This window comes from Hetaerina americana, unplaced genomic scaffold (genome assembly GCF_022747635.1).
Source record: "Hetaerina americana unplaced genomic scaffold, ioHetAmer1.1.p SCAF_144, whole genome shotgun sequence".
Classification (NCBI taxonomy): Eukaryota; Metazoa; Arthropoda; class Insecta; order Odonata; family Calopterygidae; genus Hetaerina; species Hetaerina americana.
This window is the reverse complement of record NW_027286559.1, coordinates 30408-102496: the sequence shown is the minus strand read 5'-3', so window position 1 is coordinate 102496 and position 72089 is coordinate 30408. Positions and strand designations below refer to the sequence as shown.

At 41.3% G+C, this 72089-nt stretch overlaps 2 protein-coding genes across 2 annotated transcripts; one reads left to right on the top strand and one right to left on the bottom strand.

Annotated features, from left to right (window-relative positions):
• The first annotated feature begins 16173 nt into the window (after positions 1 to 16173).
• On the top strand, positions 16174 to 24084 carry LOC139686641 (rho guanine nucleotide exchange factor 16-like). Its single transcript, XM_071583684.1, has 7 exons — positions 16174 to 16246; positions 16332 to 16514; positions 17982 to 18153; positions 20054 to 20255; positions 20954 to 21252; positions 23540 to 23708; positions 24019 to 24084. The coding sequence occupies exons 1-7, from the start codon at positions 16174 to 16176 to the stop codon at positions 24082 to 24084; spliced, it is 1164 nt and encodes a 387-aa protein (XP_071439785.1).
• A 14300-nt stretch (positions 24085 to 38384) lies between these two features.
• LOC139686642 (G-protein coupled receptor Mth2-like) lies at positions 38385 to 53780 on the bottom strand. Its single transcript, XM_071583685.1, has 6 exons — positions 53705 to 53780; positions 49526 to 50369; positions 44681 to 44759; positions 42624 to 42805; positions 40277 to 40439; positions 38385 to 39553 (listed from the first exon to the last, which is right to left on the bottom strand). The coding sequence occupies exons 2-6, from the start codon at positions 50358 to 50360 to the stop codon at positions 39199 to 39201; spliced, it is 1614 nt and encodes a 537-aa protein (XP_071439786.1). The 5' UTR covers positions 50361 to 50369; positions 53705 to 53780; the 3' UTR covers positions 38385 to 39198.
• Between the last annotated feature and the right edge of the window lie 18309 nt (positions 53781 to 72089).

The following is a 72089-nucleotide window of genomic DNA, read 5'->3' as shown; positions in this document are numbered from 1 at the left end:
GACTCGTAAAAACTTTGATATGGAGCGTAGCTATGTACGGCGCGGAAACGTGGTCATTGAAACAGGAGGATAGACGTAGACTGGAGGCTTTTGAAATGTGGGTGTGGAGAAGAATGGAGAAGGTGAAATGTACAGAGAAGAAAACAAACGAGGAAGTACTTGGTATGGTGGGCTAAGAGAGGGGTTTGTTGGGAGAAATCCTATGGAGGCAGGAAAAGTGGATGAAGGGGGTATTGACTGGCAGTGGGATGTTGAAGACTGTGATAGAGGGGAGAATGTTAGGCAAACGAGGAAAGGGCAGGAACAGGATAGGGATGTTGGACGGGATGAGGGGAGGAAGGAAGTACTCAGAGATGAAGAGGGACCTGATGTAAAGTAGGTTGCTGGATGGTGTTTTGTTAGGAGTCACAAAATATTTATTTGGTAGTTGTGTCCATCCAAAAACCTAACTTAACCGGTAGATTACAAAAAAATAAGAAAAATGGCCACGTTTCCTGTGTACTAATTTTAGGCATTTGTATTGGACTCTCTCCATAGATCTGCAGTTGTTTTTAACAGGAAGGACAGCAGAACTCGTGGGGTTAGTATAATATTCCAAAATAGACCGATCCAGAGTGATCATTGAAGGAAATGACCGCGCATATCCTAACATTTTGTTTCCTTTTGTTTGCAATGCCCTAACTATATGTATATTGTGCCTCAGTAGTCATTTAGAATCATGCAATGATTATGTACACTGTTGGAATTCGGCTAGTTATGAAAAAGCATACAGAAGATATAGTCCTTGTCAGTTTACATAATCAATGAACGCATTGGCAATGATGTGAACTTCCTTCACAAATCATTAGATATTGGTTGTAGCCATTGGTATGATATGTTTAGCTCCTGATTGCATTGATTCCTTGTGGAACCATTTCAAGTTTCCTAATCCTAATCCGATCGACTGGTTTTCGTCCCACCAAATGAATTCCAAGTGCTAGCTCTCCTTTGAGGACGTTTTTCCGTACGACTTCGTTGGTCGGTTCTCGCAAGTGGGGCCCCACGGAGATCAGACCGGATAGTCCAATCTCGCGTTTCGTGACGAGCACGCCTCGCGATCATTGAGTGTCTCATGCGGGTAATCTGACGGCGAGGAGATGAGAACTGTTCGGCCAAAAACCTTAGGTGTCCCCGGTTGAACGATCTCGGGACGAAGAATGAATGCATTGATGCGAAAACACTGGCCGGAGGGAATTATTGTGAAAATAAAAAAAATCCCTTGAACTCGGCGAGTAATTGTGTTCTTCGTACGCAACTTCCCAGGCCGACGCGATTGGTTTTTAAAATTGAAGTAGTTAAAGTGCAGGGCTGTATTCCCACGTCACGGGGAAACGTAATTGCGTCAATACCGTCTCGGTTCTCTCTTGTGTGGTGTGTGTCATGATGGAATGAATGGATTTTTTTGTCTTCCCGAGATTTACTCCAATCTTTGCTCTCGAGAGGTAGGGAGGCTTGGCCGAAAGAGGCATTTGTCGCGAGGAAGGAATTAATGGCAGATACGCCGAGGGAAGACGAAAAAATCAGATCTTTAAAGACATTCTTTACCTGGAGATGCAAGGATCCGAAACCTTTGGCAGCGTTATATGTCTCTTAATTTATTTAGGTGTTGAATCACGAAGATTCCGTTATCACCGTTCTTCAAATTTAGGTATTCGTAATCTGAAATAGCGTGACTCCTGGCGCTCCGGATACGAATGATCGGAGCTGGGTCACAAGATCCATGATCGACATTTTACCCCAGGAGAATATCACGTTTTGGATTAAGATAACTCGCTAACAAAGAAAGATCCATGATCGAACCTCTGGTTTGAGAGGGGAGAGGATGAGCGGAGATTAAGACAGGTTGATAAGATGAGGTTTTGGGAATGCATGGAGTTGAAAATAAGTCGGACGGAGAGGAATGCCATCGACGAAGTTTCTAATAAGGCGAGTACAGAGAGAAAGTTTGTGGGGGAAGTCCGAATGAGGCAGAAAACGTGGGTGGAGGAAATATTGAGAGGGGACCGATTGCCAAAGGCTGTAATAGAAGGGGAGAGGTCATTAGGCACAAGGCAGGGGGTGCCCTGGGAAGGAATTGGCTCGCGTCCGCTGGAACATAGCTCTCTCCCGAAATAAGAATATCATGAACAAAAAGCGCAAGTTGTGTCTCGCAGGATAAACCCTATCGGGAACCGGGCTAATATATTGACTCCTGACTATTGAGGTTGTCTCACGATCGAACTAGCGAGACTATATGTTCCATAACCTTGTATGAAATGGAAGTGAGGGAAATAGGTCTGTATTTACTCGGTTCCTCCCCGTCTCCATTTTTTAATATTGGTGTTTCGTTAGCCGTTTTCAATCTCAGGGAGCCATGAGATCTACTTGCGACTTTTTCGCATTAGTTAAGTTAGCGTTTTCCAAACTGCTGGTTACTCTTTCGCCTTTATCATTTTTGTGTGAATTAACTGTAGACCTATTTCTCTGAACCTATCTGACTTATGGGCAAAATGTTATCGAATTCTTTCAAATTTTCCGCAAATATTTTCTTTTTGAATTCGCCTAACGGTTTCCGTAATTCCCTCTGGGCATTTGCCCTAGACATGATGCAGTCATAAGAGATCTCATTATTTTTGTACAAATAAAAATAAATAGTTTGAAGAGAAATTCGGTCGAAGGGCGTTGGGGGAGATAGAGTCGGAGGAAGAGAGAGCCTTCTGTCTGCATGGGGAATAGAGGAATGTGCACTAGAGGGAAGCAGCGTCGATGGTGGCCATAAAGAGGTCGGAGGAGGAGGAGAGAGAATTCAAACGGTGGAGGAAATTAGTTATATCTTTTGAGAAGGAGAGTGCAAGAAATGATGTTGAAAATGTATTATTACTCCCATCGTGCCACGGCAGGAGAGATAATGTCAATGAAATTATAGAGATTAAGTATAGAGCAGATAGATTTAAGATGTCATTTTTTCCACGAACGATAAGGGATCAGAGTAACATCGTCCGACCGCGGTAGGGTCATGTTCGAGTAAAAGTTATTCTGGTGTGTATTCACCCCCTGCCACGCATCCTAGCGTTCCAATTAGATTCAAAACAGCGTGCCTCCGCAAGCACGTTTTCGTGGCAGAGACCCTTGAATCTATTTTGAAGGCTTTCCAAGCACCTATTTTCTTGGTGCAAGGTTCATTATTCTTTCGCGAACTCCTCAGGTTGCCTTCGTAGACGAGAATTCATCACCCCCCTCTTTGAGAGGAGCACCCAGTCTCTTGATCTTCCACGACTGAATGCAAGGTGATTGCCGAGGGTATTGGACGGAATATATGCGAATTATATGTAAAATAGTCCGTGGGCATGCGCGAAGTGGGGATGTAATGGGGATGGAGTTCCGTCGACCGCAGCTGAGGAGGCATAGATGGGCGAGGCTCGATTGCCGAGTGGGCGCACACGAGTCCCACCACGATGGGAGTCGTTTCAGTAATCTTGTTTCTGATATCGATCGCCGAGCTCCCGGGAGAGAGGGAGGGGGCTTCCTCCCCCATCCCCCGCGAAACGGCAACGACCACGCGGCACGCCAAAACATCACCACCGCAACACTCACTCACTCACCTTTGTCTGCGAGGAATAGCAACTTTTCCAGCTTCCTCTAAATTATGTTAACTGCTGCTGGGTTGGGACTCCTTTGACCGTGAACATGTCTTCACGCCAATCTTGCATCGGATTGATGGAAAGTGGGGTGACTCCGTTGAATTCAGGCATCGATGAAGAATTAAACAAATGATATTCCACGCTTTCAACAAATATCGACCCGTTCACCTTGTTTTGCCCCTCGACTTTGATTTGAAGCGTAGCGCTGCGTGTATCTGATACCTGGTCTTTGAGGCAGGAAGATGGAAATGGAGATTAGAAGCTCGTGATGTAGATGCGCGAAGAATGGAGAAAATATGTTAGCGAGAGAGAGAAAGAGACTAGCGCCGAGGAATGGAGCGAGGTGGAGAGGGGAAGTCACCGGAGAAAATCCGGGTAGGTGCAGGGGGTGGGGGAAGGTTGTGAGATGTCGAAGGTGGAGCTGCAAGGGAGAACGTTGGACAAGCGGGATGGAGGAAACAAGAGACAGATGTTTCAGACAAAATTAAGTCAGGCAGAAGTTACGAAATAATGAAGAAGGGCATTAATGCACTGCAAAGAAAACCAAGCCCACCTGATGCGTATAAGATAATTACCGATAGAATAGAAGAATTGCTTGAATCGGTCAGAGTGTCCTATGTTAGCACGAAAGCCGGTCAATATTAAATGTAACATTGCTAAATATTAACTCATTTGTGGTATAATGATGAAGTTGACCTATCTTAATCAGTAATTTAATCCGAAATTTGATGGACCGCAACTCTTCCATTTCTTATGCTAATTGCATGATGCGTCCTAAAGTCAGTTTCTCAAAGCTTACCTTCAGTTCATAATTCCTTGTAATTATCATCTACTAAGTTTGCTGATTACGTATTGCATGCGCTTAAGCACTTGTCACCTGTCTACATTGAAAGGTATGCAAATTAAACAGAGTTAAAATAGACTTTTGTATCAGACATATACGCATTTTTGGGTAACCTGATAATCGACTAGTAACTTAAAGAAACGGGCGACTGAGAGCACTCCGTCTCCAACTTCCGCGTTTGGCCATCCTCGCGGCGCCCGCACTTCCAGTTTCTCTCCTGCACATTACATTCTCAACGAATCCATGTTGTCTCAAGATGTTCCCGATCCTCCTCTTCCTTCTCTTCATTAGTGCTTTCCATTCTATTTTCCTAGCCCACTATTCCGCCAGCTTTTTTATATCGTTATGCATCTGCTCATTTCTTATCATTCGGCATCCGCCCCAGCACCAAGTTTCATCCCTCGCCTTCTTTTCCGATCGCCCACGTCTTAGGTCCAGAGAATACCATTCGACTGAGTCAGTGGGCACGAATAAATTTATTATAGTTGACGATAAGGTTTTTGCGTTTAGTGCAACCTGGTTTTACTGCCCTAGCAGCCTACGGGAAATGGAGGATAGGGAAGAGAGGCAGAGGAAGGGACACCCTCCCCGACATACCGACCCCTCCTTCATCCCTAACTCTCCCCTGTTCGCCTACTTACATATGTTCCTCCTTTCCTCCGACTCTATTTCGCCCACATGGAGTACTAGGACGCGACAAACCACGACAGAGTCTTATCACAAACCCAGTGGCATGTACTCACTGTACTATTCAATACCTGTATATGATTCAGCGACTGTTGTTAATCTCTCAGTGAAAGTGATTTTGGGGATCCGCATCGATTGATCTACATATTTTAACTTTATTAGATAACTTACGATTAGTGTATTTCTGCTCTCGCAGGATCTAATGCTGTAGGAGATTTTGTTTTGCTTAGAAAATCATTGTGCCAGTTATGAGAACGTGCGAGTAATCAACTGAAACTTTTATATTGTAATATTCCATGATGGTGGTATCCTGATTTTGAAATGTTGAGTCTCAAATATACATGGCAGCCTTGATATGTGCACAGTTCATTTTTTTCGTCAATTTTTGACACTTTAAATATTACGCTCGAGCTCAATTCCTACTTCATCCGATTCTTTTGCTTCCGTAACTTGTCCCTCGTTCCAATAGCATTATGTTCTAAGAATGTGGTTTTCTGTGCATTTTACATTAAATAGAGCAGTTTAATTTCCTGACATCATATTTATTTTACATATGTTATCGAACTGAATTTCACTATACTTGAATGTGACATTTCATTTCCGATTATTTTCAGATTCGTGAACGGTTAGGCCAAGGAAGATGGGTTTCGGGGCGGCTATGTCGGATATTGGGGACCGCGGTCTCACGGCGAGGAGAGCGAATGCGTTGAAGACCGCCTCAAAGTTTGGCCCCGTGGTCAGAATGGATCCAACGGTCACGGGAGTCGGCAAAGGTTCCAAATCTTCGCGCCCTGTTCACACTGTCCAAGAGCCCCGACGGAACGAGGTGAGGAGAGAGGCCATTCGCCGGCCGACGCCCACGGTCGCCTCCGACGGGACGATGAGCAGGCAGGATTCGCGACATTACTTGAGCGCTCGCAATCCGCTTTCTCCTCACGTTCCCTCCAATCACAAAAGCATTTCGAAGTTTGTCTCGAGCTACAGAGATGCATCCCCAACTGCCGCAGTGTCCTGGAAGCCCGTACCCATGGGGGTCAGGCCAGAGTATCATTCTGCCGACTCCTCGGCGAAGTCAACGCGGGCTTTGCAACGAAACGTGGCGAAGAGCACGAAGGTGTCCATCCCGTTGGCGTTTCTGCAGCAGATGCCACATTCATCCGCAAACATCTCCGCCAGTTCAAACTCCGGAGGGAATAACCTGGATGGCACCGGAAATGGCATTTGCCACACGAACCTGGGTCTCTTGAGAGAAAAGCCAATGAGTTATGGACAACACACGACCGGAGGCTCTCATTCACACCCTGTGACGCTCAAAAGGATGCCTGTGGTGTATCCATTACGGAGTATTAACGAGAACCGTCAAGGCCCTCCCACTCTAATTTTGAAGAAGAATGAACAATACAACAGGGGAAATTTTTGTGACATACGAATCTTCGAGAAAGAAACTGAATTAACAGGACCATCCAGCAAAACCAAGCAACAGGAGTTACAGAGATCGTCCAGTGTTCGCGAACAGGGCATGTTCACAGATGCAAGGGTTGAATCCGATATTTCTAATAAATACAAATCATGTAGATCTGTGTTTGCCAGGGAGATCGGGAAGACGAGATCATCCAACGAATTAAAGAACCATTTGGAAAGGTGTGGTTATTCCAGAGTATTACTTCAGAGCGAAAACAAGAAATCGAAAATTCCAACCGGTAGAGGAAATGTGGCTTCCTTGCGGAGGAGGCCAAGCACCAGAGCAAATTACAAAGAAACTCCTGAATGGGCTCATCGCCCTTCCTCGCCGAAAGTTGACGCACAAATCTGGTTTAATCAAACTAGATTTTCTGAAGGATCCAGAAAAGTAGCAGCAGCCAACAAATTAATAAAATCTACAGTCGATGCGAAACCGAAATCCGAGTGGTCTTCTCCGCCCAACACGCCAACGGCAGGATCAAATGATCGATGTGATAAACCGTTATCATTCAAACCTTCCAGAGAAAAAATTCTCCCACACAGGACAATGAACCCCGCAGCTGCATATAATCAGGATTCTGGATCGACAAATACGGATAACAGAAGATGTATTTTAGCACAAAAGGATTCAACCACCAGAACGAAACAGGAAAATTACAGCTTAAACCTCAAACAATCAAGAAGGCCATCAGTTCATAGCCTTCGAACGGTTGCAAACTACCGGGAGAGCACAAATAATAACGGCTGTGCTATTACTTCATCCCCTCGCAGGCCCCCGCCTCAGGGGGTTGTTCCTGCTGAAAGCAAAACCGGCTCTCCTTGCGTGGCCGACATTTCCAGGAGATACAGGGAGGCCTGCGGTCTAGACCCGAGCTCCGAGTCGAAGCCTAGATCTGGTTACAGAAGGCAGAAGGAACAAAAGGCGAACTCGATCGTTGCGGAAGAACGCGGGACCTCGTCGCGCCGGGAGGGCGAAGTTAGTCTCGACAGCATACACGGCTACGAACAAATTCAACCTAGCGAGGAGACTGCTCTGGGGGAAGGGATCCAGGAGAAAGATACAAATACTGGGAGTAAGGAGACAGCAGAAGGAGACAGCCAAGAGTATAGGGGGGGAGCGGGGGGCGGAGAAAACGCTGCGCAGTCACAAAACGTCCCCTGTCACAATGACGTGGCGAACGCCGACTCTGCTGCGAAGAACCGACCGTCAAACCTCGTGGGTTGGGTCTCCCGCGTGGTCGGGTATTTTGAGAAGATGGCCTTCGAGCAATCCCCTGCTCATCCCGTGTCCCATGGCGAAGGGAAGAAGAAGGTCCACTCCGGAAACGCTGAAGGAGGAGGCTCTGAGATGGCCGCGGGAATTGGAATCCTGTCGCCTGACCAATTGTCAAAAAGGACAATATCAGCCACCCTTCCCGGAGTTGGAGCAAAAAGACTCGAACGTGAGCCAAGGAAATACTCCTCCTTGCCTCGGAATTCGAGGAAAGAAAGTTTCAGGTCGACCAACACGGAAGAGAGTTTGTGGAAGAAAAACTCACTCAGAATGTTCACACGTTCCGCTTCAGTTCCGAGCAAATCCAGCCGTTGTCAGGACGACGAAACTAGGAGTAGAGTTCGGGGGAAGGAAACTTTGACACGGTCCATCTCGTCAGTTTCAGGGCCTAGGAGTTTAAAGTTAGAAAGGGACTTGGTACACAAGCAAGTCGACCAACTAGACGACTGGGCGGATTCTGACAGCACGGTAGAAAAGGAAAATGTAACGGAAGACCGTATCTTGCCGGACGGCTGGGAGGAAGACTGCATCAGGAAGAAGAGCCAGAGTTGCTCGAGCGACGAATCCCAGGACAGGAGCGAACCCAGTTCATCAGATAATGACTACAGTTTCTTCCGTCGCGCGGTGTACGGTTCTATATTCGCCGAAGAAGAAGCCTACCTCTTCCAAGATTCGCCTATTCAAACAGAAGGTAATTTTTCTCTGACAATAACTCAGCTTAGTTTGCCAATGTTGAGCATCATTTAAAGTGTCGTCTGGTAGTCTTCTTCAAATATTTACTCTTTTCCACCGATTTTTCCAATATAACGGACTCGTATCAAAATAGCAGTTCTTGAAAGGTTTCCTCTGAGGATACTGGTCACTACTTTCTATCTTTCTAAGGACTGGGTGTATGCAATGGCTTGGATATCAGAAATATACTCCGTGCGTGATTTTATAATCGGAATCTCACCCTAGAGGTGAGGGTTATTAGAGTACAATACGGTAATCTTGAAAGATATGAGATGGAGCATTTAATAGATTATTTTAGGCAATAGCTGTATAGGAATGTTTTCACGAGAAGTCTTCAACATTTATTGATCGCCTGCCATGGCAGTGTTTTAATGAGTCCATCTTTCAATAATTTCAGCTAAAGTTGATTTATTTCAGGTTTCTGCACGAGTTTTCCTTCGATCATCATCATCAGTACCTTTGGTTGTTCTCTTCTGTGGCTGGTTCTCTCTGCCACGGTTTATCTCCATGTCTTCCTGTCCTGAGCCTTTCTCTTGATTCCTTCATACTTCCCCCAATCTTAACCATGTCCGATAATACCAAATACTTCGTGCCTCCCTTGTCCCCTCATCCCCCATCATTCCCTCTTAACTACACTCCCTCCCCATGCAATGCCCATTATTAACCTTCCTTTCCTTCATTTCCTATACTCATTCTCTCTCTCTCTCTCTTCTCCAATCCAACCTAACACCTCCTCATTCCGCACTCCATCCTCCCACTCTATACTTCCTTCAATCCTCCTCCAGACCCAGATTTCAAAGACGTCCATCCCTGTTACTTCATCTCTCCGCCAAGTCCATGTCTCTGCTCCATATGTAACCTACACCATCGCACTCACAGATTTAACATTTTGCCAATCTCTTTCTCGGTTCATTTTCCAAAGGTCCGCGTATTAGTTTCTTTTTATTATGAAATCCCCCTGATGTCATTGCTGTTATTGAATTGATTTCCTTGGAACAGGACATGTCTCTCGTGATGACACTCCCCAAATACACCTAAAGCCCTCCACTTCTTAGATCTCTTCACCTTCCAACGTGATTCAGATCCTTTCCCTTATATTATATTCATAATTACAGTATAGTTGACGCAATATTTTTCGCATACATTTCGAAACATTCTTAAAACTTACTCTTATATTACTCCAATTAACAGATTTCATCAATATAATTAATTCCTTCGACTATTATCCATATAGAATCCTTTGCATATCGTATTTCATGCTTACTTATTCAGCCATGCCTCTTAGCAATACAATCCTAAATTATAAAAATAATTAGTGAACATTTTTGTAATAATCATTTAAGTTCCTAAGCGTCAAAAAACCCTTCAACTTTTCAAATTACCACATTCAGTCCTTCGGTGTGACCTGCGCACAGAATGACTGGCAATTTAGAAGTCCTGCTAGACCTGTATTGATTTTTAGCTTATTATGTATTCATTATTTTTTAACGTACAACTTTCTGCAATTAGCATATTCACAATAGTAATTCGGTATCTTGTCCCACTTATCATAGCCTCTTGCTCTACATCTCTGCCACGTACTGAGTGTTGGATACTAAAAGGTATCGTACATTGCAGAATGATCATATTACACGCGGTCGACCTTGCAAGCAAAGCACTTCTTCATTATGGGACGCATCGAAGTGTAATCGACGCTTGCAAATAAGCGCAATCACCTGAAATACGAAACAAAGGATTTGCAGTCCATTTGAAAGTGCCACGGAGAACGAATCATTTTTGAAACTGTACCCAGTAGTTAAAAAAGAAATGGTACCCACAGAAGTGTTATCTATTCAAGTTAGACCCTCGTTTAAGTGAAAACATGTTGACATTCAACCTAAATGGGTGCATTTTTTTAGTGTTTTCCTGCAGTGGGGTTTTTTTATTTCGTATTTTCATGTAATCACTTCAGAAAAAAATTTCTGCACTCTTTGTTTTAATGATTGCTGACTTATTTATGCTTGTAAACGACGAGAGATCAGTTCAGGAAGAATGGACTATCTAGTCTCAATTTCGCCCCCATAGAGACGTTTTATTATTCCAAGAAACGGAGGGAGTTTCTTGAGTCCCACAGTTTCTTGGAATTTGTCAAAGGTAAAAATAGCCTAAGTGTTTAAAATATGGCTTTAACCTCGTGGACCGTGGCGCGTCGCGCACGACTACGAATGCCTGTGACATTGGATGTACGGCATTTCGTCACAACATCTTGTTCCTTTAAAAGCCCCCAAAATTTCGAAGTGTAAGATGAAGGGATCCGGGTTCGAATCACGGTCCAGGCGAATGATTTTTACACTCTGAAATTGTTGCATGGGAACGTTTTGTTATTATTGAATTACCTGCGCGAGTGCTGTTGAATTCGTTTTACACTCCTGAATTGATGAATTCCTGTGCATGCTTCAAGTTCCCTTCCGAAGGGCGATATTTTCCCCAAGTGAATTTTCAATTAGTGCTTTCCTTTTCTGGAAAGTCTCAATCTGCCGCAGTGATTCGAATCCATTTCGCTAAACAAACTGAATATCGATGCATTTGATCAGAAATAATAGCATATATTCCAAACTATTTCACGAAAGAAAGGTTTCTATATATGACAGAGAAGAACGATTCATTCTTTGAGAACCCGCGGAGCACGTCTCTGAAATGATTTTCCTAAAATACCTCGAGTGCTTGAGGGAATTGTGTGCACAGCCGCCATTGCAGTAGGATCACAGACTGTGGGGAAGGGTAGAATGCTGAGTAGGGGGAGGATGCGGAAGAGTGGACCCCTGGAGGGAAGGGAGGGATATAGGAGGCTGTCTTTGGTGAAGATTCTTCAGTGTAAATTGTTTAGGGTCCGTTTAGGCGACGCAGCAGTGGTCAGTCTACATTGAAGTACCTTAAAAAACGTGAGTACATTAAAAACCCACCTGGACCAAAAGAAACCGTTCACGTCAAACAGCAGAGGAGAAAGAAACATTCTTCTTCTTCTTCTTCATTCTTCTCTTCTAAGCCGAACATGGAGGATGCGGGGTGTATTCATATGAGACGGAGACGAAGAGATTAGCGGAAGATATATGACCGTACCTTAAGTCGCGGTAACGAAGGTTGACGATAGAAAAATACAATAGACGCAAACCAATCCAGAGACTGATAATCAAAGAAGAGGAAACCTTTCAAATGTTAAAGGTTAACCATCACATTCCCTGATTTGGACGGAGGGGATGGCCGTTGATTAGCCGAGGGGAAGGAGGATGGGAGATTTTCTCATATGCTCCTTGTCTAAGTCTTCGCTTATACTTTCTTGAGATAGGTGACGAGTCGATCCCGGCGAACAGTGCCCTCCTATTTGTTGACGCTTCATTCCTTTGTCTAGTGCCTTCATTGATCTGCAGTGCGGCATTGAGACATTAAAAAAACCTTAATGCACCTATAATGTATTCGTATGCCATGGTCGAGGAAGTCAAAGAGACCGCTGCTGAGAAACGGAAGCTGTAAATAGTTCTTGATTTTATCATTAATAGTAAATGAATAGTTGATAAATTCTGGATTGAAATACTCACTAAAATATAAAGTGACAAATTCCAATTAAAAGAAAGAAGTGATGAATTAAAACGAGGACGCACCTTCGCGAAGTGAGGCTCATGATGGAGTGATCAGAAACACGTTTCGCATTTCGAGGAATCTGTTTCCGTGGTTAAGGAAAAATACTCTCACCCAACTCATTCCCGGTTCACCGGGAAAAAATATATATATTTTAAATTTAATGGAGACGCTACAATTGATGTCCCATTGACAGTCCAATTGTGATGAAATCTAAAGCAGATATCACGTCGTATCGGCAGTCGGAGACGGCTCAGACGTTTTGTAATCACGATCGAAGTCTATCCTTCCATTTAGCCCACAGCATACTCGCTTTTGCGTGGGAAATAGCCAATTCATCCAAGATTCACCAAAAACCTAAGATAACATTTTATTTGAAATCAAAATATTCAAAGATCCTCTGTGTATTTGGAAATCTTTTGGAAACTAAATTATTTGTGTGTTTCTTTAGAGGAAACGTAAAGTTCATCCGATGATTCCCTCTATGAATAAGGACATTTCCGAATACTTGCATATTCCTAACAAAGTTCATGAAAAGTATTAGTCATAAGCCCTAAAGGGGCCCAGAAGTTGGTTGGTTATGGGATGCTGTGACGTCATAACTTCGACAGTGTTGATATAGTATCGTCTACTGCTGGTCGTCCCTGAGCAAGGTCCATACGTTTCGAGGCAGCAATAACAATGGTTGCCGCTGCCAACGCGGCTGCAGACGACAGCGCTGTATTTTCAAGTGCCCATGGGCCCGAGGGTTACGCTCCACGCAAGGAGGCGTCATTGAGGTCAACTACTGCAATTGGCCTCGGCAGAAGGGTCGGAGGGTAGGATCTAAACCTGTGATTTTTGGCGAGTGGTCCTTTAGGAGCGCGCATTAATCCTAATCAAATAATGGTGATTTTTTAATCGTAATATATAATTAAAATTGGCAGTTTATAGGCATATCATGGCAAATTTCTTTATGCCAATAGTAACAAATAAAATATTCTTTCATATCGTTCGATATGCAAGACTTTCACATACAAAGTTTTCATCCATAATCATAGTTATCAATCCAAATATGGTGTAAAATAGGTGAGGGAAGTAATGCCAAGGAGCAACGACATTCGTGCATAAGGGGGGGAAAAACAGTTCATGCCCCTGGGTCGCCTGCGCATTCATATTATGCTCTGGTCACAGAAACTTCACACGGCATGGCGTGAAAATGGTGTCGCCAAAAACTCATGCATGCTTTTCTATTTCCTTTGACACGCGACACAGATTCCGAGGACAGCAGCCCACCCTTGCATTCTTCGTGGTTCGATCGCGACGTCGACACCGAGGCAGCAAATGAATATGGATGCCATAAGGTAAGCTTTCGAAGTCCATTATGCGCTAGATGTACCGAATGCATCCTTCATGGATGACTTTAACGGGGTGTCATCGAATACGGCGAAGTTAAAATGCAAACTTAGATCAGGGACGATAAATTAAAAATTGTGATGCTCAGCCGGATGCCAAGAGGAAATAATCAATTACGCAAAATGAACTGAAATATATAATGAGATGCAAAACGTTGGAAGGAAATAAAATTAAGGAGTAGCAAGTTCAATTGCTACATATCAATTCTGATCCAACAAATTAAGATATCAACTTATACACATTGAGGAGATGTGATTAAGTCTCGAAAAATATGTAAAAAAACTTTTTTTCAACGCGGGTGAAAAAAAATAAATTATTGTTAATGCGTAATGTATTTTCTTTACTCATCGTTAATATATAGAATATTTCGTCTTCATGAAAAACTAAATAAGCAGTCTCCAAATATTGAATGAGAGTCAGACGGACTTTTGTGTAGACTACCCTTATAGGAAGGACTCGTTAGTGTCAAACGTTGGAAAATCGATTGCGACCATTTGTTTTATATATTGTTTTACCCAGCTGGTTTCCAAATCAACAAATAACAACAAATTTTCACTTTTCGCACGCAAGCTTGAAGCTGAGTTGCTCCGGCAGTACTTAAGAGTTACTCCCGTGATGGCTGCCAAATTGAAGCTCCAATCAATACATAGATGGGCATTAACCACTTTAGTGTCGGTAGTTCACTTACTGCTCGATGTACGCATCGAGATTTTGAGTCGCATTCGATCATTCTGAGTAATTTCGTCGTTTTTTGATGTGTGAATGTATTGCGACGTAATGATAAAAGTTCTTTAAGAGAATCTCAGTCCTTCAAAAATCATCCTGGTATGGGGGGGGGGTCAAAATTTTGATATTTTTGTATTTTTTTATGATGCATTCGAGATGGGGAGAACTCCTGAGACTTAAACGTACGATATCGCAAAATAAGAAATATTTTGAAGAATCTTTCTAAAGAGATCTTCACGACTGATGGGGAAAGAGAATATAAAATTTCGAATGAAATTATTTACTGAAGCCAATTGGAACGAATGTTACGAACTTAGACCGAGGGAAACTCAAGTTGCTACCGGACCGTGTTGTGAAGATCGGTGTCGTTTGCCCCGTGAGTTTTAAGTTACGTGAAAGACGTGACCATAGCTTGAAAAACGGCAGCGCCGAATTAAAGCTCCCTCTCCATTGCAGCAGCAGGTACACCCAAAAGACACATTTACGTAACACTTGTTCCAGTACCAAACTCAGTACTGGATTCAGTAGCAGTGGTTATTATGGGAGGGGACCCACAGCTGAGTTCATTTGCATAATTAGGTATAGGTTGGCATTTCGACAGGGGTAGTATATTCAAGAAATCAAGGAAGGGTGGAGAGATGCCCCGCGTCGGCATTTAAGCATTTAGTATTTTTTATTACCTTGCAAGCTACCGCTAGGGTGGGTGGCAGGGGGTGAATACACACCAGGCTAATTTTGACACGAATATTTTTATCCATACCGCGGTCGGACAACGTTATTCTGATCCCTTATCGTTCGTGGAAAAAATGACTTCTTAAATCTATCTGTTCTACACTTAATATCTCTAATTGTATTGACATAATCCCTCCCACCGTAGTATGATGGGTGTAATAATACATTTTCAACGTCACTCCTCAAGAAACATCCTTCCAATTTATGCCAGAGATTTCATCTGTAGTTTAACCTTTGCCCCATGAGTGATTCCTAGCCTAGCTCCTCTAATATTTTGGATACACCACTAAGTTTATCATAACAACGTTTTACAAATCTAACTCCTCTCCGCTGCTGGCGATCCAATTCGGTAATCCATCCAACTTCGTGAGGATCCCATAGTAAACTTGCAGTATATTCTAAAAGAGGCCTAACCAACGACAGATAACATTTCTCTTTGACCTTTTCATCACATTCACCCTTGTAACCATCTCATAAATCCTAGTTTTCTGTTGGCTTGTCCGACTACTAAATGATTGTTGAAAGTGAAGCGTAAACGCCTGACGTCGATCGAAGCAAAACCGTGTGCTTATGCGCTAAAATTAAAAGTCACGAGGATAGAGATTGCATTCTAAAAGAGACTGAGACTTAGTTCGCATACAATATTGATCATCAGGATTTCAGGGGTGATGTGAGTAACTGAAGTGATAATTGTACAAAACGACCTGAAGAGACTCGGCAGCTCTCGAATCATCAGATGCAGCGATATTTCAAATGAATTACAAATGGTTCGAGAATTCAGGTAAAGCACATCCAGCGTTTCCATCGCATTCCGCTGAGATTTGACGGAAAACTATTCACATTCGCACTGGCAAACCGGAAAGATTGAGCATTTTAAATTAAGTGAGAAATGTCTAAATCGTTTAAAACGTTAGCCTTGTATGCATGACATTGCACTTTTCCCTTATCAGTGTACCTCTGATGAGAACTCGGACTACGACACCGAGAACGCCGACGAAATCAATCCATCAAGAACAGGGTCAGAACACCCGCAATCATGCCTCCGAATCATGAATATTGTGGACAATGACAATATGACACTCTGGAGCCACATACCTGAAATTGCCAACAGTGAATTCTTGCGTGAGTACCGTCGTAGAGCCTTTGATTTTTCATTTGCTTGGATGAGTCAACTGATCATGTTTTGCATTGCCATCTCCATCCACAGGCACGCTGTCATCAAATCAACTGAAACTCCAAGAAACCAAGTTTGAAGTTATAACAACCGAAACGTCCTACATTAAGTATTTGTGCATCCTAATTTCTCACTTTTATGGATCAGATCTGTTGAATAACAAGGAAATACTATGCAAGGAAGACAGGGAAGTTTTATTTTCGAACATTGTCGAAGGTAAGTAAAACTCGAATTACTCCCAGAGTGATTGATGACCATTCGTACACAGGCTACAGGAAAAACATAGAAACTGCCGTCCCCGAAATAAGCCATCTTGCTCATTTCAAATGTCTGGAATGCTATAACAATGGCTATTGTTGTTGCGGATACAACTGGGATGAACTGTAAACAAATCAATAAAAGATTACATTAATAAACAAAGCCATTCCTAAAACCCCTTATCTAGTTTTGTGACTAATTTTTATGATGTTCATGTTTATTTTTACGTGAAAAAGTTCCTTTGACAGAACTTACTTACCTCAATTTTCAAATAGAATTTTCTGTTTTGTTAAAATATCCGGCTGAGCTTGGTTTTCCCGAAGGTCAATCAGTTGAAAAGGCCGTGTCCAATCCCATTTTCTTCGGAAGTTGAATAAAATATGGATAAATCAACAGTATTATGGCCTGACTTGTTCTAAGAGAAATATAATCCAAATGCAAGGTCTGTCCCAAAAGTAGTAGGACTGAGTCGATTTAAAAAACATTTATTGCCAGAATCGATCCATTCACTCAGAGGTCTTCAAAGTTGTTCCCTTATGAGTCCACGCACCGCTGTGCCAGTGGGTGTTTCCCACGCCTCGTACGCATTCTGGAAGATGGCGCCCGAAATGCTGCTAAGCTCCCTCGTCACGGCCTGTTGTAACGCTTCCACCGAGCCGTGGTGACGTCCTTTCAGGACGGATTTGAGGCGGAGGAAAAGGAATGTCTGGTGGGGCAACGCAAGGGGCTGTAGGGTGGCTGAGACATGGTCGAGAAGCTCTTGGTAGATCCTCATGCGAGTTTCCTTTTGTTCGTCCGAGAGCATCCGCGGCACCAACTCAACACACACCTTTCTCATGCCCAAGTAATCGGTCACAAGTCGATGCACATCGCTTTTAAGCATTCCAAGTTCATCAGAAGCCATGCGAACTCTTTATCTGCGATTCCTGTCCAACAAAGCCATCATTATTGCAAGATTTTTCGTCACTTTTTGAGGTCGACCCGAACGTTCGGCCTCTTCAGCATCTTTTCTATCCTCTCGAAAAAGCTTGAGCTTCACAAAAACACCCGATCTCCCCTTAAGCTGCCTTTAGCATGCCATGAGTCTCACACGGTTTTCCCCAATTTCACGCAACATTTTAATGGCGTAGCGCAGTTCCAATAACTGGTTCATGACGGAGCGTAACGTGGTCACGTTATAGAGGTTTTACAAACGAACGATCCGCACTCCGCAAAGGCTGGGAGCCAACTAACACCTGCATCCGGCCTTTCCCGAGTCCCCCCTCCCTCAAACCCAGTCAAAGAAACCTGTCCTGTCCGTCTGCCTGTCTGTCCGTGTATTCGGGAAAAATTAAGTCCTGCTACTTTTGGGAAAGACCTTGCGTGATGGGTTTGCCTTTTCCCATGTTTTAAGATATCATTAACCCAAGTTATTTCTTTCCACAGTAAGGAATTGTTCACAAAGGTTTTTGTCGGATCTCAAGGGTTGCTGGTATGATGACATTTCCCTTCAAGATCTTGATGAAGTTATTTATAAGCATGCAGAGGAGACTTTTGGAGCTTACATCTCATACTGCTACAATCAAGTTCATCAGCTTAACATTCTCAACAAATTAATGTAAGTTAAACTTTGAAGTTGAAATTTGAATGCTCTGAGCGGTGAATTATGAGCTGGAATATTTTCGTATTTCATTTGTGCAGCACAGCCTAAAAATTGAACAAAAACGTATGAAAATGCTGAAATCACAGCATTATCTAATTATCTATCCTTGCAACGTGTTCGAAGAGCGATGAAGGCGATTCGGAGCAAAGACACAATCTGCTTAGGCCGGAGTCCCTGCAATGACACATACTATTCGATTGTCAACTGCGAATCTCATGCTTTCTAAACTATAGCACATAGCCCTGCCGAGTATTCTAGGTACAGATGGATAACAAGGTATTCTAAGAAGTGAGTGATTCTCGTATATTTTATTTTTGAAAGGGAACTACAGAATTTATTAAATCTGGTCATCAACTTATTTCGATGTGAGTAAGAGAAATTTAACCAGACCTCAACTTTGGAAAAAATAATGAAAGGGGCACAACATAATTTACCGCATAAAAAGTTGCATTTCTTAAAATAAATATTCAATTGTGGCATATAATTGCTTGTGCATGCCCCACATAGAAGACAAACAGGACTGGTAAGGTAGGTGGAAGGATGCAGATCACCAGCGTAAAGAGGATCTTTGTACGAGGTATGTTCGGAAATGATCCAGCCATGTAATAATATTTAAAAAAAAAGCCTTCCATGGAACAACTAATCCTCAGTCGTGTCCCCCCTCAAAGCACTACTCCCATTTGGAAACCTCACTCACACTTATCCCAACGTCCCTCTTCCACTCTTCAACAAAACAATTGGCAAAGCCCTTAATTGGAATGGTCACCAGCTACCTCGTCACATTTTTCTTCATCTCGTCAACCGACTGTTGAGGTGACTGGGCTTTCGTTTCAGGGTCATGGCCATAGGCCCATGATTCATATCAAGCAAACAAAAAATATCGAAATAACTGGTTTATTAGTTCAATAGTTTCAGCCTCAACTTTGTGGAAGTTCATTTATTAACTGGTTTATTATTTATGATACATATCTAATTCTTTTTTAACTAGAAAGCTGTCTAGAGACAATTGTTTCATAGATGCTTCAAAATTTTGTGAAAATTCATCACAGCATTTTGATTGAATTCATTAGTAGTGGGCATAACCACCTTATTAGGGTGATGCTTCTTCTTCAGTCCTGGCATCGTCTTGATGCGATCAGCGAAATTCACTTTGCCCTTCTCAAAAATGATATTCTCATTTATAGTGTCTCATTGCTCTTCCTTTTTGTTTATCCATATGAAGAGGAACCTTTCAACACCTTTAAGAATGCGTATCCATTGCGTAGATATTGTTGTTGCTCCCTTTGAAGCTCCTTAATTTTGTCCTTGTTCTTGTTGACAATGCAAATTGTTCATGTCAACCGATTGTGCTTCTGTACGTGCTAGATTGATTAGTCACGCTCACACCTTGTCCTCGCTTTTCAATGATTTCACTTTTCATTTCAGCAGTCATTCTTATGGCTGTCTTCTGATAGATTTTTCTCTGGTGACATTTTTAAAAATATTTACAAAATATTATTGAACTTTGCCAAAAAAATCGCAAATAATATGCCTGAACAAAAGTTTTGAAAAATGTGCAAGGGACACTGAGATGCAAGCGAAATGAGTGCTGTACGCAAACTGAAGCAGCTGTTATGCCATCACTCTGGGAATTCCCTTCTTCTCATTACTTTTTATGCGAAATGCTGCTCATTGAGCAAGTCATTATAGAAAAGATTTTGCTTGTTACCTGAATAAGACGCTGTGCGAAATACTTGTTAAGCAAGGTGTATAATGGGCGAAGGTGTAGTTCCAAAAATACACTAGTCTGTCAAGTGCAATAAAAACAATTTAGAAAATATTATTTAAAAAAGTGTGCTCTTCTTTGCCACTACAGGGAGTCTGATGCGTTCGCCAATGCAATCAATGAACTTGAGAGTTACCCAGTGTGTGGGAGAAAAACCTTGCAATGCTTCTTGATCATGCCCATGCAGAGGGTGACCAGAATAAGACTGCTGGTTGATGCAATACTTGCCAGGCTTTCCCGTGACAACCAGAAGTACCAAGGATGGAAATTGGCTTCTGATGCTCTGAATAGAGTAAGGATACCTCATCACCAATTATGTTTCATAAGCTTAATGAATTCTGACTAATGTTTCGAATAGCTATGTAATAATTAATATTTACTGGGTTAATTCGATAGTACATACCTATCCTATCCTCTAAAAAAGATAAACCAAGGCCTGTCATGTGGGGTTAAAAAAAGTAGTTACTTTATTAGAAAGTTAAATTATATATTTAGAAATTACATCATATTAGACATTAAACCATATTTCAAAAATTCATAATATATATCAGTAAATTGTCATATATATCATTCAGTAAAGTGTTGAGTGTCTCTCTTAGTTCCTTCCTTGTTTCTTCAGTCAGCCTCTTTGCATGAAAGTAAAATGGTTAGAATTCACAGGACATACAAGGTAGTTATGATCACCTAATAAAGTAAGGAATGAATTGAAAAAAAAACAGTTAACACCCCATTATATAAAATGAATATTTTATGTGCTGTGTCACTTGAAAGAGATGCTGTAATGGTTTCTGAATTTCCTCTGAATTACACTCAAGTTTTATCTTACAAATTTGATGCAAAAGATCAACAAGGATGGAAAATGCCAAATTCTTACTGGAGACATTGCTTGAATCTGCTTTCTTTGCAATCTAATGTTGGACTAATGATTCCACATTCGTTTCACATGTAAATCTGTCAGAATGCCAAAATGTGCCAAAATGTATTTCACAGGTGGTGCAACAGTGCAATGAAGCAGCAGAGCATGCTGCCCAGCAACTTAAGATGAGATCTTTGTGCAAAAAATTGGATTTCCGGTATTTCAAACACATGGACACAGACTGCAGTGAACATTCCCTAATACACCATGGGGAGGTTTACTTCATACACAGTTCAAATCACCTCGGAGATCTTTCTTCCTCATACTATCGGAAAATGATTAAGCAGCCCTCAACCTTTGGACGCAAATTAGTCAAGCAGTCACTCCATCTATTCCTATTTACGGAAATGCTACTAATCACAAAAAAGAAAGGGTAAGTGATGGCATATTTTGATGCTTTTGTTGAAAATGCAATGTTGAATACGAAAATGAAAGCAGATCATGCTTGATCCTTTGATTCAATGAAATGTCTGAAAATTTCCAAAATTTTGAAATGAAAACATCAGTTCTTGAAAACCAATTTCAGCCTGATATCGCAATTGTGAACACATACCATAAACCAGCAGTTGAATGATTACGACTGATGCTGAAGACACCTGCAAGTGCAGTCATGCCGGTGTTCAGGATTTAGTGCTTGTGTCATACGTAACTAGCCCTGAAGTTTCCATCTGTATGTCCCTCGTACACACATGCTTAAGTCATGTGACATCATTCAATGAATAATGTTCATATTCACAAGTCGTTGCACTTTTCTGTGATGGTGAAGAATCAATGAAACAATTAAAGGATTTTTTAGTATTTACTCGTAAAGTTTGAAACTTGCTATTGGGTTTTGCTGTTCCAACATAGAACAAGGGTAATTTAAAAAAAAACTCAAGGATAATGAGATCTACCCTGTGATCATGAAATCTTTTTTTTTTCAAGTAAATGTTAAGCATGGACGCATGTACCATGGTACAAAGCACTGTGCACAGATGCCATTTGGGCCTAATGGAAATAAAAAAAACTTAGGAATAAAGTTAATGCAATTAACATATTATATGGGAAAAATTACTTGAAATACACCATAGTGCAGCTCAAGGTGCCATCCTTAGATGCCAAAGGCATGGTAACTAATAGTGCAGCCTAGACTTAAAAAATCATCCTGTAAATAAAATGGGACACATCGTTTAAATTTCAAGAAGTTCCTCCTACCACAATATATGCAATGCAGGTTTTAACATTAAAACATGTGGAAAGTAGAAAAAAATACTAAACCAAAAATTGGATAAAAAGCATGAAAAAAGTGACTTACATGCATTGCTGCAACTCCCAGAAAGAAGATGCAGGTGGATTAGTATAATTTTAAAAATTTTGATTGACCTCGTAATAACATTAAAAAGCAATGTAGTGGCACACAGATGAACCTTTGCTTATATGCTGGAGGCATTTGACTCAGGAGCCCTGAGTTAGTCAAACACTAAACATACAAAAATGCTTTAGAAACACTTGCATAATAATGAGGGGGTAGGGAACAGTAAACTCTATTTTTATTTTGGTGGACCCTTTCAAGTCATTTAATCTTTGCTTTCCCACTTAGCAACCTATGCTTTTCGAACAGATTCGAAACCCTATGGCATGCTTGTCTTCATTCTGGATACTTCATTAATCCAGGCTCATGTTTATGCATTCTTTGAAAAATGAAGTTTTGACAAAAAATGGATCTTCAAATATCTTTGGGAGAAGTGGACAGCAGAGGATCCTAGATGTTAAGAAAAATCTTGAATAAATAAACATAAAAGAAAATGAAGTGACGGAAAGACTTTTAGGGAATAAAGGGTTGAAATTGGAGGGATTACAATGAACATCGAAGAGGAAAAAAGGAGTGAGCCCAAAAAGGTACAAAAATAGAAAAAATCTGAAAGAATTTAGGAGTAAAATAAATGAGGAGGAACTGAAACTGGCACGTGGTCCCTTGAGGGACCTGTCAGAGAGAAGAAGAAGAAAGATTTGATGCATTTCATCAGATAAAATTTACATTTTGCAATTCTATAATGTCATATTGGTTCTGAACATTTTAAGCACTATAACTAACATGAATTAAAGTTTAAGATATTTTTATTTTTACCGCTCAATTTTCCCTTTCTTCTGTATTTATTTTCTTTTACGAATTTCCCTCATTTATCTCTTCCCCAAGTTTTACTGGCACTTGTTCCACTTTTCATTTCTGTCAATTCTACTATTTTCATTCTTTCCACACGTTTTGCTCGATGACCTAAAATCTATTCTCATTCTCTTGCCTTAATGACTTGTTTCTTCCATAAAAAATATACTTGGTATTGGTGGAGGTGTTCTTTGAGAGTGTTCTTGGTTCATGAAATGCATTGCACCTTTAATGCTCAAATTTTTTAAGTATATTGATCCAATAGAAACCACTTTTATGAATAATATGAATCTCTTAAAAATATGGATTGCTATTTAAGACATCCAAGTTGGCCGTCAAATGATCATGAATGGGTTCAACAAATTAAAATTAAGTGTCCTTCTCCATCAAGTATGTGCAAATTTTAATTTAAAATAATGAAAAATGTTTTAGAATTGTTCCGGTGGGGCAGGTTAAATGTTTCATCGATGACAGTCTACTGTTTTAATGAAATGAAACAACCTTTCCTTCATTTCAGTGATGGGCTCTTCATGGTTCTTGCTTACTGTCCAACAAATGAGGTGGAGTTCTGCCCTGGAGATCAGTACAGTTTACAGGAATTACCTTACAAAATTTTCCCGGAAGACTGGAGAAATGTGTTCCACTTATTCCCACAAAAGAGTTGTGAGAATGGCGTGACAGAAATGGTAACTCTCTTGAGTCAGTTTTAGTGAAGACTAACAAAACATTGAAACAAATGTTTTATGTATTTCCATTTGAAATACTTATTTAGCACTAATTATTTATCCTTTTAATGTCAACTGAAATCCACTAAAGATCTAAAAAATGTGCATCGGAAGATTGCTTCACATTCATGAAATCTATTTCATGTTAAGTAAAACTTAAATGGTCAATTAATTCCTGGTCTTAAGTTCACCCATTCATTCATTTAAAAATGATTTTATCATGGAACTTATATCATTGCTCACTAATGTTGATTCTCTCCCTAAACATTAGATCTTCTCTGCACCCAGTGAATATGAGAAGGAACTCTGGTTTGAGGCATTCTCAGGAAATCTTTAAAAGTATAGACTGACAATAAATATCAACGGAGGAGCCATTGTACTTTAGCAAGAGAACATAACCCAGCACAGGAGTTTAATGGACAGGTTGTGGAATTCCCCACAGTGAATATTCAATATGTGAACGATATCCATATGGGACATATCAAGTGTCCCATCTTCACCAGGAAGAACCCATATTGGGCTCCTAAATGTGCACACAACTAGGATATTAGGCCAAAGAAGTCATGGTCCACTGTCAAATCCACACATTAATGGACTGACTATAGCAGTGACTGCCAATAATTGAGACTTCCGACTAGTTAACTCAACAGCTGTTTGTTTTGAGATTTTATTCAAATACCTTCATGTTTGGACCTGCTGCAAAAAGTGATTGCTATTGTTATTCAACACTGCAGCTCCAGCTTTTGAAATAGACTTAGATAAGATGTAGCCAAATCATATGCAGTTGATCAGTGTTTTCATGCATGTGGATCTATGTTTTCATATGAGTCGAACTTGAACTTAAATAAATTGAGAATGAGGATAGCAATACAAAACATTTTAAAGTCTTCAAAATGGCATGTATATACTCTTAAAACATTCTATTAACACTGATGTGAAATCACCAGATCATATATTTTTGATCACTTTGTTTGAAGAGAGATGAAGTGTGACAGATTCCTATTTGGTGCCATAGCTTAGGTTTGAATTTGTGAGAAATAATCCTGCTTGCTACTACAATGTTAGAAATTTAATATTGGCTTGAATCAAGCAATGTTTATTAGCAGCATTTTTCTGCCTCTATTTATCTACCCAAGCATATCACAATAAACTCAATCTGCAATATGTATATTTATAATTATGTGTGTCAAGGAAATATTGCTCATCAAATACCTGCTTCCCTACCAATGTGCTCATGTTTGTGCATTTAATATGTATACATAAAATATTTCAAAAATATGCAGAAACTGATATTACCTCATTATTTCATTGCTTCAGTGCACCCTGGTGCTAACTGTCCCAAAAAATTAACGCAGCACTGGATTCAATGCTCCTTGAAATACCTCATGCTTACTCTTGAATTTCAGTGTTTTTACAGGCAGTTTGGAGGCCTAGTCAACACACTCATGGGCCTTAATATCTCCTCACAAATGAAAAATGAGTACATCCTACTAATATTACATACATGTATGTACTATTACATATATACTACATATTACAAGTATACAGTACTTGTACATAGGAGTGCAAATCACCATGCCACTGTAAGACACTATGCTCTCTCACCCATTCTGCTCCCAGGTCCCTCACCTCAACTGTTCACTCTATCCCAAACGCTATCGGTGGAGTGTAGGACTGGAAACAAAATGGTACTTATCAATCTTGTCTTTAGTTTCTGATTTTAAAATAGTGTATTATTTATAGTTTTACAAGACACTATTACACTCTTCTTATCTTCCTTGTGGTTGGAGACTATCAGTGCTTTTTTGCCCTCATTCAGGATTTTCTCTGGCTCGCATACCTCTTTGAGGTGATTGCTACATCTGCTGGTTTCTTCCCCTTCCAGTTTCTACACCTTAGCCGTTATATCTATGCCCAGGATCATGTTGTCCTGGAGACTCCTAATTAATCCTTTGATTTACTACATGTTTTGTGGGTTAAAATAGGCATTTGCTGGTGTATGTGCATATTAGATATATTTAATACATGTAGCTGCTAATTATATAATGTAATACTTCAATTTTGGTCATATTTTGCATTTCTTTTTGAAGAAAGCAGATTTGGAATGGAGCTTCCTCTTCTCTAGTATGCATTTGCTATAAAAATTGACATTTTACATGAATTTTTTATTATCAACAGCTTATTGCACGTGTTCAAAAATGACCTGAAAACCGGAAAACAAACGTAAAAGCAAAATTCAAATTTACTTGATACCCTGCCCAATCTGCTTCTAATCATCATACAGTGCCATGTCATGTTCCTTGTACGTGGTTTGTCTTTCCAGTTCTTCTGTTTATGACCATTTTTTCTGTTTCTGGACCTGTTTTTCATATCTTGAGTGACAGTCTTCTATTTCAGGACCTGTTGTTTTGGAAGACAGTCTTTACTCTAGTGAGTTAGTGGCTGGAGTTGAAATTTAGCCATTTTCTCACCTTTGTGTCCAGGACATAACTTTTCCAATTTGTGAGCTCTGAGGTCCTGTTGAAGAGGGAGAGGGGACAGAGGGAAGGGGGGTTGGGAAATGAATTCTATGACTATCCTACCCTTCTAAAATATTGCATTTATATTTCCTGGCTGTGTTAATATTTCTGTTCTAATGATGTTGTATATGCATCATGACCAAAAGGACACTGATAAATTACTAAGTATGCTTAGTTTATTTAGTCAGTGATCATGAATTGTCACTAAGTTGATTTGGAGACAATTGAATGTATCTCTGAAGAACATTTGTATAGATTTTACATACTTACTGAAGGTTTAGTTAATGGAAACCCGCAGTTTAATCAATTACCAATGAAAATTTTCAATATCCTCTTCCATATTTCATTTCCAATTTTTTATTGATCACCACAATATGTTTTGGAGCTTCTTATTATTTTACAATTGCATACATGCATCAGAATTAAGCAGATAAATTCAACTTAAAGAATCTGTAATCAATAGACACACATGTAATTTGTAAATGTACACCATTAAACTGTGCTTGAAGATTGATAAATAGGTGAATATGAGGTTGAGATAACATCTTCCAGTTTTACTATTAAATTAAGCTTTGCATCATGATTAGATTGATGGACCCATTTTCTTAAGATTCAATATACCCCTAAATAATGGGTAATATTGTTATTGAAATAAAATGTCCATGATTACTTCACTTTCCATGTTCATAGAGTATGCAAATATGAAATAGTATGTACATATCTCCTTCTTTAGGTTATGCATAAAATGTTTTAGTTTATTATTGTATTCTAGTTTACTTCACCATAGCTTGAAGTTACAGTGACCCCTTAAGACCAATTGAATTTTTATTTTTCTATATTGGGCATTGACAGACATTACTTTGTGGATGAAGGACGTTTCCACAAAATTTAAATAAACTTGGTTAGTATCCACAGGTCAATTCGATAATTAAGTGCCACTAGTTCCATCAGGTTCTGTTGATTGCGACCAAATTCCGAAGCGGCAATACATTATGGTGGAAATGGATGGAGGGAAATGAGGATGGGGGTCAGTGTGGTATGGGTGGAGTGATAGGTGGTGTGGGAGTGGCAAGGGGATGGGGAGAAGACAGTGGCAAATTTGGAGGAGGGGGATGATGGGGAAGAGGACGTCATTCATCGATTTTCTATGCTATGTGTGTTGACCTGCATTTGTTGTAAGCTGTCGAGACGTGTGTTTTTTTCGTACTAGTACAGTCCCTTGCTTGCACTTTTCTAGGGACCCCAGAAAGGAGTGTAAAATGCATTATATACAAATAGCAGGAAAAGGAGAATTTCCACTTTAACATGCTAAAATACTGAAGTCATTGTCTGTTGTATCATCATCACAAATAACTTGAAATGGAAATACTTCATCACAATTAACATGATATCTTGCCTTCTTAAAGCAGTAATATGTATATTGTAGTATCTTGTAAAAATTGCTTCTAATCCCGTGGTATATAGTGTAAAGCATCCAGTAAATTCAGTTTCATTGCCTTTATATTCCTTCCACTCTCATTTAGAGAAATGAATTTCTGTACAATCATTCTTTGACAATGCACCTTAAATGAGTGATTCATACCTAAACCCAATGATTGGAGCTCACTAGTACAGTTAAAAGGAAAACATGGTAATTGTACATTTCACAAGTGTGCATTTGGTGATGGGCTGGACACTGATCAATAAACAGCAAAATTTTGCTGCTCTAAAACCCCATTTCAGCTTCCAGGGCATGAAGCTCATCCTCAAATATTTCTGTGTTTGTTCATGCTTTAGAATTTATGTATCTACTGGGTAAGGTTCTTACATATTTGACCTAGGGTGCACCTACGACTCATTGGTCTACCAACCACTAGTGGCCGAAACTTTTCAATTCCACCTTCATTTGTGATTAATAATAAAGTAAGCCTTTGTTTGCTCAGCACCCCTCCATAACGTTGCTCCCCTCTGAAGCACAGTGCTTTTGCAGGCAGCACATTAAACAACTAACCCTGTCTTGTTAGCATTGAAAACATCCACTGAGCTATAGCCTTCAAGAAGTTTATTCAATTCTGACACCTTCAACAAAGTTACAGATGTCAACACTTCTACTATCACCACACCCTGCTTTGGATACAAGATTATGCATATTTGAAAACCTATCTGACCAACCATTGGATGCTGTGGAATCTTTATACGTGGACAGATTCGTAGTATCTATGAGGAAGGAATCTGGCAGGAAGACTATGTGAGATCAGTTTTTGTTGCTATGCTGGAAAAGGTAAAGGCTACATGCTACATACAAAAGGATAGAGAGTAGGGCAAATGATTACTTAGGGGATGATCAGTTTGGGTTTAGGAAGGGGAGAGGCATGCGCGATGCAATTGTGGTAATGAGATCACTTAGCAAGAGGAAAATAGAATACAATAAGGGCATATTGGCTTGTTTCGTAAATTTCAAAAAGGCATTTGATAGAGTGAATTTGGAAAAACTATTGGTATAATAAAGAAAATAGGAATAGATTGGAGGGAAAGGAGGCTAATCCGCAACCTGTACATGTCTCAGACTGCTCAGGTAAGAGTGTGGAAAGGGGAGTCCGGATGGGCAGTGTTAGGAAGGGGTGTAAGGCAGGGTTGCCCATCATCACCGTTGCTGTTTAAACTGTATGCAGAGGAAATGATCAAAGAGGCATGGGGAGAACTGGAGGTAGGATTGAAAGTGGGCGGGGAATTCGTAAAATCAGTTAGTTTCGCTGATGACAAAGCTTAACAGTGCCAAAGCAATTTATTTTTATTCTCTTTAGGTCATCACAGAGCTTAGGAGAGGATAACAATTTTTCATGATTAGTTTATGGCCCCTCCTTTCAACTCTTCTCATCAATTTTTAAAAGTGGCGTGAGTGGCTGTCATTTGTTTCGTACCATTTATTGTCTTTCCCAAGGTAAACAGTCAGGTCTAGGGTGGATCCCACGGAGTCATACAGTTCAGAGATTTTTATGCTGAACCTCTTCGGAATGTACTGCTTTAAAATAATTCTCCCTTAGAAAAGGACCACAAATTCGTCCATTGCAAGGTAAGTTGATGATCTATAAAATTTCACGTAATTTTCATTTGTTAAATCAAAAAGATCTTCCATAGGCTATCGTAATTTTTATCTTCCTTCCTCGGTTCGTTATCATTACTAGGCAGATGTAAAAATCTAAGAATGTGTATGAATCTATCACGCGTCATGAAATTGCCATAAAAGGTGTGCAAAACTGTTCCATATGCGTCTAGTAATCTCTGAGCGAGTCTCGGATGTCATGTCCCATTTGAATTGCAATGGCCTAAAATGTACTCATATCAGAATGACTTACATCAGGTTAATGGGATGAAACACTCTCTTGTCTGCGGGGAAAGGCGAGCGTAGTAGCTGTTTGTTGAGCACGGGCTTTATCACCCTCCCCTTGGACACATTCCGTACACTCTTCTGTATCATCGTCTATGTTGCCATCCACGGAGAAGTCACGCTCGTCAGTGACGTATACATTGGAATCACTGTCTGCTCAAAGTTCTTCCACAATTCTCTCTCTAAAATTTTTACTCGGGATCCATTGGAGAGGGGAAAGTGCTTTTTCCACTAATTTAAAATTAAGAAAATAATTTAAAAAAAATCCATGTCTGAAAGTTTTTCAAATAAAAATGTTCTGCCAATGAACTTGAACAATGCTTAGCAGGATCACTAAAAGGCCGAAATTAAGTCCACCCACTCGAAAAAAACTGGCTAAACTCTAAACACTATGAAGATCACTCGGGAAGAACTGCTCGCACTGAAAGTAGCGTCTAAACTGGGGAGGCGGAAGAAACTCTTGACCTAGCCGAATCGACTCTTAGAATGAGGGGAACACAGAGTGAGTGATACTTAAACAATACAATGCCGTCGTGATAAGGAATTGCCTCTTAGCATCTTGAAGATGCCAAGCGATGAATAGTAAGCAGTCTAGTTGTCAATGGGCATCCAATCCTCGTAAAAGAAGCATGTTGTATGCTAAACCAAGTGGTTCCTAAAATGCCTATTCGGGCAACGGGGTCTGCCTTTTGGTGGGAACAAGGAGTCTCTTTCGCTTAATAAAGGTGAAAAAGTGAATCTGAGTTCTATATCCTTCTTTAATATGCTGCCCAATGTTTATACTTTTAGTCATCACAATTATCAAATTTGGAAGTCAAACTTCATAAATGTTTAGATATTTTAATAAATTAATCTTCTAAATCTGTCACACCTTGCCTTCTTTGGAAGTTCATAAAAAGTCAAATATACTTTGCATAACTAAAAGTATTTTTAAAAAGGTTTATTTGCACACATCAAAATTCTGTGGGAAGTAAAGGCGATAGCAGAAGAAATTTTCATTCAAAATTGGAGAGTTGAACTTGAATAATTCAAATAATTAACCTAAGCATTAGTATTGAGCGTCAGTTTCTATTGAGTAGTCAATTGAGTAATCAGCATGCATAAAATTTTAATGTTTTTTCCGTGGCAAGTATCACGAAATAGTTTTTAACTGTTAGAAGTTGGCACGCAAGTAATTTTGCCTCTAAAGTGATGGTCATACATTTGTTGGAACTTTGTTGAATAAGGCATTTATAGTTATTATAATATAATATTTACAACACTTTTTTTATTAGGTAATCTACCAGTTAAGGTAGGTTTTGGATGGACATAATTACTGATTAAATAATTTGTGACCCCTAGCAAAACCTGAGATCCTACTCTACATCAGGTCCCTCTTCAGCTCTGAGTACGTTCTTCCTCCCTTCATCCCGTCCAACATCCCCATCCTGTTCCTTCCCTTTCCTAGTTTGCCTAACATTCTCCCCTCAATTACAGTCTTCAACATCCCGCTGCCGGTCACTACCCCCTTCAACCACTTTTCCTGCCTCCATAGGATTTCTCCCAACAAACCCCTCTCTTCGCCCACCATACCAAGTACTTCCTCGTTTGTTTTCTTCTCTGTCCATTTCACCTTATCCATTCTTCGCCAAACCCACATTTCAAAAGCCTTCAGTCTACGTCTATCTTCCTGCTTCAATGACCACGTTTCCGCGCCGTACATAGCTACGCTTCATATCAAAGTTTTTACGAGTCTCTTCTTAACATCCTTACTCAACGTCCCTCTCATCAACTCCCTCCTCCTTGTGAAAGCCTCTTTGCCTAGCGCAATTCTTCTCCTTACGTCCCTACTACTTTGACCGTGTTGGTCCAAAACACTACCGAGATACGTAAACTGTTCTACCTGCTCTAGTTTTTGCCCTCCTATTTTAATGTTAAGCTTGGCCTTTTTCTTTCTAGAAAATCGCATAACCTTTGTTTTATTAATATTGATTATCATCCCATACCTGTCGCACTAAATTTCCAATTCACTCAGCAATGCTTGCAACCCCTTGGCTGACTGGTAAACTAAAGCTTGGTCATTAGCATACCTAACTGATTTTACGAATTCCCCGCCCACTTTCATTCCTACCTCCAGTTCTTCCCAGGCCTATTTAATCATTTCCTCTGCATACAAGTTGAACAGCAATGGTGATAATGGGCAACCCTGCCTTACACCTCTTCCTAACACTGCCCATCCGGACTCCCCGTTCCCCACCTGCACCTGAGCAGTCTGAGACATGTACATGTTGCGGATTAGCCTCCTTTCCCTCCAATCTATTCCTATTTTAAGCAATATACTCATTAGTTTTTCCCAATTCACTCTATCAAACGCTTTTTCGAAATCTACGAAACAGGCAAATACCTCCTGGTTGTGTTCTATATTCTTCTCGATTAATAATCTTATTACTGCAATGGCATCACGCGTACCTCTCCCCTTCCTAAACCCAAACTGATCATCCCCTAAGTAATCATTTGCCCTACTCTCTATCCTTTTGCTTATGATCCTGAGAACAACTTTAGCTGCGTGGGAAATCAGACTAATTGTCCTGTAGTCCTCACATGATGTAGCCGTTACCTTTTTAGCAGTTTTTAGCTGATCTAACAAAGTCTTCCGGCCAGATGTCTTCCTCATAGATACTATGAATCCCCCCATATAGCCTTTTCCTCCCACATTTCCCTAAACATTTCAATAGTTCCGCGGGAATGTTATCCACCCCCACGGCCTTATTTAGTTTCATCTCCCTTAATGCCCTTTCTATCTCATCGTCTAGCTGCCTGGACCTAAGCTATCTTCCTCTACGTCATATTCTTTTTCAATGTCTAACTCTGTTGGTCGAAGTTCTTTACTATACAGTTCTTCTATATACTCCTTCCATCTCTCTTGGATCTTCCCTGTGTCAACTATTACCTTTCCCACCTTATCTCTAACTGCTTGCATAGATCTCCCTTTCTTACTTCCCGATAAAGATTTAACTTTACTGTACAGTGCACCAATTTCACCCTTCCTCTACATACTTTCCATATCCTCGCACTGCGTCTTCTACCATGCTTCCTTTGCTTTATTTGTTGCCCGCCTCAATTTATTGTTTAATTCTTTGTACTTCATTTTGCCTAACTCTGTATTGGCATTCTTCCACTTTCTCCGCTCCTCCATCTTTGTAATCATCTCATCCGTGATCCATGGTTTCCTAGTCCTTTTAGCATTAACGGTTCCAATAGTGTCCTTTGCGGCTTTAGACAACCCTTTCTTGATCCTTTCCCATTTTTCTTCGATAGTGCTTAGCTCTTTACCATCCTCCATGATTTCCTCTACCGCCTTTTGGTACTCATTCCTTTTCAAACCATTCAATGTTTCTACATTCCATTTTCTAACTCGCCGCCGCTGCCTTATCTTTTTGAAACGGACGCCACATTTCATAACAACTAAATTGTGATCAGAGTCCGCATCCGCTCCCGGGAAGCTGTGCGAATTTGTCACACTGTTCCTAAACCTGTGTCTAACCAGGATATAATCTAGCTGATACCTTTCTGAGTCACCTGGCATTTTTCATGTATACCTGCCTCTTTTCCGATGTCTAAACCAAGTGTTGGTGATGACTAACCCCTGTCTTCTACAGAACTCAACTCCTTTCTCCCCGCGGTCATTCCTCGTGCCTAAACCGTAGTCCCCAACCTCATCACCATCTCTCCCTTCGCCTACCGTCCCTTTCCAATCCCCCATCACTATCAAATGTTTCCCTGCAGGAACACACGCGATTATTTCCTCTAACTGATCGTACATCCTATCGACCTCTTCTTCCTTGTGGTTGCTCGGAGGCATGTATACCTGAATAATAACCAAGTTCGTCGGTTCTACTTTTATCTCTACTAGTAATAATCTATCCGTTACCTGCTCCATGTTGACTACGCTTCTTCCTACCTCTTCATGTAATACTATGGCAACCCCTCGTTGGCTCTCGTCCCCGCCGCTGTATATTATTCTATAATTATCACTCCAGTAATCCCCGCTATCCTGCCATCTCACCTCGCATAGGCCTAAAATATCGATATTTCCCCTTTCCATCTCTCGCTTAACATTCTCCAATCTCCCTGTCCTCATCATCGTCCTAACATTCCACGTTTCTATCCCAACCAATTCGGTCTTCTTCCCCTGCGCCTTCTGTCCTGCTGCTGGTTCATTTTGAAACTTCCTGCTGCTGCATTCATTTTGAAAATGATATTGGAAAGGCCTGATTAAATGCATTAATTTATAGACTGGTTCATTTCAGAAAATAGATCAAGATGCCATGTTCATGAAGATTAGATTAAAAAACAATCGAATGTATTCTGTTCGTCCCTGAAGGTGAATTTCCTTTAAGTGCTTACGCGAAGTTTCGCTTGGATCTCAACCCTAAGAATCCCACAATTTGATTCAAGGACCGTCGAGTTGCTGGGGAGCTGGAGTCATTTCAAGTGCATTTTAATTCGCTGCTATATAGTTGTAGTGCCAGGGGCTGATGGTCCAGCCGTCAGCTGTCTCGCTATTTTCTGCAGGTCGTCCAGCCTTGCTAATGTTTCCAGGTATGCCCAGGTGACTTGAATCATTTGGGGGGCAGTGTACGTAGTAATGGATTCCTCTCCCTTACGAAGAAAATAAAATCTGCTCATTTTCACCGTGTCTGCGGACATTATGTCCCACCGACACCACGTATGATTGGAAGAAATCTCCCGTAGAGGCGGCCGTTCGTTTCCTCGGAATGATTTTAGACTAAACGGGCGAGAGGATATACGGACACCACGGGAGAAGTGCCGTAGAACCCAAAATATTTTGAGAGTTATAAGCCAGACCGCACGGAGAGCAGATCGAACTACCAAGATTTCACATTGCCGTGCTTTTGTGAGCTCCAAATAAGATTATATGTAGCATTGTATGCTCATCGGGGAGAGAGTCGTATTTGAGATCTTTGGCCGGAGTCCACAATGCCGGGCCATCGGCATCGGGCCTTCGTTTGGCCATCGGTGCCCTGAGGACCAACCCAGGTATTAAGCATTTCATTCGTCGCAAAAGTTTCTGACGAGCAACTAAGTGATCTGTGCAATAAATGCGCGAACTGGTGCAATCTGGGGGCCATGACGCGGACTATAGCCCCGCCCACTAGCGGCGCTAGTTGCCTGAGACCTAATGAGCCGTCTGTGCTTGGCGGATCGTCGAGCTGTGCGCACGGTGCCAGTAATGTTATTTATTATTGTCCTTGTTTTTACTGTTTGTCGAAAATGGAAATTGAATAAATCACGGAGCAACGAATCAACATCAAGTTTTTTGGTGGAGTTGGTAAAAGTTACCGATAAATTACTGAAATGTTGACAGCTGTTTACGGTGATAATGCTCTGAAGAAAACATCCGTTTTCATGTGGATTAAGCGTTTTAAAGATGGCCGACAAAGACACCACTGATGATGCAAGGCCGGGACGATCTTTAACCACATGAGTTGACAACATTGATCGTGTGCGGTCCATTGTCCTTACCGATCGTCGAAAAACTGTCCAAATGGTAGCTGATGAACTGAATTTAAGAAAATCAACAGTGCACACTATTTCAACCGAACATAATGAATGTATCCTTCGCCATGACAATGCACCTGCACATTCAGCATTGATTGTTCGCCAGATTCTGGCAAAAAATTCAATCGCCAGCTTAGATCATCTTCCTTATTCTTATAGATCTCGCCCCCTGCGACTTTTTCCTATTCCCAAAATGTGATGAGGGGACATCACTGGGAAGATGTGGACACAATGAAGCAAGAAACGACGAGAAAACTAAAAAGCCTAATTGTCGAGGACTTCCAAGGGTGCTTTAAACAAGATGGAAAAGAAGATGGAATAAGTGCATAGCCTACGAATGGAGAGTACTTTGAAGGGCAACAAATCGACTTAGACTAAATGTTGCAAAATATAGTTTCTATGGCCTCAGTTCGCGTATTCATAGGACGCGCATGCTTGTACAGTTTTCTCCATGGCCGACCATCCATCCTTTGATATTATTTTCAATCCTCAGCTTTAACAGTTGTTTTTCAGGTTTACCAGGCCCCTCCTTGTTCGTTTTAATGATATTTTCCTCGAAGACGATTTTACCCTGCCCGAAGTATATCCTGTTTGCTACCCCAAATGTCCGCATTGAGTAAACCCACCCTCTGATTTATAGACCGCAATGACACATCCGCATTCAACATCGAACAACAGTGATGCGTGGTAGCAGCAAATGTTCTGATCCTTCCTCGGATCCCACTCAGACTCCATCATCCCTGTGTTTACGAACGGATCGAAGTCAGAATCAGCCTGTGCTTGCGTTCGGCCCACCACGGAGTCCAGAGGGCAAAGATAAATAGCCTGCGCAGTGTTTACACAATTGTGGCACTGTTTGTGATCAAACTAGCGTAGTGGGAAAGAACACGCATCACTGCCTCTTCTTCCTCTGACCCTTCGAGCGCATTTAAATCCATTTCCGGCCTCTCCCCAATCCACCCTATTATCCAGGAGTCACATTCCAGCATCGTATCACTTAATGAGAGGGTTACCAAAGTATCCTTGTTAAGGCCTCCACGGTGTGCTGATACTGAACATCTTCCGGGATTTACTCCGCGTCGGTCCGTATTTTTCGGATAACAGTTTTGCCGGGGTTGCAGTCACCGGCTTCAGGTCAGAGAGTAAATCCCGGAGGACTTAGATCTTCAAAGTGTACTTTTTATGGATCTCTGGACCCGTAGAAATTCCCGGAAATGAAAGACCGACGCAAGCCGTCGTAGGAAGCCCTGAACAGGCACGAGAATGATTCTGCATAGGCACTCGTTGACGATCTGAAGGCGACATCGCGCAACTTGGTCTTTAAGCAATGGCGTCTTGAGTGACTGAATGCCACGAACTATAAGCTCCAGAGGATAAAGTCAGTGACATCAGCGTGGCCATCATGCGTTGGGAAGAGGGACAGGGTATTGCGCCCTGACACACGGTCGTACCTCTTCGTGGAAGAGAAACAGCTTCGCTGCGAAGAGGGTGACGTGCCCCTGGCTGTGAATCATGCAATTCGTTTTAAGCTATTTATTTAATTATGTATTTATATGTATCTTAAAAGGTGTTCGAGTTTTTAAATGATAATAACTACTACTACGCTAAGGTGGTTACGGACAGGAATTTATCTCAGAAATTCATTTAGGTCCAGGGCATTTATTTCACATAAAATACATTAAATTCATAATGACTAAACAGAGTTAACATTCCTTAAATAGGTAGAGATTATTTGGGCCCACCATAGACCTCAGCCGTAGAGCACGCTTACAGGGATTTGGAATTTTCGATGGAGTATTAAAATAATGACACTATTCTCCGAATGGTTATTAAATATATTAGTAAAAAATGAAGATGAAATTGTAATTTGATATGTAATTGAATGATTTTATGGTTGCATTCTCTCACAAGGTGCTATTGCGTTATAGAACGGTTTATTTTGTTAACATAAGCTGTCAGATAGTATAAACGTAATTTCCAATTATTAATACTCTCTGACATGCGAAAGTTAAGTCAATAAATAAGTCGCAAATGTGAGATTATCTTTTACCATGTTTAAATTACGCATTATTAAGTTGTCACCGGATAGCAACGCTTGCCGTAGAATCAGTAGCAGCTGGTACAAGATGGCGTGAGTGTTGCATGAGTGTACCCCCCTCCCCCCCAGTTACCCCTTCAATGATTTTCATCTGTTCGGGCCACGAAAGGGTGGCCGTAGTCCAAGATGCTACTCGTTGGCTGCGACAGCAAGACTTCTTTGCTAGCAAGGACTTGCCAAGAGATAGGGTAAGTGTCTGAATGATAGATGAAGAGATAGTCTGGATATACAGGGAGAATACGTGCGTAGAAAAGTGAAATAAATTTCAGAAAATGGCATCGATAGTTGTGACTTGGAGTCAATAAGATGAGATAATTCGATCTACATATGTCCGCAGGGAAAAATAGAATAATACTTAACGATTTTGATTGAATCGAGATCTTAGGATTTAAGCAAACAAGTACTTCCCCCGAAACAAACAGAGAAATCTTGACGATCTAGCTGCGATTCCCATAAGATGCTAAGGGAATTTTACACTTATTTTGGCGTAGTCCAGATGCATATTTTAAAATGCATTTTTGATATATATATATATATATATATATATATATATATATATATATATATATATATATATATATATATATAATCTTCGAAATGGAACGCTCTTCGGCGACGCACAAATATATATATAAACACAAACAAAGGAAGGACACTCACAACATGTTATTTGACGTTTCGACAGCCTGGCTGTAGTCTGAAGCCAACAGCCGTGCTGTCGAAACGTCAAATAACAAATTGTGAGTGTCCTTTCTTTGTGTCTCTATATTCTAAAAATCTACATCTGTGTTTATATATATATATATATATATATGTATATATGTATGTATATATATATATATATATATATATATATATATATATATATATATATATATATATATATATATATGTATATATGTATGTATATATATATATATATATATATATATATATATATATATATATATATATATATATATATATATATATCATTCATTAATGCTGTACATATTACATTGTATCTAATTATGAGAATCAGTCATAAATAAATATTTCTTTTAAACATACACATAATACAATATGCAGCGAAATTCATTTCCCTCCACGGAAATAGAATAAAAACTGAATTTGATCCAAGAGCAAGTCCCAGGAACTCTTAAACGCTTTGAGTTGCGAAAGAAATGTGCATGAAGACTTAATTATGTAGCCAGTTATAATTGTAAAGATATTCATGCAATGTGATACGCCATCAGAATCATGCCTGATGACGGTTTAAATAATTGATTCGGTGCAACTTCCGGGATTCACGAACCCAAGCGATGGTGTCCGTCAAATGAAGTCAATAAAAGGCTATTTATGCATCGCAGTTCGTTATCCGTGCCGTTTCATACATTGAGTAAGCTCTCAAGGGCTCCTTCATTGCACGTGAAGACCAATTTGTACGACGCTTAGCCCTGCATTTAATTCAGAATACTTAAACAAATAGCACATTTTTTATCTACAAATATAAGAAATATACATCTTTAAATAGCACATCTTTTAAAAGGCGGAATTATCGTATTCGATAAATTAGTTGGATTTGATTTTCGTACTGACAACAGAAGCACGTTACATATTTTCCATTCGATTCTTAAGTTTGTCCACCAATCACAGCTTTAGAAACTAACAGTTTTTAGGCTTGCAGCAGTATTTTTCAATCGACGCAAAAAAACGGATGCATGCGCTATATTCGAAAGGGGAGTTGGATCGTTTATGCAATGGCATTCTTCTGCAATTTGTTTGCATCCGATGTTAAATATCCTGATTTCAGTCAATCAGTTGAGCATCGCGTTAAGCGTACCTTATTCTTAGCATTAGTTTTGAGTATGGCAATGCGATTCTTCTATGTGATTTTAATCACATAGAAGAAATAGGAAAACTCTTTTAATACGAAGTTCCCTTATTTCCTTGCCATCTTATGGCTGCCGATCGAGGGGTGTGCGGTGTTGACGCCGAAGTGGTGGTTTCTCCGGCCCCGTCCATGTTTTGCAGACAAATGGGCACATTCGGGGTCACCAGGGATACGATCCTCCTCATCCTCTTCCTCATGAGTTTCTTAACGTTGTTCTTGCAGACGAATATGATGAATATGAACACGCCTTGCATCGCGTTCATCGTGTCCGTGAAGAGCCACATGCAGCTGGTGCTCCCGTAAAAGTAATTCAGCAGTTCCAACACCCAACTCCCGAAGACCCAACTTACCCCCATGACGATCAAAAGTTTCAGGAAGAGGTTGATCCTGCAAAAAAAATGAAACAAGCGAGAGATGTAACAATGCTGGAACGAGGTTGTGCTCTTTAATTTTTATGCTTTCCGAAGCCAGGATAAGAGTGTAGTTTTTTATGCTCAGGAGAATATTCCCAATCATCTTCCTCAGGAATCGATCATTTAAAATGACTTTCTGATTTAAATGCCTATTTCATCCCTGCGATCCTTCTTTAGGTTTTTTTCTAATGTTCAAAAGGGATCGATTTTAAATTTTATATTGTTATTTAAAATTTTTATTACCGGCTCCGGTGGAGGCAAGGTAACGTCCTTTCCTGCCAACCCAGAGGCCGCGGGTTCGATTCCCGCCTAGGTGGTTTTTCTTTCCAAGGGATTGGGTGTATGTATTTGTCAAATTGTTATATCAATGTTCAAAGTCCGATGTTAAGGTCGAAGTGCTGTTTTCGGACTAATGCAAAATAAATAAATAAATCCGTCTGGAAATCAGAATCGCTACGTTCTCACTGTCAGCTTATAAAGATACTCTTTCGATATCCTCTTGATCTCGAGTTGGCAGAGGTCAGAAGCTTGTGTTGGGCCGTGGCGGTTTGCTTTTGTATTTTACCCTGAGTTGTCGCGATGTCGTGTGGGTGGGATATTCAGATCTTGAGTCATTAAGATTAATTGGCGATTGGCTATTAAGTAAATATGGGAATAACTGATAGGTTAAAATGGAATAATTCTGTGTCACACCTACCTGTCTTTATCTGCTCTGTTCATCCAATTTCCTTCTCCATTCAGTATTGATGTTTGCCGAGTTATTTTACGTATATTGAAAGTTGTTACAGTGAAAAGTACTATGTTGAACAACACAATTAGGCCCATGGGCACCACGAAGTAAAACAGCCTGCTTTTTCCGCCTGAAAGGGAGGGATGAGAAAGGTTAGTATCGACTTTGGAAGGCTGTTTGATAAAAATCTCCATTAAGATAACTTGAAGCCATTGGCAGTATATTCCATTCAGTCTGGCCACTACTAAGGCAATTCACGGAGGCGTTGAAATTAGGAAATTTTCCCCAACGAACTTTGTTTATCACTACCTGGTTCTTTTTTAATAAAATGCGTGTGTAGTAGGCATGTGGTAATAAATAAGATTAATAAAATTATGGATAGGTAAGAAATCCGGGTCTAGCTTCATAAAATATTTTGCAAATTTGCAATTTTTAGCAATTTTTAAATTGTAATTATTCTAAGGAATACTAAGAGACTTTTGGTGTAGGGAAACGACGCAAAGCAGTTTACTCGTGTAGGTTATCAAAAACTTTTCATTTAAAGGTTTGGAACTAATTTTAAGATAAATAAAGAATCTGCATCATGAGTAATCCACCTGGATGTAAAACCACTTCAATCTTCTTATCCTTTTGAAATGTAACTGAAAAATATTGATAAGAAATATTAATGAATAAAAGCTGACGAATAATTATTTTGCAGAAGGGAAAATATATCAGAAGAAATATATTGCTAAAGCGAAAAGTTTTAATATGGCCAGAACAATTTTCTGTCGAAATAGAAATTTAAAAGCTTTAAGTTATTTCCATACGGGAACTTTAGAGGAATTTAAAAGTCGAAGGTGATTAATACTCTCGTGATTTTATATGATGAGGATTTATTGAGAGACAATGGCCCAGTATTGATGAATTTTGTATACATTTATCCCCCGCCATATTGGATACAAAGGGAAGTGATGCAACTGCGACATTGAAAATAATCACGACGGAAATGCATTTACGCGAAGGCGGATGAAGATGGTCAGAAAAGAGTCGTCAATACTAATGTGGAGCGTGGCTTTGTGTGCCCTGGAATCATGGTTGTTGAAGCAAAGAGAGAGGCGTGAATAGGAGGCTTTTGATGTATGAATTCGGAGGATGGGAAAGGTAAAATAGACTGAAAGGGAAATAAACGAAGTCCGTGGCATGGTATTGGGGAGAAGAGGGAAGTGTGAGGGGAAATCCAAAGGAGGCAGGGAAGATGGATGAAGAACATTGCCAGGAATGGAACGAGGATGGAAGTAGGAGAAATTGAAGAGGTGTTTCTTCACGGATCAGATCGTTCTTTATTAGAATAGGCAAAGAAATGCATCGCGGTGCTTTCGTATAGCCTGTGCCCAATATTATTAATATTTACATTTCCTTACAATTGGGCAAATTGCCCCGGGGCAATGGTTTCTTGATGAACATTAATAATACCATATGCGGAACAACACACATTTAAAAGACGATGACGCATGCTCGACCCTCCTGACCGTTCCTGTCCCATCACACATGGCTCAGGTTCACACCATAAAAAGCAAAGCATCGTCCAAACTCGCGCTCAGTTAAGAAAACACTCATTTTTACAATCCATTACGCTCAAAACAATGTTTTTGATAAATGAAATGGATGGATAAACTTCTAAAATTGGATGGAAAGGGCTCAAACATCCCTCCAGGCGGCTGGTTCAATCCATCAATCGTTCTGTCAAAAAATGAATACTTTTTCCTATTTGTTTTTTCTGTTATTATTTTTATTAACTTTATTGAACTGTGGTCGTTTTTTTCCTTAAAACTTGGGTTTTCTATCTCCTTCCATATATCTTCCCACGCTTCATCATATTCAACTATTCTGTGCATCGCATCTAACCTACTTCTTTTCCTTCCATTTTCCAAACTCTCCCATTTCAGAACACCCGATATTCCCATTACGCCATCTGACCTTTTGAACCTTCCGAGTAAATACAAGTATACTTGTCTCTGGCTGCCTTCCGTCCTACTTTTTCCACCTCTTTAACATGTCCCACCTCATTCGGGTCCCATACTCTGGACGAGTGTTCCAGAAGAGGGTTAACGAGGATCTCATATGCTTATTCTTTTGTGACTACACTGCTTCCTTTTGAATTTATAATTACCCAATGAAGTACTTAAAATACCTTCCGCGTCACACTGTAAACGTATCTTAAACGTTAGAATACTTATAATAGTTTTACGATTGAGTACTGCGGTTAATATTTAGTTTAAATTTGGTAAATGATGAAACAAGTGCTCTTGGCCATCATCATCGTCATACTTACGATAATATCCGCATATCGTCCTGAATTCTGGACCAAGGAATGAATCCGTTAGAGCAGGATGAAATGCCAATCCGGCTGTAATGATTATGATGACCAAAGGGACGCCCCATGCGTAGAGAAGGTAGTAGAGGAATTTCTTCCCCTCGGATTCATCGTGCAGTCGTCGAGTGGGTCGGAGATTTCTGCCGAGAACAAGGGAATGGAACAAAATGTCAGCCAAGGGAAGTAAGGGTTCAGGTTATAAAAGTAAGGGTGTCAACCCTAGAAGACGACGTGCCAGATGTCATTGTCCTCGGACTAAGATAACAGCACAGGACTCCACACTTGTGAATACGGATGCATCAAAGTCGGAATCACCCTGTGCTTGCGCAGTTTCCCCCCCACCACCGAGTCCTGAGCGCAATCAAAGATCATTGGACCGTACAGTGTTTACTAAAAGAGAGTATTTGATACGGAACAGATGTCAAGTCTGCATCCCCGTCACTATCCAATACTCATTTGGTGTGGGGGAGGAAATGGGATTTCTACATATTTTATTCCCCTTCGTTCATATTTATACATTGCTTAGCATACAAGATATAGAAGAGCATTGTTTATTTACATATAATTCTACCTTACAATGTTATGAGCTCATTTTTGCACTCCTGAAACGCAATTTATTTACATATAATTCTACCTTACAATGTTATGAGCTCATTTTTGCACTCCTGAAACGCAATTTATTTACATATAATTCTACCTTACAATGTTATGAGCTCATTTTTGCACTCCTGAAACGCAATTTATTTACATATAATTCTACCTTACAATATTATGTCCTCGGTGCTTCACTCCTCACACAAATTTGTTTCCGCTATCCCAATTTTCATAAGGTAGGCGTTACAATTGCCGGGTACAGATAGTATCTGCCTGAAGTTTTGATAATAATATATCACTAGTTATTATCTATCGACAGTATTTGGTAGAACTAGATATTCGTATCCTCCGTAGGGACTTTCCTCACTGTCTTCCTGTCATTTATACCTAACACTTTCAGGCTTCGTGGAATTGTTTGATGCCCATATTAAATGAGTTTGTAATTTTTCAAATACAAGGAAATCTGTTTCATATGGACTTTCTATCATTTGTTCAACGTTATGGTCATTAGAACAGCACCTTTCCCTTATAAGCGTTGTTCCCCATAGATGTCATTCCCGAAGTATCTTATAGTAATGCCTTTTTGGTGCTTCATTACCGCCATACTTTCTTGGATTAAGTACTCGAGCGGTTTATGACGCGTAGAGCTTCGGCACTGACGGTAGAGTAGCTTCTGCATATTTGCATGAAGCATGTTCTCTGGTTCTCCCCTAGCTTCCTGATTATTCTTGAATCATCTACCCTTGCTCTCCCTACGTTCCTTACCGATCGTCGAAAAACTGTCCGAATGATAACTAACTGATGAACTGAATTTAGGAAAATCAACAGTGCACACGATTTTAACAGAGCATGATGGATGGATCCTTCACCATGACAACGCGCCTGCACATTCGGCATTGATTGTTCGCCAGTTTCTTGCAAAAAATTCAATTACCATCCTTGATCATCCTCCTTATTCGCCACACCTCGCCCCCTGCGACTTTTTTCCATTCCCAAAATGCAAATATGTGATGAGGGGACATCAATGGGAAGATGCGGACACAATAAAGCAAGAAACGACGAGAAAACTAAAAATCCTAACTGCCGAGGACTTCCAAAAGGGTGCTTTAAACAGTGGAAAAGAAGATGTAATAAGTACATAGCAACGAATGGAGAGTATTTTGAAGGGGACAAAATCGATGTAGACTTAATTTTGCAAAATAAAGTGTTTATGGCCCCAGTTTGCGTATTTATTGGATTTCACAAGATTTAATTACGGTACTAGGTGAAACCGGTTCAGATGCTATTTTCTGAAATCGTTTTACCATAAATGAAGTGTTAGTGGAGTTATCCCTTCCAAAAAAGATACCGTTTCTGTAATTACAACAGCAGCAAATATTATTAATCATTATTAATTGGATGAGAAAGGTGTATACAATTACCTGAAGGCGATGCAAACGTCGATGCAGATGGCATTCAACCATAGAAACGAAGACAGAAGGCCGTAATATACGACGAATCCTGTAAGAGTGAAAAGACACACGTATTAATGTGGAATTTGAAGCATATCTCCATCTGCCGCTTTTTAACTACTACTTCATGCAATGGTCAATCGAAATGGAAACTGAAATGTGGCGGGGATGTTCTTCTATCGCAAATAAGTAATTTGTAAAGTCAAGGAAGTAATGCATCTACTAAAACCAAAGCCCGCGGCAATTAACATTAGAATACTGGGATTGAGTCCAAAGAATGATATAATATGATTTTGAAGTTGGAGGAAATATAGAAATAGGGACTATGTTCATGCATGAATGTGTTCTCGAAACGAATTCATTTGAAACAGTCAAAACTTTACAGTTCCTGGTTTTTGCATTTTTTAAAGTGTGATTTAGCTTTTGATATCTTGTATCGATATGTTTGGAGAATGTTTTGTTGCCGGAGTGGGATGTTGAAGCTTAGCGACGCGCTGTAGCCCTCCGAAGAATTCGGTCCCTGTGACGTCATGCGAGACTCCCATTTCCCAGCATTCCCCGCCGCTGTAATTTTTCAGTTTTCAATTAATTCTGAAAAAAACATTTTCCATCATTTAGCGGAAAGACTTCATAATCCATCCCGGTGCTGCTAGATTCGATTGAAGTGATAACACCAAGTATGGAAATACCCTGATCTGTGGAATAGTGAGGACTCGGTTATTTTAAATTTATCAAGTAAATGCAATAAAAGAAGTCGACACTGTACTGTATATTCCCTTTGAGAAAATTGATCCATAACATAACCATCTCGTAAATGTATCGATCTGAGTATGTATCCGGGCATTGTATTCAATTACCTCAAAGCGATTATTATTTTAAAATGGATTATAATTAGGTAATCTACCGGTTGAGGTAGGTTTTGGATGGACACAACTACCAAATATACATTTCGATTCTCTTAACAATACAATACCCAAATCCTGCACTACACCAGGCCCCTCTTCATCTCTTTGTAATTCCTTCTTCCCTTCATCCCGTCCAACATTCCAATCCCGTTCCTGCCCTTACCTCGCGCGCCTAATATTCTCCCCTCTATCACAGCCCTCAACATTCCACTGCCGATCAATATGCCCTTCATCCATCTTTCTCCTGCCACCTTAGGAATTCTCCCAACAAACTCCTCCCCTCGCCCACCATACCAAGTACTTCCTCATTTGTTTCCCTATCGGTCCATTTCACCTTCTCCATCCTTCTCCACACCCACATTTCAAAAGCCTATCCTCCTGCTTCAGTGACCACGTTTCCGCGCCCTACATAGCTACGCTCCATATCAAAGTTTTTACGAGTCTCTTCTTAACATCCTTACTCAACGTCCCTGACATCAACTCCCTCCTCCTTGTGAAAGCCTCTTTGCCTAGCGCAATTCTTCTCCTTACGTCCCTACTACTTTAACCGTTTTAGAAGTTACTTCAGGTGTTCCCCAGGAAAGTGTTATCGGACCTGCTTTATTCCTACTTTACGTTAACGACATTCACTCCGTAGTCACTAGTGAGATACGTTTATTTGCCGACGATGCAGTGGTTTACTATATTATCCACGATCCTGAGGACAAAGCAGTTTTATTAGATGACCCAAATGCTATACAATGCTGACGCGACACTCGGAAATTAGATTTAAACTTAAAAAAGTGCGTAGTGATAAATTTCTGGTAAATGAACAATTCCCACTCGAACGCCCACTGCATCGGGAACACTGAAATGGAATGTGTAGACTCAATTAAATACCTAGGCGTTACCCTCAATCACGACCTCTCCTGGGTGAAACACATACGGGTAATATGTGGACAAGCTAACGAAAATTTGGGATTTATTAGAATTTGAGATTTATTAGGTAAATGTGATGAAAATATCAGAGAGAAATGTTATCTTTCTTTTCAGGAAGTTCTCTCGGGTTTCCCACCGGGTCAGCGTGGTGTGCACCGACGTTTCGACGGCTAACTCTGCCATCGTCTTCAGGGTGAAGTCACTTCACCCTGAAGACGATGGCAGAGTTAGCCGTCGAAACGTCGGTGCACACCACGCTGACCCGGTGGGAAACCCGAGAGAACTTCCTGAATTCAATCCGATGACCATGCGTGAACGACTTCACCCTTAAGACGATGGCAGAGTTAGCCGTCGAAACGTCGGTGCACACCACGCTGACCCGGTGGGAAACCCGAGAGAACTTCCTGAATACAATACGCCGGGAAAAACTGAGATCCTTCATGTTATCTTTCGCTTGTTAAGCCTCATTTAGAATATGCTGCCAGTATACTATAGGATCCTCACGAAATTGGGTTAATTGCCAAATTGGATAGCGTGCAGCGTAGAGGAGCTAGATTTGTAAAACGTTGTTATGATTAACTTAGTAGCGTATTCAAAATATTAGAGCAGCTAGGCTGGGAATCAATCACGGAGCGAGGGTTAAATTAGAGATTGAAGCTCAGACATTATTTGGAAGCAGTGCTCTTTAGCAACGATGTTGAAAATGTATTATTACCCCGATCGCACTAAGGTAGGCGAGATCATGCCACTAAAATTAGAGAGATTAGGCGTAGAAAAGCTAGATTGAAGATGTACTAATTTCCACGAATGATAAGAGATCATAATGTCATTGTCCTACCGCGATAGGATCATGTTCGAGTAAAAATATTCTGGTGTTTATTAACCTAGAGTTGGCTTTTAGGGTACATACATAAATAAATAGAGAAACCATTTCGGTCCAAAACACTTCGCCTGAGATTCTTTCTTTGTACCATCTGCTCTCGTTTCTGCCTTCCCATTTTAATGTTAAGCTTAGCATTTCTCTTTCTGGAAAACAGCATAACCTTTGTTTTATTCATATTTATTATCATCCCATACTTATCACACTGATTTTACAATTCACTCAGAAGTAGTGGATTCAAAATTTGTTAATTAAATAATGCTACATTTACGAAATATCAAATAAAGTTCACTTATTTTCAAAAACCCCTCAAATCGAAATATGAAATTTTAGTTTTGAAGTAGATTGACAAAGAGTGTCAAGGTGGACGGGGCAGTAATTGTGAAGAGGCGAGCATCTCCATGGGTAAGTGTCCTCCAAGTGGGAGGAGTGGTCATCACGGGGAATGCACATCAGTGGTTAAGTACCGCCGTAAACATGCAAACATTCATGTTAACGCAAGCATGTCTGTGGATGAAAATAAGAAATAAATGCAGGGCCTGTCTTAAAAATAAGCAAAACGATTTTTTTCGTCCAATGCGGACGCCTGGAGTGGTGCGATTTCTGAGGCGAAGGTGTTGGGAGGTCTTGGAAAAACAGCGCGACCCACGTCAGTTGCCTGCAGGCCGTTACATTGTCCGAATCGCTGTTTTAGAGTCACATCACGAATTCACGAAGCATCAACCATCGATCGATACGCTATAACATGTTGTGTTAAGCCCGGATAATCGAGTTCGGAGATATGACAATGAAAAGGTTTTGTTTACGGAAATGAAGCAATTTCCCAAGGAATCGTATTCCGCTGGCTCAAGATGATGTTCCGGGACGGTAGAGAGGAGGAACGCCCTGGACCTCCGTCGACGACACAGTGCGACGCAAATGTGCAAAGAGAGAGAGAGAGAGAGAGACACATGCTCGAATCCGATCGACGTCTGAGTGTCAGAATGTTAGCGAAGGAGTGCAATATTCCGAAAATCACAAGGCATTGCGTTATTAAATAAGATTTAAGGTGTGTGCCAAGATGGTCCTCAAGGTGCTGTCGGAAGATCAGAAGTCTGCTTGTGGGACAATGCTCGCGTGATCTATTGGATCTCGTCACAGCCACCTAACAGCACCGACTTGGCATCGCCGGACTTCTTTTTGTTCCCAAGAATAAAAAGGAGCTTGAAATGCAACCATTTTGGATCCCTGGATAACGTCAAAAAGACCGTGACGAGGTGCCAGAACGAGATCCCGTCGACGCCTTCCAGGCGACTGGCATCGGTGTGCCAGTGTGCAATTTTGAAGAATTATACTAGCAACTCATTCTTCGATCTGCAATACATTTTTCTCGGATATAGTCTTCTTATATTTAAGTCAGACTATTTTTCTATTAGGCTGTCTAACGCGAGGTGTGTAGCCCCTTAAGAAAGCCTCTGAATTGTATTCTCCATGCAGGAGAAGGATTGAGTCCCGAGGACTGATGAAAGGAGGGACAGTCGAGAGAGACAAGGCTGCCCAACATACGGATTATTAATCCACACGAGAAGAAAATGAAAGAAATCAACGCAAATGAAGCAGGCGGCGGCGACGAGGACAGTAAATAAGCCATGCAATATTATTTAAACCTGAAAATAAGACTTAAAAGAAATAGTGATGATGCTAGGAAAACAGAATCAGATGGGTTTGTAAGAATTAAAAGTGATACGGAAAACTAGACGGGAATGGCGCTCTGTGGAAAAGGACTACAAGTCAGTGTTTCAGAGTTCATGAACATTACAGTCTCGCATGTAGTCACCCAGTGCTTTTGATTTGTTCATAACAATTTTTTATGGGTGGAGTTTTTTTTGCAATTAGCTTAATCAAGCTATCAAACCACTTCCCTTTAGATTACAAATGCCTTAGATTATTTACACGAGGTTAAGTTACGTGAAATTAAACCTTTCCATCTAAATTTTTCTTTCGATATATTCCCCATTGTTTATTCTGGGGAAGCCGATTCTATGCGCACCTCGACAGATATTTGAAAAGTGTTTTTCTCGAAGTTAGTTTCGTTATGGTGCACGATATCGACTGGAACGAATGTTTACTCACCGATCGCCCTGCAAACTGTATTTGACAGATCATTCCTGATGGCTCGAGACGTCAAATGTATGAGGTAAGCGCCAAGAAGACTCAAAATGTGGCAAATCAAACACTTCCCGTGCAGGTTTCTCAGTTCAGGCGTGATGCTGTACACGGTTAGTGCGATCAGGAGGAAAAATATCGAGATCGACATTCCTAGGGGATATATTATCTCCCGCAGTTCTTCACAATATTCTGAGGAGCTATCGGAAAAGATATCTTTCAAGCACACGTATGGAAGGTAGATGTCTTCCCTTGGCAGGTATTCGAGGCAGAATCCCATCGAGTCTATCCCCGTTTTCTTTCTCGCCGGGATGGACAGGGTGCCGTCCGTGAAATTGAGAATGAAGAGATCTTCGGGGAATTTTTCCGGCTCCAGGAGGTAGCCCACGCAGAAGGTCCCGTACAGCAGTCCGAATTCGTTCGTGTCGGCAATGCGAACCGTTAAATCCTCGTCCCCGATCAACGTGGGTCGAAACCAAGGCCAGCGCCTCTTGACCGGAGTACATTCCTGGGTGTCCTTGTCCATTGCCTCGTATTTGTTGCAGCACTTCCTCAAACAGGGTCTGTCCAGTCTGCAGGGACAGCCGTACACGTGGATGCCACCGTCCACGGGCGTTGTCCAGTAAGTGTCCGGTGGATAAAGGACATCGTCGTCTGGATCCCAGGCGGTGTCGTTGGAAAAAATGATGGCATTGGTGATGTTGACGGAAAGCCAGGGACTGCAGGCACCTGACGATGTACCCCTTGCTGACGTGACCAGCAAAAACGCAGCAACGTGGATCAAAGATGCTGTTCGGCACATCTAGGATACCTGCGGGGGAAATAGATTTGCGTTCAAGATTGAAGTTGCGCTCGATTTATTTTCATGCCAATTGATGTATTGACTTGTGCCCAGCTTCTGTGCAGTTTAGCTGTTAACAAGGTGTAGAGGCAAACTAACTTTCAAAGGTAATCACAGGCCCAGGCAAAATGATGTTTCATCAGAAGAAAAAACGATTATCGTTATGAATAAAAAGATTGTAACACATTGCATTGAATTTAAGTTATGCAATCAATTTAAAATAATTTAAATTGCTAAAAACCATACTCAAAAACCTCTCCAGGTGAGTGTACACCAGTATTTGAAGAAATGAGACTTTGCTAAATCAATATTTCGAACAAGCAACTTCTTCCATTAATATATCATTATGATAGCCCCATGTTTATTTTTCCCCATAAAGTATGAATATGCAGCTTTTACTGTGCTCTTAATAATTTATATTTACAACTCATTAAATTGATTGACGACAAGTATACAATAACCTCGCTGATGTTGCTTACACATCAAATTGGCGATTGGCAACCATTTGGAGCAGTTATGAGAGAGGACAGTTGTAAATTACTTCGTCCTATCTAAGTTAATTCCCACCCTAAAGAAACGGAAAATCAGGAGGATGGAAAGGCGATAGAAAAATAATTTTGAATTTCAGAATAAATTGATAACATTTTTCTCACTTTTAAAAGCTTATACATTTATTATACTTGAAATAAATTTCGAAATAAGAATAAATTCATCGAAAAATATTCATTTTTTAAAATGTGTCAGGAGGAATGATTTAATATTTAAAAGAATGGAATGCAGTGCCAATCACTATGGAGTGCAGTCCTACAATCCTGTCGCGACTTATTCCCGACATAGTTAATAATTATACACATTACCTAATGGACTCCTCAAAGTGCAACCTACTACGATTTAAGAATTCATGCTCCTCTAGGAGCTTACAATAATAGAACAAGACCACACTTTTCTTTATGTCGACGACTGTAAAGTATTTAAGAAAATACTTAATGTTTCAGACTTCCACAATGTACATGATACCTTACACAAAACTTATGAATGGTGTCATACGTGGAACCTTATATTAAATCCAAGTGTAATGCAGCGTTGTGTCAATGTCGTTATAAATAACACCCTGTTATCTTTAAATATACTATTTAATCAATCCCTTTCAATCGCTTGTCATCACGGAAGGGTCTTGGAATGTTAACAGATTCTAAACTTAATTTCAACGTGCACATTTAAACAGTCAGAAAGAAAGCTACGTCTCCATTAGGCCTTCTCTACCACTTCACGGAAATAAGTGATCCACGAGCATAGAACTCGTACTTTTCCACAATTGTCCTTCCGCCCATAACTTGCGTGTTTTCCCCCATGCGGTCGATGTCAATACCTACCAATTGTTAATACAAAAGACGGCTTGGCGATGGAATGCCGGTGGAGACACAGGTAGGTATGGATATATGCGTGTGCGACTGCAGGATAAATGGAGCGTAGCCGTGCACTGTCGATGGTGCTTGATACCCTTTGGCGTTCACTCCGCCATGAGTCATCAAGTCGAAGGATTTAATTCGTGGAACGAAGGCTAATTAATTAAAAAGGGAATTAAGTGGATCCTCTGTGGGGAGGAAGTCTTAATGGAATAGAGTAGGAGGGAGAAATCGGAAGGAAGTGGATCATTTTTGAAAGTATGTAAAATGCCATCAAGAGATTAAAACAACGAATGTAAAAACTGCGAGGACATTTGAGCGAAAACAAGTGAAGCACTGAATGTGCTTGGAAGCTTCGAATATAAAATTGCTCCAGATTAAATTACGAAGGCAGTGTGAACTGCGAACTCTGCTGGAAATTGAGCTTAATGAGATGTATTTCAAAGTATTGCAATGGAAAATATTTGGCCAAGGAAGTAGGACATGGTATTTTACACTCGTGACGGAGAGGGGGAAATATCATGATTGCAATACCGCAGCCATACGCAGAAGTTTGAGAGAGATACGGTTGCGCGTCATGTTTTATGCTTTTCCGTTTGCCGACGGAGTGTTATGCTCCAATATCATTTCCAGTTTATGCTGAAAGTTTACTTTTTTTCGATGCCGATGGTCCAGTCCTTTTCACTGCAGATGCACACGTACATTCCTTTCCCAGTATTGGAGAGATCTAATATTTCAAAGTCATCCACTCTTCCAACACGTCTAAAATAATTCCAGTAGTATAATAAAACATGCTTGAATCACAGTAGGAGAGCAGGTGGAAGAAATTTTGCAAACGTGCCGAATTCTGAGTCTCGTGATAGTGACAAGTATGGAGTGATTGATTCATGAACATGATACAATGTATCGAGCAAGGTGTCTGTCGCGACGTCAGATGGGACGCCCAAATCCATACTGTCCGGGGTGAATTTCTCTAAGCTACAATCTGATTTGCATCCCCATTTAGGTGTATAGGCTATGGGGCTTATAGCAGACGGCAGCCCGAATTACGAAAATGTGTGAAAGTGATGTGTTTTTGCGAAAGGAATGCTAAAAAACGAATGGGTTTTTGAATCGTAGTTTTTGGAGTACTTAGCATCGGGTTTGTTTCCATCACGAATCACTCAAGGGAAGAAAAATCATTTGAATCTATCCTATGATGATGTGAAGGCATAATTATTCTCTCCTTGGTGTCAAAAGTAAACTTAATACCCACGCACTCTCCTGCGAGTATCCCTTCCGTTTCTGGACTCTTTTTCTCCAATATAACCCAAATAATCGCCAAAATATTCCACGTTGGCCTTTTCCCTTGGCATCAAATCATCAAAAAGTATACTGAGACACTTCTAAATCGCACACATTCCACGAGATAACGTTTATACGGTTTAATATTTAGTTCCTTGAGACACCTGGACTCTTTGATCAAAGAGCATCGTGCTAATGTCGGCAGGGCGCTCGGCATTGACCCCACCTGGTTCTCTACATAACACCCCGCCTGTCTCTGTGAATCGCCTTGGCCTGCTGGTCATTTCTTATTATATACAATTATTTGATAGTCTACCGTTTAATGAAAATTGTGGACGGACACCGACTTAACATCGCTACATTTATTCGCTCCGCCTGTCGTGGCAATCTGGCACCCCACACTGCATTGAACTATTCTTCAAGCCCGCAGGCCTCCCCTCATTCTGCACAGCATGCATATCCTATTCCTCCCCCTCATTTACTTAGCGTTCATCCCTCTATCAGAATAATTCATTTAAATCGTAGCCTGCGTATGTGCAGGGCATGCGATTGCGCTCCCTACCGGTGGAGTGATCTTGAGAGCAACGAACACTGTGGATTAATTTCAACACTCACCGAATGGATATTCGTCATTCGTGCGCCCAAATTGCCTGCCCTCACAGTCCAGCCGAGTTCTTGGTGCGTGAGGCCCCTTCTGACATCGTGAGACGACTGATGGCGTTTGTTTCGTCCCTAAGGGCGTTTCCTGTTATACATAACCTCACCAGTTCCACTGAGCTTGGTCTGAGGTTTCACGTCCTTTTGCGTCATTGTTTCCTCCCTACGCGTCGTAGAGGGGAGGGGGTTGGTTCTATGAGTTGACTTCAGGTGATATTTCGTGAGCCGCCCATAGCGATTTGGATGATGAGATGCACCAGGTCTGCTCGCCTCGGAGGCGTGCAATACGTGGTTCGTGCATTGCGATGCTCCAACGTGCATGAAAATCAATTTTAACCCTAACCTATGTACTACATATTGCGTGGATTCATGCGCCGTAGGGAGGTCCACCAACACGGTGTGAACGGCGGCGTGCAAATAACGAATCAGTGACGGAACACTACAGTTACGCAAAAAACAAATGCCTCAATAAATGCGGAGGAACTCCATCAATCCGTTGGATATCTCATCTACCCAAGATTTATATAAAGGAAGTATTTTAAAGGGAAATAAAATAATTATGATAAACCTCTTTAAAATTATTTCTAACATCGTTTTTTATTTAGGGTAACAGACTATTTTAATACATTAATTGAATATGTTAATGTTAGCATTTAACAGACCTAGGAAGACGCATTAATATGTCTACAACCATTCATCTATATTTATCGATCTAGAGTGTCAGATCTGCTATATTGCTCTAAAAAGGTGAACTTAGATGATTCTCAACTAATTTTCAAAGCCTATCAGTAGAGATTTTTGTTTAGCTTTTGTGATGAATTTTTTCAGTACGAATTAAGCCTTCGGACTTGGTAATTACATTTGCAGACATATTTTGCCATTTTATTCTTATATCATTTAGACCCCTTGATATGAGATGTGGAAACCGAATTATGAATGTAATGGATATTGCTTTAATTAATGTCTTCCATTTCAATGAAATTTTAAGTCTAATATATATATATATATATATATATATATATATATATATATATATATATACACACACACACACACATATATATATACATATATATATATATACATATATATATATATATATATATATAGAAATATATATATTAATATATAAGTTGTTCAGGTTAGATGGCGTAGAGCCGTGAGGTTAAAACTTTTTCAGCGAGAAAGTGATATGCATTAAGAGAACATCGCGTGACAGATTTACATGGGCAAAATTCGTGGTAATAATAGCTAAGAGGGTTCACGGAAATGATTCGTCGGTTATAAAATACTTCACTCGACTTTTAATATTATAATTTATCACGGACGTGTGTGAGAGTACACCGCATGTCAGGCGAACGTGGTGGTAGTCGAGTGGTAAGAATGTTTGACTATGCAACGGAGGGTCCAGGGTTAAAGTCTAAGTTTTGGACAACTCCATCCGCCTCGCGCTCTGAACAACCGCCTCTAATATATCTTAGCGGCGAAATTATACATACTACCTTGATCAAAAAGTTCCCGGAATAACCACCGTGTGGCGCTCCCATCGTTCCGATTTGAGTTCTGTTTTTTTTGTTAAATTGGTACATCTGTTGTTGATATTCCCTTTAAATCTTAGTGTCATAACTTGACATTTGCAAAAGTTACGTAGCCAAGAGTACATCTATCTCTGTGTGTGTTGGCGATTTTTTACAATTTCAGAAATGGATTTAAATTTGCAACAACGAACTTGTATTAAATTTTGCGTAAAAAACGGATTTAGTGGCGCACGGACGTTGGAAATGTTGGAAAAGTGTTTCGGCAACGATTCTCTAAAAAAAACGGTCGTTTACCAGTGGCACGAGCGGTTCAGAAGTGGTCGTGAGTCAATCGAAGATGATGAACGCAGTGGCAGACCATCGACATCGAAAGTCGGTGAAAAAATTGATAAAGTAAAAGAAATGTTGGTCAATAACCGCAAATTAACCATCAGAGAAATAGCGGAGGACTTGAACATTGCCTATGGATCCGCCCAAGACATTGTGGTTAATGATTTGGGTTTCCGTCGTGTAGCAGCAAAGTTGGTGCCAAAAGACCTCAATTTCATGCAAAAAAGAGACCGTGTTGACGTCGCAAAAGACATGATTTGCGAGGCTGAATCCGATCCCACATTCATCAAAAGGATCATTACTGGAGACGAGACGTGGGTTTATGAGTACGACACGCAATCCAGACATCAGGCAAGTGAATGGCGTTCACCAAATGAGCCGAGACCAAAAAAACCACGTCGTTTTCAGTCAAAAAAGAAGGCAATGCTGACGGTTTTCATGGATTACAACGGTGTAGTGCATCATGAATTTTTGCCAGAAGGCCAGACAGTAAACAAAGAGTATTATTTGGGCGTTATGAGACGTTTGCGTGAAGCAATTCGCCGAAAGAGACCAGAAATGTGGGCAGAAAACTCGTGGATTTTGCACCACGATAACGCACCGTCGCACAGTGCTATCATTATTCGTAATTTTTTGACGAAAAATGCAACAAATACCATCCAACAGCCACCGAATTCACCTGATTTGGCTCCCTGTGACTTCTTTCTGTTCAATCGAGTTAAAAAACCATTACGGGGAACGCGTTTTAGCAGCCGAGAGGAAGTAATGGAAAAATCGCAGGAAGCACTGATGGACATACCGAAAACCGAATATAAAAAATGTTTCGAGGATTGGATCAAGCGCTGGCATAAGTGTGTTGCAGTCGATGGGGATTACTTTGAAAGGGACAATATAGATTTAGATGAATAAACTTGTATTTTTAATTTTCTGAATAAATTCCGGGAAATTTTTGATCAAGGTAGTATTGTCAATAGGATGGCGTGGGATACTGAGTGGTGGCACGGGGAGGGGAACTGGTACTTCCCTCTACGCTTGAATTTCACACGCCTTAGTGTTTCTTTATGGGTGAACTCTACCCTCACCTGTCATTAATAGGCCTTAGGGTTAATGTCTTTGATTTGATTCCAAATCGAGGCCTAGAAGCTCTAAAAGTAGTCTACATAATGTGGACTACAATTGTAGACTATAATCGGGTAGTTCACATTATTTTACATCCCGTGATAGTATTTCTCCGATTTGTAATGTCCGTCCAGTATCTAGCGCGTCGAAATACATTCATTTATGTTTCGTATAACTGAAATTAGAAGAGTACTTGATAAATGGGATGCGAAGGTCAAAGAGAAATGTTATCTGCCATTGGTTGGGCCTCACACGGCATATGCTTAAAATATATGGGATCCTTACGAAGCTGGATTGATTGCCGAATGGGATCGCGTGCAGCGTAGAGGAGCTAGATTGGTAAAACGTTGTTATGATTCACTTAGACGCGTATCCAAAATATTAGAGCAGCTAGCCTGGGCATCACTCAATAGAGCGAAGGTTAAATTACAGGTTAAATCTCGTGCATTAATTGGAAGCAGTTCTCTCTTTGGCGGTGATGCATAAAATGCATTATTGCCCCCATCGTACTAAGGTCGGAGAGATCATGCCAATAAAATTAGAGAGATTATGTGCAGAACAGATAGATTTAAGATGCCATTTTTTCCACAAACAATAAGGGATCAGAATACGAGTAATATTTTTCAATCGCGGTTGGTCATGTTCGCGTATAATTATTCTGATGTGTATTCATTCTCTGCTGGACATCCTGGCGGTGGCTTGCAGGGTACAGATAAATAAATAAATGAATAAACAATAAAAATAAATAAAAATTATAAATAAATAAATAATAAAAACAATAAAAAGGAAAATGTTGTCCAATATAATTGGGTATCTTTTTAGAAAAATATTGGTTTCCTCAGTGAAATTTGCTATGCTCATAGTGACGATACTTCTTGAAACTGGTCTTTCTCTGAAAATGAATTTTACCGTGGAAATATATATTTGTATAAAAAATACATCCTATTTACATTTTTAATGAAATTTCCAGTCACAGACTCCTCGGATAAATTTGAGAAATGTGGCACTAATGCGAAAACTGCCGTTCAATATCGATAAATTGGACTTTCTTTGAAGTCTTTACATTTTGAGCATTTCTTTCGAAGGGAAGCAGGCGCCCAAGAAACCGGCAGCGGAACCGGGACGAAAACCATCCCGACAAGTCGATCACGCTACAACCTACGGAGCAATCCTGAAGGGCCCTTCTCAGGACAAGGTTCGGGCTGTCTCCGGAGAAGAGGGGAACATGGAGGTGGAGATCACAGATCCACCCAGGGATGCTGAGGCGGTCCGAGAACCACCACCAGCGCCAGCCGTAGGAGAGGCCAACAAGGGGAACTTGTCACCCCCCGACAGCCTACCTCCGAAGGCAGCGACCCTTCCTTTTTCTTCCGAAGGGAAGAAGAAGAAAAAGAAGCAGAAGAAGAAATCCTCGATCACCACCGGGGAAGAAGGAAAAGCCATTACGAAGCCAACCCAGAGGGCGCTTGGGAACACCCTCCGAACGGCAAGTGAAGAAGGCCAAAAATCAAGGCAGAAACAGGAAAAACGGAGAGAGGGGACATCGACTGATAAGTCTCCAGTTTCCGCAGAGTCCTCGCTGACACCAGACAGAGAGGACCAGGAATTATGGCAGACCATTGCCGTTATTGCATGCACCTTGAAGAAACTCGTCACCTCGACGCAGGGCAAACTTCTCCTCTCACTCCTGGAGGAGCTGGTGCGCAGCAGGATCGGAAATTCAACCAACCATGGCTGAACGACCCGTCCTGCTTGCGCAATGGAACGCCAACGGAATTCTTCGCCGACGCGAGGAATTACGGGCGTTCCTCCAGGAGAAGGGAACCATAGTCGCCGCTGTCAAGGAGACGCACCTTCGACCAACGGACGCCTGGAGGTTACCTGGCTGGACCATCTATAGGGCGGACAGAGATCCCAGACGACAACGACTTAGAACATCAGGAGGTGCGGCCATCGTCGTCCACAGGTCCATCGAGCACCGAGCATGTAGAGAGATTTCTCACCCGCATACGGAGGCTGTTTCGGTGGACGTACGGGCAAGGGGAGGATGGCTCCGGGTCTCATCTCTGTATTTCCCACCCGGGAAACCTTGGGATCCGGATCACATCCAGTACCTTACGGGGGACAGCGGAGCATCGGTCATCTTGGGGGACCTGAATGCCAAGCATCCTACTTGGAACTCACGGTCCTCGAACCCGAGAGGAGAATCCCTGCGTCAGCTAGCGGATGCAAAAGGCCTAACCATCTTAGGACCGGCGATACCCACGCACAAATGAGGGGACGTTTTAGACATTGCGATTGCTCACAATTTAAGGACATCCCTGAGTTTTTACACATGCTTGGAACTATCGTCGGACCACAACCCGATCATCCTGGCAGTGGGGAGCCGAATCCCAGTGCTGTCTTCCACCCGGCGATTGGATCTGTCGTCGGCCGACTGGAGCAGTTTCCGCAACGTCATCGCTGAGGAGCTGCCAAGAGAGCCACTGGAGCCGACTTCACCGGAGATGGCCGATCAAATGGTCAGCCACCTCACCTCTGCAGTAGACGGCGCAATGAAGGCCTCGATACCGCTAAAGGAACAATGGAACTCGTATCTTCGGGTTCCACTTCCAGCGGCGGTTTGAGGCCTCATTGCGCGGCGAAACAACCCGCGGCGCCAATGGCAGAAATATCGTACAGCGGACGTGAGAAGGCAGCTCTCAGAGCTCAACGTTGCGGTACAGGATGCCCTCCGGGAGGTCCGATCGGACCTGTGGGAGGCGCACCTGCGGGAGGAGCTCCTTTCGGAGGACGGCAACGAGGACGTGCCGTCGGTGTGGAGGATATGCCGGAGGCTGGGGCTCCTCAAAGACTGGACCCGATTATTACCGGGGATCGAGATGGTGCGGGGGCTAACGTACTGGCTTCCCACCCTGAGGGCGCGGGTCCAAATCCCGGCGGTGTTGAATATTTTTCAGAGGTATCTCGATCCCTACTTGAGGTGCTTTGAATCAAACGACTGACAACGCAGAAGAATTCTTCCCGCCTTAGTAGCCTTGGAGGCTGGAAAGGCGCAGTGTAAGGGCTACGCAAGAGCCCTTGCAAGAAACTGCTCTATTTCTTTCGACCTAATCTTGCCTGGACACTCTGATGGCACGATTTTGTGGTTTTCTTCCTTGGCGATTGGCGCCAATGTGAGGGAAGTCGAAGCACAAGAATGCCTATCATTGTGTAAAATATTTCGGAGCGGAAAGGAAGCCACTTGTGACCGCCATGTTGTCGCTATGAGCGGAAGTGTAGCGGCGGAAGCAATATGAAAGGTCGTAGGAAAAAAGAACCTGTGGATATGTATATCTCTATCTCTTGCGGTAAAAGTCCGCAATGCCCTTGAATTTACTGGCTTAGTTGTACGAGGGTCATCCGGAAAGTAGTACCCGTTCGTGAAATAAAGACACAAAAGTAAATATTAACAAACATAAAAAATTTTATTTGAAAGAGGATACTTTAAACTACTTCTCAACATAATCTCCAAGCAAATTAAGGCATTTGTCATAACGTGTGACAAGTTTCTGTATTCCTGCTGCATAGTCCTTCGCCGCCAGCTCATTGAGATACGCGAGGGACCCATCTTGCACAAATTTTTGCATAATGCAGATGGTGTTTAACAATTTCATGAACAATTGTTCGAGAAACATTGGGAAAATGCTCACAGATGTCATCAATTGTGACGCGCCGATCGTTCCTCACGAATTCGTCAACTGAGCTCACCAGTTGGTCTGTAATGACAGACGGTCTCCCCGAACGCTCATCGTCGTGTGTGTTCCCCCTCCCCATGTTGAAGTTGCGACACCACCGCCGAACAGACGACTCGTCCATTACATTGTCTCCATACACCTCCTTTAATTGGCGATGAATATCACATGGGCGAACGTTTCTTGCATTGAGGAATTTAATCACTGCCCTCACTTCACAACTGGCGGCGTTCTCAATTTTTTTAAACATTGTAAACAATCACAGAAACAACACAGGCAATGCTAGCGTCACGCAACTTGGCTCAGAGAAGGCAGACAAGCCACTGAAGCTATCTGACCTCGTCCAGCGGCTACTCGCGTCGTCAGCACTTCATGCGGCACGAACGGGTACTACTTTCCGGATGACCCTCGTATATTATCCCGTTTGACGTTTTTCTTTTCGTTTAATTACGTTTCTGGCGCCGAGGCACTCTTTCCAATTACTTCGAGGGAATCTCGAAGCACAAGTGTATTTGTTGTATTTGAGGTATTGTGTCGAAGTTTGGTTCGTTTCCGGCGATGGCATATTCTAATTCAGCTTTGGCAATATACTTTCTTTAATCACTTGCGAAGCAGTCATTTTTTACTTGTTCTTTCACTAGTATCGCCAAATGCTACCAGTATCGTCACAAGTCTTTAACTTCATACATATCTATAAGGATTAGGCGATTTTTTTTGGAGGTTTTGCGTATGTTGTGATTAGACTCTCTGGAGGGTGAGCCTCCCGTTTGGAAGTGAAATGGGCAGGCATTTGTTTTTTAAGGCGATGTTCACATGTTTCTAAGCTGCGTTTGTACTTTGCGATGCCTGTTTCCGCCGTGTTTCTTCCGCACTTAAAAATGTCGCGGATTCTGGGCTGTTATCCATAGGTATTCTCCTGTTCTTATTATTAACAGTACCCCTGCGGGTGGGGGGAGTAAGAATACTCCCGCAGTATCCCTAATTGTCGCAAGAGGCGACTAAAAGGGCGGAGAGAAGACCCCGAAAACAAACCCCCAGCCAACAAGGGATGGGTCCGGAGAGGTCTGTTCAAAAAGTATCGCGAATTTTGAATTTTCGCGGGTTACTTATATTTGATATTCGATTTTTTGTGGCATTACGTTGGTACTTATGTTTCTCTTGCTTATGCCGAAACGTTCGGCCATTTTGAATGTTCAGTTAATCGTTGGCAGCTGTTTTGCTTGGACGTGTTTTGGCTTGTCTTTGATTTTTGCCTGTTCCAAAAAATGGATCAAAGAATCTGTATCAAATTTTGTGTGAAAAACGAAATTAAGTGCGCGAACGCATTCCAAATGTTGACTGTGGCATATGGAGAAGCTACCTTGGACCAAAGCAACGCTTTTTGGTGGTACAAAATGTTCTCAGAGGGCCGAGAAGATGTGAACGACGAAGAGCGTGCCCGACGCCCGAGCACGTCAACAACAGACGAAAACATTGATGAAGTGAAGGAAATAGAATTGACCAATCGTCGAATCACCGTTAGAGAAGTTACTGAGGACCTAAACATATCGATTACCATTCGATTTTTACCAATGATTTGGGCATGGAACGGGTCGCCGCGACTCTGCCCGCGACGACCCAAATTTGCCCCAGAGGGTCATAACTGGTGACAAATCATAGGTTCATGATTATTACGTGGAAACTCCAAAACTTCAAATCATACCAATGGAAGCTGCAGCACGAGCCAAGACTGAAAAAAAGCGCGCCAAGTTCGGTCGAATGTGAAAGTTTTGCTGACAGTTTTCTTCGATTGTAGGGGCGTGGTGCATCATGAGTTCTCGTCACAGGGTGGAACGGTAAATAAGGAATATGACCTGCAAGTGATGCGCAATTTGCGGCGCGAGGCAATGCACCAAAAACGTCCGGATTTGTGGAAGAACGAAAATTGGCTTTTGCACCAGACAACGCCCCTGCTCACACATCGTTGCTTGTGCGCGAAGTTTTGGCCAAAAACAACACACCAATGATGCCGCAGCCACCGTATTCCCCAGATCTGGCCCCTAGTGACTTTGTTTTGTTCCCGAAACTGAAGAGGCCCATGAAAGGACGACGCTACGCTACAATTGACGAGATAAAGACTGCATCGAAGAAGGAGCTGAGCAAGATCACAAAAAATGATTTTTTGAAGTGCTTCGAGGATTGGAAAAAACGTTGGCACGAGTGTATAATATCTAATGGGGATTACTTTGAAAGGAACAAAATAGATATTCATGGATAAATAAATAGTTTTGGAAAACATTCAAAAGTCGTAATACTTTTTGGACAGACCTCGTATATTGGATCCACTTTCTGTGTGCGACCATGCCATCTGGCCTGAGATCCGCCCAGGTGTTCATCGTGCCTGGAAACCCGTAAGGGAGAGAAGGGGGGATCCTGGAGGGTAAGATTTCTGGTTCCCAGTAGGGTTTCGGATGCCGGGGAGCGGTACTACTCTTTGTCAATGGATTTCGCGTAAACGGGCGGCCGGAGACTGGCTATTGCCGGTCAATCGGCTTCCGTCGTGTTTCCGTTCCTGTGGCGAGTGCCAAGACGGTGGGGGTCTGCGTAGGGAGGTCGGAATTGTAAGGGTTTTCGGCGTTTTTAAGATTCTTCCCTCAAACAGACAAGTACTCCTGGAGCGCCATATCCCTCGAGCAAGCCCTCGCTATACCGCTCCGATTCAACGGGGTGGCGTCCCAAGTCTGTGCCTCCCCGCGGTGGGGGGGAGGGAGGCCGGGGAACGAAGCCTAATATTGGCACGGAGAAAAATACTCTTCCACCACCTAAACGATCCCGTCCGGATGCGGGGGGAGACAATGTGTTGAATTAATGCAGCAGCAATAGCTAAATAATGCGGTGCTCAAAGGAAGAGGGAAAATGTACTGAAGTCTCCCCCTACCTAATAATTAAAGCCGTTTCTACACCTGGAGAACTGCAGTGTGATAAGCAGGAAATATAAGTTAGATGTGAAAGTAGGAGAGCCTAAAGTGGCGCAGTTCACACATATGGGCTGAATTTTAAAGAAAAATGGACACTGTAATGGGGACTTAAGGAGAAGAATTCCGTTGGCCCATGAAGTATTGGCAAGGAGAAACGAATAAATGACGGGCACGCTAAGGAAAAACGTAAAGAAAGGATCAGTAAGAATTTTGATTCGACACGCATTATGGATATGAAACGTGGTCTTCGAGGCAAGAGAATATGTGCAGTTTGGAGACTATTTTTACGATGTGAACGTGGCGAAGAACGGATGAAATAAGCCTAGAGGAAGCCAAAGACTGAGGTTTCAAATATACGAGGGTAGGCTGAAAACTAACGCGCACTTGCTTGTAGACCACAAACAAAATTACCTTCAGAAGCAATTCTGATGCATGTGGAAGTAACATTCCCCCTCAACACGTATGCTCAGCTTTGAGGTCGTTACACTCGTCCAGTGTATTTCGAGGAGCGGAAGTATGGAGACGTGTTCTAGTCAACGCGAGTTAAACAGCGTGCTGTTATCGAATTTTTAACCGCTGAAAAAGGGACTCCTACTGAGATTCATCGTCCTATAAAGGCTGTTAATGGTATCGATGTTGTTCATAGGTCTACTGTTAATCGATGGGTAGTAAAATATCGTGGTTGCGAGCCTGGAAAAAGGTATAACTGTTGTTGAAACACGCAGCGGACCTCCGATCACTGTCAGAGACTATAAACATCGCAAACTCGTCGAAGATTTGATTCAAAATGACCGGCAAAGCACTCAAAAGCGTATCGTAAGCCATATTGAAATATCCAAGGAACGTCTCGGCTTCATTATTTAACGATCGTTATGACATAAAATCTGTTCACGATGGGTACCACGCCGTCTCACAGACGAGAACAAACAGCTGCGATTCCATACCCGCCTTATTCCCCAGATCTTGCGCCTTGCGATTTTTATTTTATTCCTCAACTCAAGAGACACATCAAGGGTAATCATTACACCTCGGACGATGAGGTGAAGGCAGCTGTCAAGTCCAGGATCCGAGAAAAGTCGGAAGAGTTTTTCAGTGATGGAATGCAAAAACTTGTTACACTTAGGGGGAAGTATGTGCTAGCCTTAATTTGTGACTATTTTGAAAAATAAATATATGATTTCAAAACTTAAGAATTGTACTTTAATGCCCACTTTACCCGATCTTGCTATTGGTTTTTCTTCGCGCTCTGCAAGCATGTGAGCATTACTTTTCAGCCTCCCCTCGTAGCAGGCGAAGAGAGGAAGTTGCTGGAAGAAATCGTAAATGGCAAAAGAAGTGGACGGAGTGAATATTGAAATGATCGGAATGGGGAAAGAGCCTATTTAGGGCAAGCTCAAAGAGATACCCGAAAATACAATCACGGTCCGTGTTTTTGGACAGTCAAAAACGGCCTCATAAGGCGCACTCTCTTGAAAGAATGAATGAATGAGCGAATTCGTGCGTGAGCTGAGTTCGTGCAAAACTTATTGCCCGCGAATCGGCGAACGTCCTTGGGCGAGGAAACCTGTTTCAAGAGAAGCGCCCGGGAGTTTATCTGTCGCTGTATTCCAGCGAGGTGAGCTCTCCTCATGGTGGCTCACTTTATTATTGGACATCCCCGAGGGATGGTGCCAGTCCCACCATTAATGTTTCGATAGGGATTATCCATCCCGTCGTCAACACAAAGTGCATCGCAGCTATGGGGAAGGAGAAGGTCGATCGACGAAGGTGACGTAGGATGGTCCTTTGCATCCGCTACAAATCCCGACTCTTCGTGACCAGCGTCGCTACTCCCTCGAGGGGAGAGAGTTGACATATCCACGTGCTATTTGCGCAGTCTCCAATCTGCTTGACGGGCGCCAGCAATGACGAGCTCGCGATGCGACTGCCGAGGAATTTCTTCGTCGCCGGCGTGAAGAATTCCCGTTTCCATTGGTGATCGCGCGACAATGTTGGCCTACATCTTCCCATGCCTCACTCCGGACCAGCGACAGGAGAGGGTGTCCACAGCCCCGTGAAGGTAATGAAGAAGCCTTGGCCGATTGCCATAATCGGGCACCACTGGTATCGCCACGTCATACGTGGTGATGAAATATTATTCACTCATGCCATCCCCAGTTCCTCACGCGGTCGAGCCCGAACCACCGAAAATTACCCGAAAGTGGATAGATTTCCTTTACGATAACCGCCGTACGCCACAACTATTCCGTCACGTGACAATAGCTTTCCCTCCACTTGACAGCGTTAAGCTCCTTCTTCCGCTTTCACCGAACTCATACGCGAATAATGGCTCGGTGAGTATTGGCTGAAGGAAGGAAGAGGAGTTTGTTTTGGAGGTCAATATCCTCCACATGAATTCATGCAGTGGAGAATGGAACGCATTACGGACGAATTTTCCTTCTGCATAATTAACTTGTGTCATGTTTAATATTTTTCATATCATGTTTTTTTTCTTCGTGCTATTTTCATTCGTACTCATGTTATGTAAAGAGATATTGCAACCAAGTAAAATTTCACTCTAGGTAGTTAGTCACCTACACGCTGGTGCTGGGTATTTTTTGATGGAAATTATACTGCATTCGATAAATTTAACTGTATTAGCCTTGGTCTTGTAAATTCCAAGCGTACAAAGCGTAGCAAGGAACGTGGAGAAAATATGCCTGGATTTTCTCCACGTTCCTTGCTACGCTTTGTACGCTTGGAATTTACAAGACCAAGGCTAATACAGTTAAATTTATCGAATGCAGTATAATTTCCATCAAAAAATACCCAGCACCAGCGTGTAGGTGAAAGCATGCTTAACATAGTAAGTCGACGAGGGACACGAAACTCTGCCTCAGCGGCATATAATATGCTACGTAAGGTCTTCCTCCGCAGCACAAAACTTTGAAAATATTCTGGAATACTTCCTTTTGGAAAAATGCGGGGCCCCCATCGAAAGATAACGCTTCGCATTTCCCCCTCCATTGGTTGAGACTTCCAAGTTTAATTTTTTATTTCAAGTTATCCCAAGTAACATCAAAACCATTTGACCTGCTACGATCATTTAGCGCGAATTAGGTTCTGTATCTCTACCTCAGGAAGACTCAATGACGAAAATTTGACACCAAGCATTCTGTCTTTCTGTGTACATATATGGGGAGGCCACCTTGTCATTTGCCAAAATGGCCATGCCAAAATGACTGAAGCTGTGTCAAAACTCGTCATTTAGGCACCTAAATCGCTCGATTTAGGGTGGACACCATGTTGAAGGGTGTCCAAACTCATTAGGCAGCGAGGGGGCGCAAATTTAGACACCTATTTCGGCCCCCGGATTTATGACACCAGGGAGTGTATCCGTAATACGCCATGTTGCAACCCAATAAGTAAAGTGCTAAAAGCGAGACAGCTAGCAGAAGAATATTCGCCACGGTGGGAGTGTGTTATACGTCCGCTGCGTATTTCATCAATAATGGATGGCTTTTCCAGGCTCGCAACCACGATATTTTACTACCCATCGATTAACAGTAGACCTATGAACAACATCGATACCATTAACAGCCTTTATAGGACGATCAGTCTCAATAGGAGTCCCTTTTTCAGCGGTTAAAAATTCGATAACAGCACGCTGTTTAACTCGCGTTGACTAGAACACGTCTCCATACTTCCGCCTCTCGAAATACACTGGATGAGTGTAACGACCTCAAACCTACACATGCGTGTTGAGGGGGAATGTTACTTCCACATGCATCAGAATTGCTTCTGAAGGTAATTTTGTTTGTAGTCTACAAGCAAGTGCGCATTAGTTTTCAGCCTACCCTTGTATATATTGGCCACAATAAAATTGGTTAATGAGAGAGTACTCTTTTATTCGTAGAAAACAAAGGCCTTATTAACGCGAGGATTCCTTGGGCAAGAAAAATTGGACCTCTTGAATGTATTCTTGCAATTCTTGCAATAACTTCATTTTAACAAGTTTTTGGATACAGATACCTCAAATCTAGAGGTAAGAACATATTTATTGATAGAAATGAGCTCTTACGGCTAGTAATATTGAATGAATGTAAAACTCCAATAGCCGTAAACAGGTAACCTTTCTAAACAAAGTACAAATGAAATTAGTTGGCTAGCGCCACAAGTCAAGAAGGGGTAAAAGGTAAAAAAGGAGAGGATAAGAAAGGTGAATACGAATACGCGTATTTCGGCCACAAAATAGCCCTCTTCAGCGTACTGAAGGGTAATCGTCACGACAACACAAGTCGAAGTGAGAAAGGGTAAGGGCAATCCGAAGAATATATAGTGTAACATGTGGGGGGAGGGGGGGTGGTGGTGAAAGAGACAAAAGCCAATGGACGAGGCTGATAGTGGAGGAGTTTGAAAAGATAGGTTATGTAGTGAGGGGGAGGGCCTCGTTTGTGTTCTTGTTAAATATTATTTTGGTATATAAGTATTTTGGAAAATAATCTTCGAGCGTAATTTTTTGTTTGTAGAGTGGAAGAGCTATTAGTAATATCCTTAGAAAAATGTAGCTGCCTAAATGAATCCAAATGTGTAATTATAGAGCGTTTGCAAAACCTTTACAGAGGGAGTCACCGTTTCGCTACGTAAACCCGCAAAGTTATAAAACCAACAGAAATGAAAAAATATCGGCAAGGACTAATTGTAGAATAAATATTGCATTGATACTAAGCAATACATAAAAATATGAAAAATTAAGCTAGGAAAGTACGCATAAATATAAATGAGCTTCACACGACACAAATTATATCTTAAAGCAATTACCGACAAGGATGAAAGACCGAAAAATTACCCTGGAATAAAGTACCATGAAATAAGATGAAAAGTTTAAAATTATTGAAATTTAATGCCATCTGACCCAATAATAATTATAAAGAAATATATAAAAAACGAATAATCTGTAAAGAGTAAAATCTAATCTGATAAGAGAAAATGAATAAGAAACTAGTACCATAAATCGCCCAAGTTACTAAATCAAAAGAAAGAAATGGAAAGCTTTGTAAAAGACTGCCGAATGAATTTTAACGTGAACTCAGGATCAAGCAAAAAACATTTTGCAGTTCTGCTACTACACACAAATGTTTGCATAAGCTATCTCAAATATTTAAATATTTGCATTCCGGCATCATCTGTTTATTCCTTATTCTTAGCGACGTAGGTAGCAGTACTACTGCGCGGGGTGACCAAACTTCCTGCCTTCCCATTAGGCGCCTAACACATTTAGTAAGCCTCCTAAAAACATGATCCTCAATGTCTAATGAGTTTGGACGCTGCTTTAAGAGTTTAGCACTTTCACTATTAAAGACATTTAATACCTCGTGAATAACCCATCATGCTCTGGCGAAAAATTATTCTTCGAATGGTTGTGACACTACTTAATTAAGTGTAAGTTTTCAAAGTTATTAATAGAAAACCTAAATTAAAAAATATTCACAGTGATTTTTCATACATTTTCACGATGTCACGAGTACCTGCAACACCAAAGGGAGGCTGAACTATCGATAAGGAACGGAGGCATAGGGGGGTTCACAGAAGTCTGACAAATTCGAAAAATCGCGGTGAGGTAGCGGCATGCGAACCGAACATTCACCTTGTGAAACGACGTCTTTCTTAACATTTACGGTTTGGTCGTAACTTGACCTATAATGCGTCTTTCATTGTGTAAGACCTTGCAAAAGGATCCATGAACCCGCCCAAATACGATTGCATTACACTAATTAACTCTCTTATATAATACTCGTATAACAGCGCCACAGAGTTTTAAGTAATGCTTAAAAACAACTCCAAGCGTCCAAAAGAGCGTTTTGTTCACATAAATGGAGAACTTATGGGTACTTAAAATATTACGTATATCCCTCGTGGGGGTAAAAATGTAATCCTCGCGTGCCTCGGGAGAACGAGATGGCGCCCCTGGTGCACGCTCGCGAGAAGGCACCCTGAAAACTTTAAACGCGACACATTTTAGTTATTAATGATACCATTATCTAACATTAGGATATTCTACAACTGAAAGATATAAGACGCCACAATTGAAAGGGGCAATTAGATTTTCCGAGATTAAATTAAGCAATGCATCAAATAACTTCCCTCCCGTCATCATTACAGAGCGGCATTTAAATAAATCTCATGAATTGATATCAATTGGATAGTTGCAAACCTCATTCCGAAAATTAAGATGAACAATGGGTCTGGATCATTTAAAAAAAAATGGGTTTGACTGACTTCGCGTGAATTCCGTGCACCCATTGTTTAGATACATGAATAATACAGTTTGGAAAATTAAAAATGCCTAATGGGGTCGTATATTTTGGTGAGTTTGACTGACTTCGCGTGAATTCCGTGCGCCCTGGGTTTAGATATATGAATAATGCAGCTTGAAAAATTAAAAATGGCTAGTGTGGGAAACCAGTCCGGCAACGGCCACATGCAATTTTCTGCGCACTAAGGTTAATTAATTTAAGATGCGAAATCAAGTGGGGACTTTGTTGGTGATGAGAATGACCAACGCGGTCCTAAATCCATTCACGCAGTTGTTAAAGGCAGTTGGTGGATCATCGTTCAGAGGCTGTGGGATACGGCTTCACTCCTCCGGCGGTGTCTCAAGGTAAGTGTCCATCATTCTTATTTCTCCAGAGTTATACGAACACTCCTTATTTCGAAAGTTGCCTTAATGTTCTCCCGTTCTTACTTACTGACTTATCCGGTCATTACTCCGCTGGAAGTTTTCACAATACCATTGAAATTCCGTTCGAGTTTTCTTCCATCTGCATAATTAAAAGTAGCGACGTGCTTTGACTCTCCATATGTATGTACACTATCAAATATTTTAATGTTCAAATGTCTAACTCAATGCACTCATAACTCTCACTATGAAGTGCACTACTATAGGGCTTTTTCTCCCCTAGAGTTGGAGAGGAATCTTCAGAAATACTGCGAAGATTCAGGACATTGTTTTGAAATGAGATCGTGACTTCATGAGTCAATGTATCACCGTATTTCGTTTGTTTAGTGCAAGTGAAGAAACTAAGGTAACACCAATTATTTCTTCGTTCGTAAATGGTGAATGTTTGCATCAAACCTGAGGTTCTTCTTTGAGACATGCTCCAAAACTGATTTTGGACTACTTCTAAGGGGGTTATATTTCGAAACTATTTACTTCGACGACTAATGTCCCCTACAAATAAATTAATCTAACAACAACGGAGGCGGTTGAGTGCTGCTATGATTTCAGCTTTTCGTGAGAATGACATGTTTTCACTGGTTGGTTTGCTGGGAAATTAGTGATTCATGAAGTGCGCGCTTGAATGATGGGAGAGATTGCAGTGCAACAGTTCTGACGGATGATTGCTCATTCCAATGACGAACTGCCGTGACTGGAAATATCTGGACGTATGTATGTAGTTGTTCTGTAATGAGGGATGACAAGTTTATGATGACCCCTTGTATTTAATTTATGTATTCTATCAAGGTTATTGAAGTCAATTTGAAAAACACTGAACGGTAAAATTATAAAAATCAAATACTAAATAATAAAAAATTAGCATTTGATAGATTAAGGAGAGCACGTGGAGTTTACTGTGAGATATCCAGAAATAGCCAGTTTAGTTTGTTAAAATATTCCTCTATGTGATATGCAATTTTCAAATTGTAAATAACATACGCATGAGTTAAATAGCTCTTTTGGAGTAAGATTTGGTGCTTTCCCGGCGTATTTGCTTCATGAAGTTTTCTCGGGTCTTCCACCGGGTGGAAGGGGTTCCATTTTGGCCGACGTTTCGATGCCCGACTCGTGCATCGCCCACAGGGTAGATGAGGACGATTCACGAGTTGGGCATCGGTACGTCGGCCAATATGGAACCCCTGACCCGGTGTAAGACCCGAGAAAACTTCGTGAAGCTCTTTTGGAGTTTTATCAACGGCTAATTTGAAAGGTCTTCATGTGCTATGTCATCATAATCAAAGTGAGGAATAATGAGGGGAGAAACTATCTGTTTTTTTAATGTGATGGGCATAACATACTGATTATGAGTGGAGGGATTGATCAACAGTTCACAAGTTTTAAAAAATTGTCAAGATCATGAAACATTTATATCCATAACAAGACCTAGATTTGTAACAACATTCTTATATGGAATGAGTGCACCTTGAAGATAAAATTTTAGTGATTGATATACAGCAAGGGATTTTAGCAGCTTGGGATATCCAATCACTATGGCTTACGTTTCATGTGAATTAAGGCTAACGAAATATGGCATGCATCCATATGGCGTGCTCCCCCTTGTTATGCTATTGAGGTCAGCATTAATTTGTTGTAAAGCGAGAGGAGGGTTATTGATTGAATTGGAGTATTGAAGAGATGAAGAAATGCCATTTATGTTCGGTGTGAATGTAAGTCATTCAGCGACGGCAACTACAGGGATAATTACTTGAAAAGGATTTTTTATTGTCGAACCCCATGAGAAAGCATAGAGAAAGGAAGTGGAATCTTTCCTTTTCCTCTCGCCCTACGACCACTTCCCTGTGCTCTTAATATCCCGCTAGTAATGGAAGGAGCAGCATAGATAAGCGTAAAATAAATAAGCATTCCTTCATCCTGTGACCGTGAAATCTGTTCTAGAATTTCGCCAAC

Excerpts from the sequence above, each read along its gene's own strand:
- LOC139686641 (XM_071583684.1), top strand. The coding sequence starts at position 16,174 with ATGAATATTGTGGACAATGACAATATGACACTCTGGAGCCACATACCT. Across the intron at positions 21,253-23,539 it reads CTAATCACAAAAAAGAAAGG|TGATGGGCTCTTCATGGTTC; the intron begins GTAAGTGATGGC and ends CCTTCATTTCAG. Across the intron at positions 23,709-24,018 it reads AGAATGGCGTGACAGAAATG|ATCTTCTCTGCACCCAGTGA; the intron begins GTAACTCTCTTG and ends CCTAAACATTAG.
- LOC139686642 (XM_071583685.1), bottom strand. The coding sequence starts at position 50,360 with ATGTGCCGAACAGCATCTTTGATCCACGTTGCTGCGTTTTTGCTGGTC. Across the intron at positions 44,760-49,525 it reads TACAGTTTGCAGGGCGATCG|GATTCGTCGTATATTACGGC; the intron begins GTGAGTAAACAT and ends TCACTCTTACAG. Across the intron at positions 42,806-44,680 it reads GACGTTTGCATCGCCTTCAG|AAATCTCCGACCCACTCGAC; the intron begins GTAATTGTATAC and ends TGTTCTCGGCAG.